The sequence below is a fragment of the Medicago sativa genome, chromosome 6, assembly GCF_051527215.1.
Source record: "Medicago sativa cultivar Bolivia chromosome 6, Bolivia_mono, whole genome shotgun sequence".
NCBI lineage: Eukaryota > Viridiplantae > Streptophyta > Magnoliopsida > Fabales > Fabaceae > Medicago > Medicago sativa.
This window is the reverse complement of record NC_140754.1, coordinates 41,215,587-41,287,675: the sequence shown is the minus strand read 5'-3', so window position 1 is coordinate 41,287,675 and position 72,089 is coordinate 41,215,587. Positions and strand designations below refer to the sequence as shown.

Below are 72,089 nucleotides of genomic sequence, written 5' to 3'. Positions count from 1 at the left end.
CCCATGACACGTGGCACAAGACCAGTGGACACTCTCCAACGGCTACAAAGGTTCAAGAAACTCTATAAAAAGAGATCAAGGCCTCAACATAACATACACCTTTGCAAAGCATACAAGAAAACAACATAAGAGTGTTTGAAGCTTTAGCAAAAAAAAACATTGATCATCACAAAGATTCCAAGAAGTCTTCAAAGTGTACATCAATATTTCTCTTATCTTTTTAAAGATAAATCTCTTCCTTCATTTCTTTTTTGTCTGATCTGTATCATTCAAACTCCATACAAACTCCATACAAATTGTAAACAAAGTCTCATCTAGCTTTAGGGGTACTAAAGTATTAGGTTGAGCAGAAAGGTGTAAAGTCTAAGTAGGTAACTTAGCAAGAAAGGTGCAAGCCTGCTGAGGCTTAGAGAATACAGGTTGTGTAATTGTTCAGGTGAACAGAGTTGTACGGTGCAGGATTTGAGAAGTTATCTCAAGCATCATAGTGGAAAATCTCACAAAACTGTGAGGAGTAGACTAGCCCACATTGGGTGAACTACTATAAATTTCTGTGTGTCCTTCTTCTCTTCTCTTTACTCTTTAATTTCAGTAAACACAACACACACACAAACACATTTAATTAACTTAACTGTTTAAACTGTTTTTCAGACTAACACTTCAGAACGTTCTGAAGTCTGTCAGTTAACTTAACCATTCCAAGTTTTCAACTTGAGAATAAAACTTTAAGTGACAGGTTTAATTTTAAAAGGGTCACAATTCAAACCCCCCCTTCCTTGTGACTATATTATTTACTTCAATTGGCATCAAGAGCCTGGTTCTAAGGGTTTGAACACTTAAACAAGTGTTAGAGAAAAGATTCAGGAAGGAAGTATGTCTAAAGTCAAATACATAGCTGAAGGAGGATCATCAAACAGACCACCACTTTTTGATGGATCAAACTACTACTTCTGGAAAGGCAAGATGGAACTCTTGCTCAGATCTCAAGACAATGACATGTGGTCAGTAATCACAGATGGAGACTTTGTTCCAAAGACCAAAGAAGACACCATCAAAGATAAGAGTGCATGGTCAACTGATGAAAAAGCTCAGGTATTACTAAACTCTAAAGCTAGACTCTTTTTATCATGTGCACTGACCATGGAAGAAAGTGAAAGAGTTGATGAATGCAAGAATGCCAAAGAGGTATGGGATACTTTGAGAATACATCATGAAGGTACATCTCATGTCAAAGAAACTAGAATTGACATTGGAGTCAGAAAGTTTGAAGTCTTTGAAATGAGTGAAAATGAAACCATTGATGAGATGTATGCCAGATTTACTACAATAGTAAATGAAATGAGATCTCTTGGAAAAGCATATTCCACTCATGAGAGAATCAGAAAAATATTGAGATGCCTTCCAAGTATGTGGAGACCTATGGTCACTGCAATTACTCAGGCTAAAGATTTAAAATCTATGAACCTGGAAGATCTCATTGGCTCACTAAGAACTCATGAAGTTGTACTTCAAGGAGACAAACCAGTGAAGAAGGTCAAGTCACTTGCCTTGAAAGCCTCTCAACAAACCTCATCAGTAACTGAAGATGATGTGCAAGAAACACAAGAAATTGAGGAAGTTCATGAAGAAGAAGCTGAAGATGAACTGGCACTAATCTCCAAAAGAATACAAAGAATGATGATGAGAAGAAATCAACTCAGGAAGAAATTTCCCAACACAAACAACACCAGATCAGAAGCTGACAAGAGTCAGGTCACCTGTTTTGGATGCAACAAAACTGGACACTACAAAAGTGAATGCCCTGACATTAAAAAGGTGCAAAGAAAGCCAATTTTCAAGAAGAAAGCTATGATCACTTGGGATGACATGGAAGAAACAGAACCACAAGAAGATGAGGAAGCCAACTTAAGTTTGATGGCTCAAACAGATGATGAAGAAGAGGTAATTGTCTATAAAACTCATCCTCTATATAAAGATCTTGAAAGCAAACTTGATAGTCTTTTATATGATTCTAACTTCTTAACTAATAGATGTCAATCATTAATCAAGGAACTTTCTGAACTAAAAATAGAAAAGGAAGAACTTCAAAACAAATATGATGAATCTAGAAAAATTATACAAACTTTACAGGACTCTCATTTTAAAATGTCTGAACAACAAAGAGAGTTAAACAAGAAACAGAAGAACATTCATTCCAAACCTTCTGAGGTACAAAAGGAAAACATTCTTTTGAAAAAGGAAGTTGAGGAATTAAAAAATGATCTTACATGTTTCATAAAGTCTACAGAAACATTTCAAAAAATTTTGGGATCACAAAGCAAAAGTGATGAAAAATCTGGTTTAGGATTCAAGGATCCAAACAAGAATCTTATTAAAAGTTTTGTACCTCAAAAGGCTGAAATGAAACTGAAATGTTCTTACTGTGATAAATTAGGACATGATGTGTCTGTATGCTTTCATAAGAAGAATTTTATTAGAAAAAATAAAATTAATCTTAGTTCAGAACGTTCTCATCTCAATAGATCAGAAAGTTCACAAAAGGCTGAGAAAGCTAAGAAGATGTGTTCCTGCTGTAACAAATCTGATCATACAAGACAGAAAGTTACAATCAGAAAAGATCTCTTAGAAGAACTAACCCTCAAGGACCCAACATTACATGAGTACCTAAAGTTTTTGTCTTGTCAAATGTAGGTCCTGACTCAAGGTGCAAGAACAAAGCCATGGTACTTGGATAGTGGCTGTTCTAGACATATGACAGGTGACAGGAACTGTTTTCTGACCTTTGAAAAGAAGGATGGAGGACTGGTGACATTTGGAAATAATGACAAAGGTAAGATCAGAGGTAAAGGTACTATAGGTAAGCCTAACTCTGCTAAAATAGAAAATGTTCAGTATGTAGAAGGTTTGAAACACAATCTACTTAGCATAAGTCAATTGTGTGATAGTGGATTTGAAGTGATCTTTAAACCTAACATATGTGAAATAAGACAGACCTCCTCTAACAAGTTGTTTTTCACTGGATCAAGAAGAAAGAACTTATATGTCTTAGATTTAAATGATATGCCAGCTGAATCATGTTTTATTTCTCTTGAAAAAGATAAATGGATTTGGCATAAAAGAACTGGTCATATAAGTATGAAAACCATTGCTAAACTTTCTCAACTTGATCTAGTTAGAGGTTTGCCAAAGATCAGTTTTGAAAAGGACAAGATCTGTGAAGCTTGTGTTAAAGGAAAACAAGTCAAAAGTAGTTTCAAAACCATTGAGTTTGTTTCAACTCAGAAACCTTTAGAGCTTCTTCACATTGATCTTTTTGGTCCAGTTCAAACTGCAAGTCTAAATGGCAAAAGATATGGTTTTGTTATTGTTGATGATTTTTCCAGATTTACATGGGTTCTATTTTTAAAACACAAAGATGAATCTTTTGAAGCATTTCAAAACTTTTGCAAAAGAGTTCAAAATGAAAAAGGTTCTAATATCATCACAGTTAGGAGTGATCATGGAGGAGAATTTGAAAATGCATCCTTCAAAACATTCTTTGATGAAAATGGTATTAAACATAATTTTTCTTGTGCAAGAACTCCACAACAAAATGGAGTTGTTGAAAGAAAAAATAGAACTTTGCAAGAAATGGCTAGAACAATGTTAAATGAATCAAATGTTGAAAATTACTTTTGGGCAGAAGCCATTAACACATCTTGCTACATTTTGAATAGAGTTTCAATAAGAAAAGTTCTTAATAAAACCTCATATGAACTCTGGAAAAACATTAAACCTAGCATATCTTATTTTCACATATTTGGCTGCTATTGCTACATTCTGAACAATAAAGAAAAATTGGGTAAGTTTGATCCTAAATCAGATAAAGCTATCTTTTTAGGATACTCTACAACTTCTAAAGGTTATAGAGTGTACAATCTAAAAACCCAGACAGTTGAAATTAGTATGCATGTCATATTTGATGAATATGATGAACATTCTCAACCAAAAGAAAGTGAAGACACAGAAGTGTCAGAATTTCAGAATGTTCTCAGTCAGAATACTGACAGTCAAGTAGAGAAAGAAGATGATCAGAATGTTCAGGATCAGACTCTCCAAAGTCCACCCAGAAGCTGGAGAATGGTAGGAGATCATCCTGTAGATCAAATCATTGGAAGCACAACTGATGGTGTAAGAACCAGATTGTCCTTCCAAGATACCAACATGGCAATGATTTCTCAAATGGAACCCAAGTCAATCAATGAAGCTATTATTGATGACTCTTGGATTGAGGCCACGAAGGAAGAACTTTCTCAGTTTGAAAGGAACAAAGTCTGGAACCTGGTCCCAAATAATCAAGAGAAAACCATCATTGGAACAAGATGGGTTTTCAGAAACAAGCTTGATGAAAATGGTAAGGTTGTCAGAAACAAGGCAAGGTTAGTTGCTCAAGGCTACAATCAACAAGAAGGTATTGACTATGATGAGACCTTTGCACCAGTAGCAAGGTTAGAAGCTATCAGAATACTTCTTGCATATGCTGCTCATAAAAGCATTAAACTTTTTCAAATGGATGTGAAAAGTGCATTTTTAAATGGTTTTCTAAATGAAGAAGTTTATGTAAGTCAACCTCCTGGCTTCATAGATAAAGAAAAACCAAATCATGTTTTTAAACTAACCAAAGCACTTTATGGTCTTAAACAAGCTCCTAGAGCTTGGTATGATAGACTTAGCACATTCTTAATTGAAAATGGATTTTCAAGAGGAAAAATTGATACCACACTTTTTAGAAAAACTCATAACTCAGACTTACTCATTGTCCAAGTTTATGTTGATGATATCATTTTTGGTGCCACAAAAATAAAAATGTGTGAAGACTTCTCCAATCTCATGCAAAGTGAATTTGAGATGAGCATGATGGGTGAACTTGGTTTTTTCCTTGGTTTACAAATCAAACAACATCCAAATGGAATTTTCATAAGTCAAGAAAAGTATGTCAAAGACATTCTTAAAAAATATAAAATGAATGAGGCAAAAATCATGGTCACCCCTATGCATCCATCCTCAAGTTTAGATAAAGATGAGAATGGAAAATCTGTTTCTAAAAAAGAATATAGAGGCATGATAGGCTCATTATTATATTTGACTGCTAGCAGACCTGACATAGTGTTTGCAGTAGGCTTATGTGCTAGATTTCAAACATGTGCAAAAGAATCTCATTTAACTGCAGTTAAAAGGATTTTTAGATATCTAGTAGGTACTACTGATCTTGGCCTTTGGTATAGAAAAGGTTCTAGTTTTGATCTTGTAGCCTATTGTGATGCTGATTATGCTGGAGACAAAGTTGAGAGGAAGAGTACAAGTGGAACCTGTCAATTCTTGGGACAAGCTTTGATTGGATGGTCTTGCAGAAAGCAAAACACCATTGCACTCTCCACAACTGAAGCTGAGTATGTCTCTGCAGCAAGTTGTTGCTCTCAAGTTTTGTGGATCAGAAATCAGCTGGAAGATTATTCACTAAGGTACACAAATGTTCCTATTATGTGTGACAATACAAGTGCTATTAATCTTTCTAAAAATCCAATTCAACATTCTAGGTCTAAGCATATTGAAATTAAGCATCATTTCATTAGAGACCATGTTCAGAAAAAGGATATTGCATTAAGCTTTGTTGATACTGAAAATCAACTAGCTGACATTTTTACAAAACCATTAGTTGAGGATAGATTCAATTTTATTAAAGAAAAATTGTTAATCATGAAAAATCCCAACAAAGGTTGATCACTGTAAACACTAAGGGCCATAGACCAACCTCCTTGATGCTCTCTGATCCAAAATCAGAAAGTTCAACTAAGATCAGAATGTTTGCAAAGTTCAGAATGTTTGCAAAGTTCAGAATGTTCGCATCTGATAAAAAGGTTCAGAACTGACATTCTTGATAAATTAAATAATTCATTTATAAAATGATTATTTACTTCTTTTAGGATCCTTCCATATCTCTAGCATTTAATGCTAACCTAAAAGGAACCTTTTTGGGTTTTAACCACTAGGTAATGGTAAAAAGGTCAACTACACCTTTTCTACTTCCCTCCTTTAACGGCTACTTTTTCTCTCTCCTCTCTGTACCGTTTTCTTTTCCTCTTTCCCCATATAAACTGCCATCATCAAACTTCTTCCACTTCTCCACTCTCACACGTTCACTTCTATATATCCAACTACTCCTTTCACTAACTCCTCACTTCAAACTTTTTCATTTCCTTCTTTCCCTCTCTCTCCAAAAACCTAAAAACTCTGTCTTTGTCTTCGTTCCCAAATGGCTCGAACCAAAACAACATCTCCATTGTCTGAAGATGACTCAACCCCTATTGCTCGTTCTCAACCACCATCTCAAACCGCTGCTGAATCAAACTCATCACCTCTGAACGAAACCCCTGTCCACACCATCCTTCCAGACGAAATTATCCCAATCACTGAACCCTCCAAAAACACCAAATCATCCAAACTTAAGACCAAGAAGAAGGTTATTAAACCTAAGGCAACTAGAAAATCCTCAAGGATTATGTCTGGATCCTCATCCTCCAAAACCAAAACGGTTTCTCACGTAGATCTCACAGACTCCGTAGAAAAGGATGATAGTGACGAAACTCTCTCTGAGTTCATGAAGGCTTCAAAAGCTGAGTCTAAGAAGAAGAAAGGAAAGACTCAAGTGATTGAGACTCCTCCAGCATCTGAACCTTCAGAAAAGAATTCCACTTCATCTGAAGAAGAAGAAGAGAAGGAAGCTGACCCTCCTAAGCATGGAAAAGGGAAGGATGTCAAACTGATTGCATCCTTGATGAAGGCTGAGAAGGAAGCAAAACAATCTCAAAGACCAGTAAGCAAAGCAAAATATTTTGACTTTGCTGATCTTAAGAAGAAAAACTGGAACCTACGAGAATACACTGATTCTCAAGAATGGACCCACTTTGTGTCCCTCCAAGACCTCACCTTTGAAGATTTAGTAAGAGAGTTCTATAGCTCAATGAGAATCAAGGATAAGAAGAAAGAAAAGATGCTCATCACCACTGTCAAGGGAGTAGAAATCAAGATTACCAAGGAATTCCTCTCAAAAGCTTTGAGAATCCCTAATGAAGGTAATGAACTCTTCTTTCCTTCCTGGTTTGATAAGATGAAAGTCAGTCGTAGCAAACTCATAGTTGAGTACACCAAACCTGACCACCCTTTCAACTCCACCAATCTAAGAGATGTCCCAAAGATTTTACACAACATGATTAGGCACACCCTGCTTCCAAGGAGTGGTACTTTTGAAGCAGTCACAGACACAGATCTCTGCATCATGTATCACCTAATCACAAAAAAGAAGTTGAATCTCTGCTATATCATTCTTCAACACATGATAGACTCATGTATGAATCCCAAACAATCAAATGCTGCCCTTGCTTATGGTATGCATATCACCCCCATTCTTAGAGCTGCTAAAGTTGATCTTGAAGGAGAAGAAGGTGACTACACCTTCATGAGATTCACCTCAAAGACTCTAGCTCAACTTCACATAACCACCTCAAACATGCCAACTCCTACAGCCTCAGAAACTACTGGATCTATGAAAAGGCACTCAGATCAGAAGGTTAAGGTAACAAAGAAGAGAAAACTTGAAAAAGTCAAGAACTTGTCAAGTATTCATAGGCAAGAAGAAAATGAAGCCTCTGATGATGACATGGCTGATTCTCCTCCAAAGGAAGATGAACCCCCAGTTGTTAGTCTCTTCCAAGGAGTTGCAGAATGTGCAAAGAACATTCTCAGACAGCATGCAGAAGATCAGAATGTTAAGGAATCTCTGAAGGAAGATGAAGTTGCTGGTCAAAGGGAGATCCAAGATGAAAATGTCTCTCATGAGAAAGGAGAAGAGTCAACTCAAGAAGCATCCAAGATTGCTACAAACCCTGGAGAAGAACCTCAGAAAAATGATTCAACCATTGCTGCTGCAGTTCAGAATGTTACTGCTTCACATGCTGATCAACTTCAGAAAGTTGATAGAGTTGAAGAAAATACTGAGAAAACAGCTCAGAAAGTTGCTGATGATCTTGAAGAAGCATCTCAAGAAGATGACCAAGACATGCATGATGTGGCTGAAATTCTTGTCTCTCTAAGGATGAGTGAGGGACATGATAACATGGACTCTCAAGAGATTGAGCAAGAAGAAAATCAAGCTGGTTTTGATCTAAATGTGGAAGATCCCAGCTCTGATTTGAATGTGTACCAAGATGCACAGCTTGATAACAATGAGGAAGTGCTTCAGGAGACTCAGGAAATGATTCAGGAACTTCAAGAAAATCCTGCAATCATAGTTCAGAATGTTCAGACAAATGCAACTGCTGAACCAAATCTGCCTCAAGAAAATGAAATGTCTGTTGACCCCATTCCTCAAGCATCAGGATCACTACCTTCTGCTGAAGTCCAGCTCATGGCTCAACAAACTCCTCAAAATCAGAATCTCAATTTCTCCACTTCCACCATGGAATCAGAAGTTGGAAAGTTTTTTGTTTCTCCTCTGCCCACTCCAAATGTGGTACCTTCTCCACCACCAGTCACAAACAAAAACACTAGCAAACTGCCAAACATTCCTGACCTCTTTGAATCTTTGGATACCTTTGTCACCAAAGATGGTCCTTCTAAGGAAAAGGTTGAAGCATCTGCTCCTGGTCCCTCTGCTAAACCATCCAGAGCTGAGAAAATGGCTGCCAGAGCTCTTAGGGTCTCCACTAAGACTCATAAGATTGCTTGTGTGCTAGCTAAATGGACAGTTGATGTTCAAGCTCCTGGTCTTGCCATGGACCCTCCTATTTTTGAAGATCCTAGTGTATTTGACTCTGAGCCCTCTTCTGACTCTGGGGATTCCACCCCTTAGTTCTCTGGTCTTGTCTTGTACCTCCTTAACTTTTTGCAGATGACAAAAAGGGGAGAAGCTTTAGGATAATTATAATTATGTCTTTAAGTTTCTAGGTTAAGGCCCTAAGTAGGTCAGTGATCAAAACTTGTTGGTTGAAGTTCTTAAAACTTCACCTTTTTGCCTTTTGTTTGATCACATATGCATTTATAATTTCTTTTTTGTTTTTGAACCATAGGAATCATAAAATTGTACTGAATGCATAATATCAATGAGAATGAATATGATTTTGGTTCAAATATGAATGTTTTTATTTATGCCATAAATTATAAAAGTGAGGGGGAGCTTTATAAAGCTTTTAAAAAAAAACTCACTGCATGAATTATAAAAATGAGGGGGAGCATCAAAATAAATTTTTCAGCTCTGAAACTCCTCATATATATAATCAAAATCCATTATCCTAAATCATAGGTTTGTCATCATCAAAAAGGGGGAGATTGTTGAGGCAAAATCCCTAAATAATTTTAAAGATAACAAACCTTGATGATTAAGGAATTAATGGACTTTGATTAATTTGTTGGTATTTAACTTGTGCTCTTGAGTGGTTAATTAAGACAGGAACAAGTTTCAATTCATACCAAGAAACAAAGAATCAAAGGACATAAAGACTTAAGAACTCAATCAGAGTTCAGAAGGTTGGACAGAGTTCAGAAGGTTGTTCATGATGAACATCAAGAACCAAGCCCAGATATTCATAAACAAAATGAAGAACATGCAAGGTCTACGTGACTTAAATAAAAGCCCAGTAAAGTACAATGACTAATATCAATCAAGGAATAAAGGCAGTTAATTGATTAAAGTCAAAGAGGGCATCTTCAATGTTCATTCAAGACTATGAACATTTGAAGTACAAAACATCAGGAATATTCCATCAAGAATATCATCCTAGATGTTTTCTAAGCTGCACTTCATAAATGTTTCACTATTAGGATTTGATTACATCAAATGAAAGTCTTACAAATCATCCTAAGTGAAACAAAAAGGAACATTCTAAAGTCCCCTGAGTTCAGAAAGTTCGATCCTGCTCCATGCTTTTTCTGACATGAACAGTATAGTTGTTGGAAAGAAAAAGGCAAAGACAAAAGCAAGATCAAATCTTTTTCAACAAGATTTCGACACATAAGGGAGTTGGTACTGTACAAAGCAAACCAAATCCCCTAAAGCATGGAATGAAAGTGACAGCTCCACTTTATGAGATCCTGCACTTGTTCCAAGGCAGATTGCAAAGAAAATCTGACCAAGGAACATTCTGAAGTCGTACAAAGCAAATCTTCAAGTACAACCCAGAAATTCATGTGACATTCATCTGCAAAAAGCCCAGATGCACATCTGACCATCAATTCACATGAACCCAGATGAAGATCATCAAGAACACAACAATATTCTGGAAAATTCTCAAGAACACAACAACATTCTGAAGTATTCTCAAGAACACAACAACATTCTGAAGTATATCAGTTTTGCCCAGAATTCAAGTGTAAGTTGGTGGGTCCCATGACACGTGGCACAAGACCAGTGGACACTCTCCAACGGCTACAAAGGTTCAAGAAACTCTATAAAAAGAGATCAAGGCCTCAACATAACATACACCTTTGCAAAGCATACAAGAAAACAACATAAGAGTGTTTGAAGCTTTAGCAAAAAAAAACATTGATCATCACAAAGATTCCAAGAAGTCTTCAAAGTGTACATCAATATTTCTCTTATCTTTTTAAAGATAAATCTCTTCCTTCATTTCTTTTTTGTCTGATCTGTATCATTCAAACTCCATACAAACTCCATACAAATTGTAAACAAAGTCTCATCTAGCTTTAGGGGTACTAAAGTATTAGGTTGAGCAGAAAGGTGTAAAGTCTAAGTAGGTAACTTAGCAAGAAAGGTGCAAGCCTGCTGAGGCTTAGAGAATACAGGTTGTGTAATTGTTCAGGTGAACAGAGTTGTACGGTGCAGGATTTGAGAAGTTATCTCAAGCATCATAGTGGAAAATCTCACAAAACTGTGAGGAGTAGACTAGCCCACATTGGGTGAACTACTATAAATTTCTGTGTGTCCTTCTTCTCTTCTCTTTACTCTTTAATTTCAGTAAACACAACACACACACAAACACATTTAATTAACTTAACTGTTTAAACTGTTTTTCAGACTAACACTTCAGAACGTTCTGAAGTCTGTCAGTTAACTTAACCATTCCAAGTTTTCAACTTGAGAATAAAACTTTAAGTGACAGGTTTAATTTTAAAAGGGTCACAATTCAAACCCCCCCTTCCTTGTGACTATATTATTTACTTCACAAATATCTTCATTCTATATGACCTAATGAAACCAAATATATAAGGTAATAACTGAAAGTGTTAAACTTTGCATTATGCACGGAGTAGGATAAGTATGATTGAGCCTATGTAGTGGACAATTGTAAAAACTCATAATATTTATATCAATTGAAAAATGTATTGCCTGCACCTTATGAAGTTTGTCATACTAGATTGAAATAAATAGAATGAAACTCACCCTTCATTTTGCAAAGATACATATGTATCATATGTTAGATTAGATAACAGAGTATAAGAGTTTAAATTAATGTTCTAACTTTCTTCAATCCTTATATAATAAGCTTTGAAGCCTCAAATTGTCAAAGGACAAGATTCAACAATTAAACTATTGGAAACATAATCAATTTAGGATCATTTATCAACACATATGTATTACAAGATAAAGAGAATGAATCCAAAGATACAAAGAGAACTCAATTACTTGCTACTCAAGTCACTTAGCATTAGTTTAGTTTGGTGCTATTCAGCCTACAGAGCTTATAGTGCTCCTTCATTTTGTATATAAATAGACATTGTATCTCATCATTAATCAATAATAACAATTCAGTTTTCTATCTTCTTCATTTCATAATATGGTATCACGCGCCTTCTCCCTCGCGGGAAAGGTTGTTACGATCCAAAACGGTTTGTAACCGTTTTTCTTCTTCTCTTCCGTTGCGTCTCTGCAATCGATCTTCATTCTTTGATCGATTTTCTTCGTTTTGTGGTGCTTGATTCTTCTTTCGCACCGTGATTCTTGTTTGTTGATTCAATTTTCATCTTTTGTTCGGTTGATTTTTCGATTCAATCGTTCTTCTTGCTTCATCTTCTTTGTTGCATCATTACTCTGTTTTTCTGCAACTTTTTTCATCTTGATCATGGCTCCACGTTCTTCTTCACCTGATACTGAATCAGTTTACTATGTTCATCCGAGTGAAAGTCCTACTTCTTTATCCATTACTCCCAAACTCAATGGTTCCAATTACATTTCTTGGTGTCGCACAGTTGAACGCGCATTGGGAACGAAGAACAAATTGGTGTTCATCAATGGTTCCATACCTATACCAGATCCAGATGATTTGAATCGTGCTGCTTGGGAACGATGCAATCATCTCGTTCAGTCCTGGCTTATTAACTCTGTTTCTGATTCGATTGCTCCAACTATTGTATTTTGTGATACTGCTTTTGAGGTTTGGACTGATCTCAAGGAAAGATTTTCCAAGGTTGATCGTATTCATATCTCTAATTTGCGTGCTTCTATTCACAATCTCAAACAAGGTGCAAAGTCTGTTCTTGAATACTTTACTGAATTGAAGTCTCTCTGGGAAGAATTATCTTCACACAGACCTATACCTAGTTGCATATGTGTTCATCCTTGCCGTTGTGAAGCATCACGTGTTGCTAAAACTCATAGAAATGAAGACCAGATCATGCAATTCTTAACTGGTTTAAATGAGAATTTTTCAGTTGTTAAAACTCAAATTCTCTTACTTGATCCTCTTCCTACTCTCAATAAAATTTACTCTCTTGTTGTACAAGAAGAGAGCAATACCTCTTCTTTGATACCTGTTAGTGTTGTTGAGGATCCTTCTGTGCAATTGAATGCCACTGATGCTAGAAAGTTTCAGTCTCGTGGTAAAGGCCAGTTTCCCTCTAATTCAAACAAACCTCCAAGGTTTTGCACCTTCTGCAATAGAACTAATCATACAGTGGATTTCTGCTATCAAAAGCATGGGTATCCCAATGTTATCAAGCAACAACAAGCACGTTCTAATGTTGTTTCTCATACTGATTCTGAAGCTGTTACTTCTGAACCAAGTGTTGCTACTTCAGGTCCATCAACTGGTCTCTCTTCAGAGCAATACTCTCAACTTGTTACCTTGCTTCAACAAGCAAATTTGGTTACCTCAGCATCATCCTCCTCTAACCCTACTTCCAATCATATCACAGCTTCACCTTTGATCTCTTCTTCAATTGCCTCCACCCAAACCTCCACCAATGGTATAACTTCTAACACTTCTCATCTTACACATTGGCTCATTGACTCAGGAGCCAATGAACATATATGTTGCCATTTATCTTGTTTTACTTCTCTATATACTATTTCCCCAGTTAGAGTTTCTTTACCTAATGGTCAATTTACTGTCATTTCTCAAGCTGGTACTGTTTCTTTTACTCCTCAATTTTACCTTACTAGAGTTCTATATTGTCCAAATTTCCTTTTGAACCTTATTTCTGTTGCTAAAGTATGTGATTCATTATCATGTAGTTTCCATTTTTCACTTGATAAATGTCTTATACAGGACAACAAATCCTTGAGGATGATTGGTTTTGCTAAACAGATGGATGGATTGTACAAGTACCTTCCACCCAATTCTGAGTCATCTCCTGTTTTCTCTAGTTCTATGAATAAAACTTGTAATAGTGTTGTTCAAGTTCCTTGTATTTCTAGCAATATTATTAGTTCTGATGCCTTGTGGCATTTCAGACTAGGTCATTTGTCTCATTCAAGATTATCTCATATGATTTCATTGTATCCTTCTATCAAAGCTAATAAAAATGATGTGTGTGATCTTTGTCATTATGCTAAACATAAGCATCTGCCTTTTACTCATAGTGTTTCTCATGCTTCTAGCAATTTTGAACTTCTCCATTTTGATATTTGGGGTCCTTTATCAACTTTGTCTGTTCATGGACATAGATACTTCCTTACCATTGTGGATGATCATAGCAGATTTCTATGGATCATTCTTTTAAAATCTAAATCTGAAGTATCTACTCATGTTAAAAATTTCATTGCCTTGATTCAAAACCAATTTCACATCACTCCCAAATATGTCAGAACTGATAATGGCCCAGAATTTTTGCTCACTGATTTTTATGCCTCTCATGGCATCATTCATCAAAGATCTTGTGTTGAAACTCCCCAACAAAATGGGAGAGTTGAACGTAAACACCAGCATATTCTTAATGTTGGTAGAGCCTTGCTTTTCCAGTCAAAATTGCCTCCTTCCTATTGGTCCTATGCTATTTTACATGCAGTTTTTCTTATCAATAGAGTTACCACCCCATTACTTCACAATCAATCCCCCTACTTTATCCTTCATAATCAACTTCCTGATGTTCATTTGTTCAAGGTTTTTGTCCTTCTTGATTTGCTCTCTAGAGCTCGCAAATCTCTAGAGCTCGCAAATCTCTCTTTTTAGGGTATAGGCCAGGATACAAGGGTTTTGTCCTTCTTGATTTGCTCTCTAGAGATATTTTTGTCTCTAGACATGTTTCATTTCTTGAAAACATCCTCCCTTATCATATTGATTCTACTTCCACCACTTTGAGTTGGGAATACTTTTCTCCCATTCCAGTTTCCTCAGATTCCCAACCTTCTACTCCTTCCACCAATAACTGTCAACCCTTCACTTTTGATGACATTCCCACCAATGATTCATCACTTTCTGATTCTTCTTCACCCATCATACCTACTCCTAGACATTCCACCAGAGTCAGAAACCCTCCTACACACCTTAAAGACTTTGTTTGTAGTAATATTTCTGCATCCACCTACCCTTTGCATCATTATCTTTCATATAATAATATTTCATCTTCTCATTTTTCCTTTATTGCTGCATTGCATACACAAACTGAACCTACCACCTATGCTGAGGCAAGTAAATATGCTTGTTGGAATCAAGCCATGCAAGTTGAGTTATTAGCTCTTGAGAAGACTGGTACATGGGATATTGTGGATATACCACCACATGTTAAACCCATTGGCTGCAGATGGATTTACAAGGTTAAACATAATGCAGATGGTTCTATAGAGAGGTATAAAGCACGCTTGGTTGCCAAGGGATACACACAGATTGAGGGGCTTGATTATTTTGACACATTTTCACCTGTTGCAAAACTTACTACTGTAAGATTGGTGATTGCCTTAGCCTCAATCAATAACTGGTATTTACATCAGCTTGATGTAAATAATGCTTTCCTCCATGGGGAATTACAAGAAGATGTGTATATGTTAATTCCTCCAGGCATTAAAACTACTAAAACCAATCAGGTTTGTAAATTGAAGAAATCTCTTTATGGTTTAAAGCAGGCCAGCAGAAAATGGTATGAGAAGCTCACATCTGTTCTCATTCAACATCACTACACTCAAGCATCTTCTGATCACTCTTTGTTTATCAAGAAGACTGCTTCTTCTTTCACTATCCTACTGGTGTATGTTGATGACATCATTTTGGCTGGTGACTCCCTTCATGAATTTCAACATATCAAGTCAGTTTTGGACACTGCATTCAAAATTAAAGACTTAGGGTTGCTTAAATATTTCCTTGGTATTGAAGTTGCACACTCCAAGCTTGGCATCTCTTTATGTCAAAGGAAGTATTGCCTTGATCTCTTATCAGATTCAGGTCACGATGGTTCTAAACCTGTCTCCACTCCTTCTGATTCTTCTTCCAAGTTACATCATGATTCCAGTCAACCCTTTGAAGATGTTCCTGCTTATAGGCGTTTAGTTGGTAGATTGTTATATCTTAATACCACTAGACCAGATATAACCTTTATTACACAACAATTGAGTCAATTTCTTTCTCATCCCACTGTCAATCATCATCAAGCAGCTTTAAGAACTCTCAAATACTTGAAGGGTTGTCCTGGCAAAGGATTGTTCTTTCCCAGAACTTCATCTCTTACTCTTCAGGGTTTTTCTGATGCTGACTGGGCAGGATGCTTAGATACAAGAAGATCCATCACTGGTCAATGTTTCTTCCTAGGACATTCTCTTATTTCATGGAGAACTAAGAAGCAGGTAACTGTTTCCAGATCATCCTCTGAAGCAGAGTATAGGGCATTGGCTTCAGCAACTTGTGTGCTTCAATGGATTTTATATCTCCTTCATGATCTTCACATTACTTGTTCCAAGCTTCCTGTCCTCTATTGTGACAATCAAAGCACTCTTCACATAGCTGCTAACCCTGTTTTTCATGAACGGACCAAACATTTAGAAATTGACTGCCATATTGTGAGAGAAAAGGTTCAAGCAGGCGTTCTGAAGCTTCTTCCCATATCTTCTCAGGATCAGTTGGCTGATTTTTTCACCAAACCCCTCTTGCCTCGCCCTTTTTCCATTCTTTTGTCCAAGATGGGTTTGATAGACATCTATCAACCTCCATCTTGTGGGGGGCTATTACAAGATAAAGAGAATGAATCCAAAGATACAAAGAGAACTCAATTACTTGCTACTCAAGTCACTTAGCATTAGTTTAGTTTGGTGTTATTCAGCCTACAGAGCTTATAGTGCTCCTTCATTTTGTATATAAATAGACATTGTATCTCATCATTAATCAATAATAACAATTCAGTTTTCTATCTTCTTCATTTCATAATAATATGACATATCAAACACATCAACTAATAATCATAATGGATAGAAAACACAAGCTTCAAACCCACCAAGAAGATTTCAGTATATGGATTTATTACATAAACCCAATCAAAGTCATTTCATCACATGGATGGTAAGTATACAATTTTTTTTTCACATGGATGCATTAAAACTTATACATGTTTGACAATCAAATAACTTATCAAATGAAACATACTTGGCTTTTCAGTATTCATGCAGCATCACTACTAGGAAAAGCAAAATTAGGGAGGGAAATCAGTGACGGAAAAAATAAAATATCTCACAAATTCCTTGAGCGCAAAATTAAGTGACAAAATTAGAGAGGGATCTCATGTTTTCCCTCACTAAATTTCCCTCACTAATTTTTGTTTTTTTAGTAGTGCATGTACACTTAATAACATCAACCCATTCTTTAGTTCATTCAATTTCTGGTCAAACAATTCTAGATGAATACCATCTCAACATAAATAAGTTTATCAGTTTATGTATCAATTCAGCAGATTTACAATAGTCTTCATCATTCTCGCATTGTTTGATGTAGTTTCTAAATAACATTTTAAACAATCATTAGACTCATTGAGGTAGGAAAATATTACCAAAATAATAAGTTCTCTAGATCATGAGATTTCATCATGCACATAAATCAAAGTGAACGTGGCAAAGATCACCAAGTAAAACTATAGAGAGAGTAATAAGGATTGACTAAGTAATTCATCAAATTAGGAATAATAAAAAAAAATGTGGACAACATCAAAATTACTTTGATATAAAAATTAACTTTAGTAATAGAAAAAACTTTGGTAAAAAAAAAAAAATTAAAGATGGTAAGCAGAGACAGTGTATAGTAACTATACACCTTCAACCAATCAAATCTCACAATTTTGACACATTATATTACAATTTTAAAATGAATATATATTTTAAAAATAATAGAAAATTCTGACCACGATGAATTGATACCGTAACTGCTCTTTGTCACTGTGGTTCATTGATGAAATTTAGTCCTGTGATGCTTGCTTTCTCTCTTTTTTGGTATATGTCTTGCTTCTGACATGCTCTTGCATATAAAACCTCATAAAATATTTGTCTTCTCCAAATATTTGTTCCAACGTCCATTTCTTTAGAGAGACATCGAAGCAATAATTGAGGTGAGTTCCTTTTGTTGTAGAACCCACCACTTGGGTAGATTATGATCATGACTGATTAAGACGGTTATTATGTTATATTAATCTAAGTATGTTAATACCCCTATGATGTATTTGTTTTGTTATGTTCTATTTGATTTGCCAAAACCATGGAAACTGTATCATTGTGTTCTTCGATTGAAAGACATCTCTGTGTGAGTCTTGTACATGAAAAAAATGATTTTTGCACTAAATAAGCTAATTATAGGCTTAAGGTAATCAATTACCCTTGTTTGGTAATCATCTGCTTGAAACAGGCAGGAAACTAATATTTTACACTCTGTAATTGGTTACCACATACCGGTAACTGATTACCAGTTGATTCGCAATGCTAAACTATTTTTCTAATCTGGTAATCGATTACCATCCAGCAAAAACCTTAAGAATGCACTACAAATCACCTTTACTTGTTTCCTTTCCTTATAAATCAAGTACTAACTTGTCTTTCATTCCCGGACGATTTATTTTATAGGCGAATCCAGTTAAACATAAGATCAACACATACTGCATTTACGAGAGAGATTTATTAAGATTATTTGACTATGTTGAGATTATGGGTAGGATGCTAACCCATATGAAGAGAAAATACCTTATAATTAACTTACGACTAAGTATGATCTAGAAAATATATCAAATAATAATCAGATAAGTTGTGTCCTTCAAAGCTCCAAATTTTGCTAGATGGGATTCTCCCTAGTTGGAAATCCACACGCATGTAATTATAATTAAAATATCACACTTTTAATAGGAATAAAATATTGATGTTTAAACCACAAAATAAAGAAAAACTAATAAAATAGACCGATTGGATTTATCTTACCATTTCCATAGTCATTAGTCTTAAGTACAATAAGCATGTAGTTAACAAGTGGGATGGCCAGAATGGTGTAATAAAACATAGATAAGACTATGAGAATATTGTCTTTATCCTCAATACCCTCATGGAAGGTGCTTACAAACACATGAATGAGAGAAGTTGTGAAGTCACCGTAGAGAACTAATATGCTTTGAAAGGCCGATAAGAATGTAATCATCCAACCGAACTAATAAGATAATCAACATACAAGAAACAAGTTACAGACTTAATTATCTTGTGGACAATAAGACATATGTTGCCCAACACAATTTACAACAGAAAGTAAATTGTGTTGGGCAACATGTGGCTTATTGTCCATGAGATAATTACGTTTGTAACTTATATCTTGAATGTTGATTGTTATTAGTACGGTTGGATGACTACGTTCTTATTGGCTTTTCAAAGCTTAGGAGTTCTCTAGGGTGACTTCGAAACTTCTCCCATTCATGTGTTTTCAAGCACCTTTCATGAGGGTATTGAGCATAAGGACGACATTCTCGACGTCTTTTCTACGATTTTTACAGCGTTCTGACCATCCCACTTGTTAAATACATGTTTATTGTACTTAAGGCTAGTGACAATGGCAATGGTAAGATAAATTCAATCTATAAAACTAAATAAAATATTATCTCAAAGTAAAAGTCATTTTTAGTTTTCAACGTGATATTAATTAATTCGTTTTATTCTTCTAATTATACCATTAAAGTAATATTATGTACATTATTCTTGAATTATTGTACCTTTAATTTGTATCTACCTTAATAGTGAATACATTGTTATTTAATAAGAATAATTTAGTTAAAATTGCTATTTTGTTTTCATTTATGGAATTTTTATAATCATTAGTAAAAAAAATAAATTTAGTGAAACGTTTTCACAATGATGTAGCTCATAGCCGATTTTCGATGTGAAATATAATAGAGAAACAATTTTAAAATTATTTTGAATTTTACTAAGGCTTCTTTAGAGAGTTTGGAGGAGAGGGGAGGGTTTGGAGAGAAAAAAAAAGGAAAGAACAAATGGAAGAAATACAAGACATTGGGAAGAGAGGGTTTTAGGGATCAATTTTTTTATTCATAATACAAAATCCTCTTATTTGAGAAAACTAAAAAATTGTTTTGGGGGAAGGTTTTAGTGATTTCGGTAGGTTTTATAATATTATAATATTAATCATAAGTATTAGTTTAATATTATCTAAACAATTGTTTTTTTATAAAAATGTGAAATATATATATATGTGGGCCGGTATAATATCTTAGAAGGGAATGAACATGGTGGCTATTTTAAAATTTTAGTGAAATATATATATGTGGGCCGGTATTTCACTCTCCGACACATTTTTCACATAGGTTCCCAAATACCCATAAAAATGCACTACAAATCCCCTTTTCTTTTTTCCTTTCCTTATAAATCAAGTACTAACTTGTCTTTCAATCCTGAGTGATTGATTTTATATGTGAATCAAGTTAAACATAAGATTAACTTCTAATGCATTTACAAGAGAGTTTATTTAGATTATCTGACTATGTTGAGGTTATGGGTAGAATGCTAACCCTTATGTTATGAGAAAATACCTTATAATTAACCTATGGCTAACTATGACCAAGATAATATTTCAGATAATAATCTGATAAGCCGTGTCCTTCGAGGCTCCAAACTATGCTGGATGGGATTCTCCCTAGTTGGAAATCCACACGCATGTAAGTATAAGTAAAGTATTATTAAGTCATAATCCTAGTGATTCCGCAATTAGTTGGATGGGAGAATGTTCCGAATGGATGGCCCACTTCCACTAGTTGAAATAGGAGTATGTTCCGACTGAATGGCCCACACGAGGACAAGAGAAGTCCGATGTTAGCCTAATACGATAGAAATTTTCACCGATTATGTTATGGGGATGTATTCGCGGTTACTTCACTCGGATTCATTCTATAAAATCAACCCATATAATATTTTTTGTTGCTCCATAAACTTATGTAGAATCGCATTGACTCACAGACTCTAACATATAATTAGGATTTTGAGGCACTTGACTGAATTGAAACCTAATGTTATTTCAACCCCAAACATTCCTAATACAACGGTGGTTACAATATTTCTTTACAAAAATAAAATTCAATGCTTGCAATCTAACTTAATGGGTTTTAATGTGGCATGAACCAACTCTCTATGAAGTGTGAAGGATATGGATTGTTATCAACTCCCTCCGTTTCACAATACATTTCGTTTTTTGCAGAATAATTTTGTTTCACTTTACTTGTCACTTTCAAGTTTCAATGCAACATTAATTAGGTGTTTGTCAATAATACCCTTAGTTATTTATTGTAGAGAGAAATAATAAATGATCAAGGGTATTATAGGAAAAAAAACAAAGAATTTCATCAAAAATAACAAAATTTATTTGATTTCTTGGTATGTGTGATTTCCTCAAAAGCAAAAGTATTGTGAAACAGAGGGAGTACGTAATATACCTGTTATGAAAGAGACTTTTGGAATTGAATGCTATCTAACTTGTTTTAATTGGAAGAATGAGTTAAATTTATACATGCATGCTTGCATATATATATATATATATATAAAGAAACGAAACATAATACATTCTTCCTTTGGCTACATAGAAGGGAAAAGTTAAATATCCATAAAAGAAATATGTAAATTCACCTGTTTTTTCCAGATTGCTGGATATTTATTTGATACTGAACAGATGGAATGTTTTCACACTACTGTATATCCATCAATGTAAAAAATTAGTAAATTACTAACTTTTGAACTTGGATAAGCCCCCTTGTCTTGTGAAAAATTTATCTTGCTGACTCCAGGAAGAAAAAAAGAAAAAAAGTCATTTCCAATAAATAAGAAAAATTTCCCATCGGTGGTACACCATGTTGAGAGAAAAATTTAACCGAGTAACATTTTGAAAATAAAAGAAGAATTCAAAAAGGCAGAAATAACTTGCTGACTCCAGGAAAAGATTCACCGACTTTGATGCATCTAACCAGAAAGAAAAATGCAACCAAAAATCATAGATATGGCAAAGTAGTAATCAAATAAGCTACAAAAGAAATGCAACCAAAAACCTACATTACAAATCCTTGTTGAGAAAATGACAATTTTCCATTTGAAATTGCCCCATCCAAATCCCTGTTGAGAATTCTGCAAAATATTACAAATGCCATTATGTACAGTCAGTGGTTGAATCAAAAGAGAGAACAAAATACCTTGGGAAGCCTTTCTTTTTGTGGTAGACCAAGATATAATCCTTCTTTCATACTATCAATAAATAAGAAAAAAAGTCATTTCCAACTAACAAGAGGTGACTTAAAGAAACCATTTCCCATCGGTGGGACAACATGTTGAGAGAAAAATTTAACCGAGTAACATTTTGAAAGTAAAAGAAGAATTCAAAAAGGCAATTCAGGAAAAGATTCACCGACTTTGATGCATCTAACCAGAAAGAAAAATGCAATTCATCCCGACTTAAATTTATCCCGAATCATCCCGATATATGTAATTGTACTACATACCACCATTGCCAACTGAATTCCACTATTTCAGCCTTTTATTCAGTTGCATAATTATAACTAGGAAATACTTTCGGGAGAGCCTCGGGATGATTTCCCTCGCGATGAATAGCATCGCTGAACGAGAAAACATCTTTGTTAAAATTGCAACATAAATATATCAAGAAAAAAAATGGTGTTTTTAATATAATTTACATCATTTAGCAGAGGTCAATGTCTAGATTTGTAATCCAAAAGGGCAGAGTTTGAATCTCCATTACGCATCAGGTGATCCCAAAACAAGTGGGAATAATTAAGTATTTAAACAAATATATGATATATGCCAAGAGTTCATATACCTCAAACAAGTTTACAGCCGATTTGGGACTATAAGCAAACTAGCATTAAACTCATTATGGCGCGCATACAAACAATGAAAGAAGAATCATAGGCATGGTGAGATGTCACAATGCTCTCCTAACAACCACATTTGAACGAAGGACATACGACAAGAATTACACATCAATAAATTATTGCCGTTTGTCCTTGGTTCCAATGTGACTGTTAGTAGAGGGTCGTGACATAGCATCAAATCTATGATTTTCTATTAGAGATTTGTTACTATATTTAGACACCAATCATAAAATGAGAAACTAGAAGTGATTCAAATTTACAACAAATGTCGGTGTCTTGTACGACAATAATTAAATCTAAAGTGTGGGTGCAATATATAACTATATCTAATACAAAAGAAAATCATGTCAAAAGCAAGCGATTGATTAGATACCAAAGTATATTTTTTCTGTGGTTAACCGAATTCAGGAACTTAATTTTATTATAGTAATGAAAAGACAAATGTGTATAGTCTGACATGAAAGTGTAAACAAATTAACACACACATGAAGGTAAAAACTAAAAATAAAGGAACCCGTGAAAAACATTAACATTGCAACACTTTTTTGTCCAAAGCAACCCATTTCATCCTAATATCTTCAACCTCATTATGCTTTCCTGCTCTACACAACAAAATGATACCAACATTTGATTTAATGAATTTTTAAAAACAGAATTACTAAATGAAAATTGCAATTAATAAATCTGAATGCAAAAGAGAGTAAAGTTTGATTGTGTTGAATTTTCGAAAACCATAAATGAAGAAGAATAAAAGGGACTCACAGAATTACACTTGAGAAGAGATAGACAACGTGATGGAGATTTCCTTGTATTGTTAGAATCAAAATCTGATTGTTTGATCAATTGTGAGGAAATGTATAGTATTGTAGATAGAGACCGAGTAAACATTCTGTTGGCGGGAAATAGCCTTATTCTGCGGAAAAAACTAACAACTACACTAAAGAGAAGGTCAAAGCAAAACCATATTTTAACAAGCCACTTAAACGGGAGTAAAAAACGCTATAGAGAAAAACAAATGGTCTTAGCAAAACTGAATTCACAAAATTTATACTTCCATTTTTGTAATTATTTGGTTGACACATTGTATTTTTTAGTGGTTTAGTACGGCTTGTGTTTAGGAGGCGACAATGTCTATGTTAATAAAATATATCCAGTTTAAGGTATCGGCACACAAGCTAACACTAACTCATGATATATTTAGCCTGGCAAGCTTAATCAACTATAAAATATAAACATTTTTAAAATGGTTTTGGCATTCATTGCGGATTTTATGGTGTTTCATCTGGAGATCCAAACTTTTATATACCGACATAGGAAAATCGATATGATAAACTTTAGAACACTCATGACTATTTTCAAAATATCAACATTAATGAAGTATCTCAAAACACTGTTAAATCTATACTATATATAAAGAAAACAACCCCTTTTAGCTCTTTTGGGCTGATTTTTTATTTCCAAAAATACCCTTAATTTTCAATACAAATACTCCCTCCATTCCTTTTTAAGTGTCTCTTTAGGGTGATTTTTTTGTTCCTATTTAATTGTCTTTTGGTATTTTTAAGGGTACGATTTATCAATTATACCCTTTGTCAATTACTCTTATTTTTTTCAATAAAACTAATTAAATGTTATCTATTTGGAAAACTAAAGTTGGTTTTTTTTTTAAACAAAGTTTGTTTGCTCTTTTTAAAAAAAGATTGTTTCTTGTTATCTTCAAATTTAAACAAATTTTTTTTTACAAAAAATGGTTCTAAGAAGAGTTAAAATTCTATAAATAAGATGAGTAGCAATTGATAAAAATTTAAAGTGCAAAGTAAAAAACAGATTTGAGAGAAGGAAAATAAAAGACTTCATGAATGTTCAAAAGGAAGAAAGAGTTGAAGACTCATTGCTGATGATAGGTGAAGAGGAAGAAATAGTTGAAGACTCATATGACAAGAAACAAGAACAAGATGACAATGAAAAAGTTGAAATAAATTTTATATTGATTTAAAATAATTAAAAGGATGTGCATAATATTTAGAAAATTAACAATTGTTTGATATGAGGGAGAGAGGGAGTGTGCAAAAAAAATTGGAATTTGTTGGAGAAAATGATAATAACCAACAATTGTTTGTTACGAGAGAAACATAACATATTAAATTTATTGAAAAGATAAAGTGTGTGCAAAAAAATATGAATTTGTTTGTGGATTAAAATGAGGGCATAATAGTAAGAAAATGTGCAAAAATACACATCACTATTTTGGTGTTAATTTTTTAAAAAGACACTTAAAAAGAACGGAGGAAATAACACATTAACAAATGGATAAAAATAAATTAATATTAAAAAAATTTAACAAACACGACATGAATATATATATTCTGCTTTATCATTTAAAAAGTGCAACAAACTAGATGATCATATTTATACTTTCTTTTTCACTATCCCAATTATAATCTTAAACAATTTTTTTTATAATAAAGATTGTTGTTGGTGTTTATTTGAAAAAAGAATTTACATTTATTTTTTTTGTTATATTGTTGGTGTCGTTGAAATATATAATCATGGTTAGTTTGGTTTGTTATAATTTGAAAGCAATAAACAATTATATTTTTAGTTTTAATCAAAAACAAAATTTCATAAAAAAATTCCGTTCATAATTTTCAAATGTTAGTGCAATAAAAAGAGCGGAAAGACGGACACGTGAGTGCCGGTTTTTTTGCTAGTGGACATAAAATTTTCTCCAAATAATAGCCAACAAATAATTTCATCATCAAGAAAATATTATTTTAGAATAAATAAATTAGGAATAAGAGAGACTTATTGAATTGGCTTTCGACAAAACTCTATCACCATCTTTAAATTAAACTTCTTGGTACTTCCACCTTATATCTTAATCAATTATGTAGAACTGCAAAACGAACAAACCGTGAAAGTCTAAGACACATTGATCGCATTGCCCTTAATTATTTTCCACATTATATAATTTCGCAGGATTTAACAGACCCTTATCAATATAGAATCGAGAAAACAGAACTGACAAGAAATAATTTTAATCATGAAGATGAAAACCCAGATTTTGTGAGGGAGAGGAGTGTCTAATTTTTCTTACATGCGTATCAAACCAGTACTCTTCATAGCAAGTAAAAGTGCATTAATATAGGGCACACAAACAAAATGTTGCAGTTGAGAAAATTAAGCCTTATACCAAGTAATGATCATGAACACGTGGTCAAAGAGTAGATATATATAAGCATGAAATTAAACCTAAGCAGAAAATAATGACCTAGTCAAATTATATTATAAATAAATAATAATAGTTTTCTACTAAAAATATTTTTCTTATATTTCCCATTAGTGTACACAATCTCCGTGAGCTTGGCTCAGTTGGTAGGGATATTTCATATTATATGTAGGGGCCGGAGTTCGAACCCCGGACACTCCACTTCTCCACAATTTAATTTAATTGTGTGAGCTCTAGCCACTAGGCTACTTGACCAAAAAAAAATTATTATACACAATATATTATGAAACTTTTGAAATATACAAAAATTACAGCAATCCCCCGAATATTTTGAAAGTTGAAAAAGTAAATCGAAAAGGAACTTTTTGAGTTAACGTTGTGGACATAATACATCAAACATGTGTAGCAAGCTATTTTAACTACCCATAGCAAGTTATATGAACCAAAATCTTTCGGTGTATGTAAGAGGTATACCACTTGCATCCCACCCGGCATTTATTATTGTTGAATTAGATCACCAACCAATTAAGAAAGAAAAATAAGTTGATTGATATTTTATCCATTGATAAATGTATTGTCTGCAGCTTATGAAGTTCTCTAGATCATGGGATTTCAACATCCACATAAATCAAAGTGAACGTGGCAAAGATCACCAAGTAAAACTATAAAGAGAGTAATAAGGATTGAATAAGTAATTCATCAAATTAGGAATAAAAAAAATTGGAGGACTTAGTCAAGACATGACTATTACAACACATAATTACTATGGTATAAAAATTAACTTTAGTAATAGAAAAAACTTTGGTATAAAAAAATAAAGAGTTTAAAGATGGTAAGCAAAGATAGTATAGAGAAACGATACACCTTCAACCAATCAAATCTCACAATTTTGACACATCATATTACAATTTTAAAATGAAAATATATTTTAAAAATAGTAGAAAAGTCTGACCACGATGAATTGATACCGTAACTACTTTTTGTCAACATGGTTCATTTATGAAATTCAGTCTTGTGATGCCCTCTCTCTCTCTCTCTCTCTCTCTCTCTCTCTCTCTCTCTATCCCCCCTCCCTCTCTCTCTCAGTATATGTCTTGCTTCTGACATGCTCTTGCATAAAAAACCTCATAAAAAAATTGTCTTCTCCAAATATTTTTCCTATGTCCCTTTCTTTAGCGAGACATTGAAGCATAAACTTAAGCTAAAAGTAGAAAAGAATAAGTTGTTGTAAGAGTTCAAGATAATTGAGGTGAGTTTCTTTAGTTGTAGAACCCACCACTTGGGTAGATTATGATTATGATTGAGTGAGACGATTATTATGTTATATCAATCTAAGTATGTTAATACCCCTATAATGCATTTGTTGTGTTATGTTCTATTTGATTTGCCAAAACCATGGAAACTATATCTTTGTGTTCTTGGATCAAAAGGCATGTATGTGTGAGTGTTGTACATGAAAAAGTCATTTTAGCACTGAATAAGCTTATTATAGGCTTAAGTCAATCAATTACCCTTGTTTGGTAATTGATTATATGCTGGAAATAGGTAGGAAATTGATATTTTACAATTGGAAATTGGTTACCACATGCTGGTAACCGATTTCCAGTTGATTCACAATGCTGGAAACTATTTTTCACAATGCTGGAAACTATTTTTCTACTCAGGTAATCGATTACCCCCCCAGCAAAAACCTTAAAAATGAACAACAAATCACATTTTCTTGTTTCTTGTCCTTATAAATCATGTACATACTTGTCTTTTAATCCTGGATGATTTATTTTAGAGGCGAATCAAGTTAAACATAACATTAACACATAATGCATTTACAAGAGAGACTTATTAAGATTATTTGACTATGTTGAGATTATGGGTAGGATGCTAACCCATATGTTATGAGAAAATACCTTATAATTAGTGTATGGCTAAGTATGATCTATAAAATATTTCATATGATAATCAGATAAGTTGTGTCTTTCAAGACTCCAGATTATATTGGATGGGATTCTCCCTAGTTGGAAATCCACATGCATGTTAGTATAAGTAAAGTATCTTATTCAAAAAAAAAAAAAAGTAAAGTATCATTAAGTCGTAATCCTAGATATTTATTTATTTATAAATATAACACTTATAATAGGAATAAAAGATTGATGTTTAAACATCAAAATAAATAAATAAAATAATAAAATAGACTGATTGGATTTATCTTACCATTTCCATTGTCACTAGTCTTATGAACAATAAACATGTATTTAACAAGTAGGATGGTAAGGATGGTGTAATAAAACACATATAAGACTGTGAGAATATTGTCCATATGCTCAATACCTGCATGGTAGGTGCATCCAAACACATGAATGAGAGAAGTTGCGAAGTCACTGTAGACAACTCATATGCTTTGAAAGGCCAATAAGAATGTAGTCATCCAACCCAACTAATAACAATCAACATTCAAGAAACAAGTTACAAACTTAATTATCTCGTGGACAATAAGCCACATGTTGCCCAGCTAATAAATTGTGTTGGGCAACATGTGGCTTATTGTCCATGAGATAATTAATTGTAACTTGTTTCTTGAACGTTGATTGTTATTAGTAGGGTTAGATGACTACATTCTTATTGACTTTTCAAAACATAGGAGTTCTCTACGGTGACTTCGAAACGTCTCCCATTCTTGTGTTTGCAAGCACCTTCCATGAGGGTATTGAGCATAGAGGTGACATTCTTGACGTCTTATCTATGATTTTTACACTGTTCTAACCATCCAACTTATCAAATACATGTTTATTGTACTTAAGGCTAGTGTCAATGGCAATGATAAGATGAATTGAATGAAACTCACTCTTCATTTTGCAAAGTTATGTATGTATCATATGTTACATTAGATAAAACATTATAGAACTTAAATGTTCTAACTTTCTTTAATCCTTATATAATAAGCATTAAAGTTAAGTATTGAAGACTCAAATTGTCAAAGGACAAGATTCAACAATTAAACTAGTTAAAATATAAACAATATAAAATTATTTATCAGCACATATGGCATATCAAACACATAAATTAATAAGCATAATGGATAGAAAACACAAGCTTCAAATCCACCAAGAGATTTCAGTATATGCATTTATTACATAAACTCAATCAAAGTCATTTCATCAAATGGGTGGTATGTATACAAAAAGAAAAAAAAAATCACTTGGATGCATAAAAACTTATACATGTTTGACAATTAAATAACTGATCAAAACATTAAGCATGATAAATGAATCTTACTTGGCTTTTCATGATTCATGCTGCATGTCCACTTAATAACATCAACCCATTATTCAGTTCATTAAATTTCTGGATCAACAATTCTAGATGAATACCATCTCAACAAAAATAAGTACGTTTATCAGTTTATGTATCAATTTTGCAGGTTTACAGCAGCCTTCATGTTTCTTGTATTGTTTGATGTAGGTTCTAAATAACATTTTAAACAATAATTAGAATCATTGAGTTAGGAAAATATTACCAAAATAAAAAGTCCTCTAGATCATGAGGATTGACTAATTAAAACGTGGCAAAGATCATTGACTAATTAGAATCATTGAGTTAGTGAACGTGGCAAAGATCACTAAATAAAACTATAAAGAGAGTAATAAGGATTGACTAATTAATTCATCAAATTAGGAATAATAAAAAAAACGTGGAGGATTTAGTCAAAACACGATGAATACAACATAAAATTACTTTGATATAAAAACTTTTGTAATCAAAAAAACTTTAGTTGAAAAAAATAAGTTTAAAGATGATAAACAGACATTGTATAGTAACTATACACCTTCAACCAATCAAATCTCACAATTTTGACACATCATATTCCAATTTTAAAATGAATATATAGTTTAAAAATAATACAAAAGATGAATTGATACCTGCTTTTGCTTTTTGTCACCGTGGTTCAATGATGAAATTTTGTCCTGTGATGCTTGCTTCCTCTCTTTTTTGGTATATGTCCTGCTTCATTCTAACATGTTCTTGCTTACAAAACCTCGTAAACAAAATTCCCGTGTCCCTTTCTTTAGAGAGACATTGAAGCATAAGCATAAGTTGTTGTAAGAGTTAAAGATAATTGAGGCGAGTTACTTTAGTGTGTAAAGAATTAGTAAATTACTAACTTTCATTTACTAATTTCTATTAATATAAAGTATTGAGGTGATCTTACAAAATTATCATTTACTAAGTTTCCGTGAATGTAAAGAATTAGTAAATTACTAACTTTTGACCTTGCATAAGCCCCCTTGTCTTGTGGAAAATTTATCTTTAGGTAAATCAGCTAACAGAGGTATTCTCAAGAGCCTTCCTCACACATCAGAAAATCATAGATATGGCAAAGTAGTAATCAAATAAGCTACAAAAGAAATGCAACCAAAAACATGCAATACGCTTATGAGCAATGCAGTTCCTCCACAGGCTGATCAGAAAATGACCGTTTCCCATATGAAACTGCCCCAACCAAATCCTATTTGAGAATTCTGCAAATTATTAAAAATGTCATTGTGTACAATCAGTTGTTGTATCTAAAGAAGTGACTATAGAGAACAAAATACCTTGGGAAGCCTTTCTTTTTGAGGTGGACCAAGATATAATCCTTCTTTCATACTATCAATAAATAAGAAAAAAAGTCAACATCACAAGATGACATCAATAAATAAGAGATGATGTGTCAAACTTAGACATGGATATCAAACACAATACTAACATGACACATAGACACCAATAATAATTTGAGAATATAGCAAGGTTGTCAAAATCGGTACTTTACTTCAGGTCGAAAGAGAATAGCAAAATCGGGACTCGTAAAATCGCAATCAAAGTCGAAGGATTTTACTCAAGGACTTTTGTAGAATCGATATAAGAAATTGTAAAATCGCAATCGAAATCGATGGATTTTACCCAAAAAATTTAATACTAAATATATGTTATAAATGGTATATAGTCATAAATGACTTAGTTTATAAGAAATCGTAAAATCGCAATCAAAATCGATAGATTATGTCTATTTTGGTATTCTACTATGGATTTAAGTCGTTGAAGGTGAAGAAAGTCGCAAAATCCTGGATTTTAGGATTTAAGTCGGGATTTTGACAACAATGGAAAATAGAACTGATTCAAATTTACAACACATGTCGGTGTCAACAATAATTGAATCTGAAGTGCGGTTGCAATATAGAACTATAAAAGAAAAACATGAAAACAGCAAGCGATTGGATAGATACCATGCCAAAGTATATTTTTTTCTGTAGTTAACCCCAATTCAGGAACTTAATTTTATTATAGTAATGAAAAGACAAATGTGTATAGTGTGACATGAAAGTGTAAACAAACACGAGAATAAACGGAACTCATTCATTATGCATTCCTTATCTACACAACAAAGTGACACCAACATTTGATTTAATGAATTTTTAAAAAATCTAATTGCAAAAGAGAGTAAAGTTTGATTGTGTCGAATCTTCGAACACCAAAAATGAAGAAGAATAAAAGGGACTCACAAAATTAGGGTTGAGAAGAGAGAGACAACGTGATGGAGATTTCTTGCTATTGGAATCAAAATCTGATTTTGTATAGTATTTGTAGATTGTAGATGGAGACCAAGTAAACATTCTGTTGGGGAAATAGCCTTATTCTGCGTTAAAAACTAACAACTACACTAAAGACAAGGTCAAAGCAAAAACATATTTTAATAATAAATAATCTCAAAGAAAGGTAAAAAAGGTAGTAAAAAAACGAGAGTAAAAAAAAAAGTTATAGAGAAAAACAAATGGTCAAGGCAAAACTGAATTTTGTTTATACTAGATTGTCGACCCGTGCGTCGCACGGGTCATATTGACAATAATATATAAGATTAAAGTATATCAGATAAAAGAGTCGTTGTTATATAAGTTGTATAATCCCCTAAAAAAATCGTATGATGCAATTTTTTTAAGAAGTTGTATAATACAATTAAGTGCATTATTTTAATCAAAAAATACAAAATATTTCTTTATATATAGATCACATTTGAAGTTACATTAGTATTTTCATCATATTCATCACTTATCAGTATCTTCATCCCTTCTCTTGAAGTAACTCTTGAAATTACGACAAAACTTACAATGTAAAAACACAAGTATTTATTTGTATATATTCCAACATACTTCACCTCTTGAAGTAACTCATGTAATCCTCTCTAGATCTTAGACGGGTCAGTCATATATAAGAACTACATAGTTCATGATATTAACTAAAATTTAAGGTAAAATTGCAGATGCTACCCAATTTTTCACTTTTAAATAGGATCTCACAAAACAACTACTCATAGATGGTATCCTTGTTCTTCGTTATAAAGATTGATCCAATCTACAACTAACACATGATATCTGTTGTGATTTGGTCTCTCATAGTATAAATATGATTTTTGTTTCTTTAAATTTCTTCCAATAAATGACCTTTCTCCACCAAAGCCTATTCTTCAAGCTTGCGAGGACTAAAAAGAACAACAAAAATAACAAATGAAATAAAAAATTCTATTTTAGATCAAGTTAAAGATATATTCAATTTCTTCTATATACTTTAGTTGAATGCTATAACTATAAGATTTTTTCATGAGAAGTATTAAATATGAAGAATAAGGATTCATGCTACTTTGATAAACTGGATTTTTTTTAGGCAAGCAAACTCGTATCATTCCGTTAAGAATAAAATTATGAACACATGCATCCACATTACGGTTCAACTTAGTAGCTTGGTTTTTCTTCCATTGAACCATATTCCTAGAATTCTTATGCAGGGTCTGTCTCGAGTCATAATTTTTTTTTTTGTGTGCCACTGCTGCAAGAAAACGCTGGTTTGGTGGTGTCATACCCCAATTTTTGACCTAAGGATCCTACATTCATACACCGACACGTGTCACCTGACCTTGATCAATCCCCGATTTTCAGTGAAAAAATTCGGCAGAGAGGTATTTTAAAATACCTCATTTTGGTTCCAAGTCGGGCCCTCTTCTCACTTTTTTAATTAACTTTAATTTCCATCTTTTATTTAAATTCTTTAATTAATTGACTCTAATTTCTTTTTTTCTTTTTAAATATATGTATATATATCTTGATTTATCTCATTTTTGTTTCTTATTTTATTGTTATTTTGTTTTTATTTATTTTGTTATTATGTCCATAAAAAAACCAAAAATATGCATATTTATCTCTTGGTATTTTTACCTTTTTCATTTTATTTACTTATTTTTATTAAAAAGTGCTTAAGTCAAAAAATAGTTCAGGTTCAATCAAATTCAGTCCAAACACAGCCTGTACGTTTCATTCATTCCAATCCAGTTTTCAGCAAGCCTCATCTGCAGGAATCCAGGAACAGAAGCGCTCCTTCCTCATCTCAAATGCAGATTTTTTTCTGCATCCTCAGTAACAAACCCTACCACTATAAATATAGACCTGCACAAACACACAGAGGGGGCGAAATTCATAAAACCTGCGAGGCCAATTTTTCAACGCACGAAACATCGGCCGAAACTCACAAAACAACACGAAACCTGCATACAGAAAACAAGAACATAACACAATTACAGAGTCATTGTACCGAAACCAATTCACGTTTCCGTAGCATCAAATCCAGTATCAATTCACACAATCACGATACCAAACCAAACTTCCCATTCACACAACCACGAACGGCCAAACACCAAAAACAACAATAAACTCATAAAACGAATCTGAAACCCATGGCTACAATCGCGAACACATATGATTTGAAACAGTCACCATCTCGAATCATTGCCGTCGAACACCGAACCAAAGAAGGGAGCCGCTCTCGAACCAGCCAACACCAGCAGAACCAATCACCACGAGGTACACAAAGACCCGCTTCAATCATCACGAAACCGAGCTGAAATAGAAGGAAAAGGAACAAAGCCAAACGACACAACAACCGGACTTGGCACACACGAGACCGACGCAAGTCGCGACAACCAGAACTCAACACAAAGCTGAAATCCATTCAGATACAGAGGTAGTCTTTCTTCTTCTCCTCTCTCTTTTTGTAAACTTGTAGATCTAGGGCTATTATTTCGTCATTTGAAAATTTTGAGTGAAGAAATAAGTAGCAGAAGAGAGTAGAGAAGAAAAAACCAAAGAAATATAAGAGGAATAGGTTAACAGTGGCGGCGCGCCACCACTTTAAGTGGCCGGCCGCCGCCCATTCTCGTCGGAAAAGAAAAGATGAAACAGAGAGATGAGAGAGCTTTTGAGAGAAGAACGAGAGAAAGAAAGATAGAGAGAGAAGGGAAATTGGGAATGAATGAATCCTGTTAACCACAACCCATTTATACATGACCCTAACCCGACCCATTTGTCCAAAACCGACCCGGTTCGATTACCAAGCCAAGGCCCAGTCATTTGATTTTGATTACTACACCCCCATTTTAACTCCTGCACCCCCTTCCCTGCATTCATTCATTTTTAATTCTTTTCGTTTTTTTTATCATGTTTGTTTTCTTTCTTTTCTTCATGAGTTTCCATATTTATTACGGTCTATGTCATGCATCGGATATTACTTTGATTTGTTCTTTTGCATTCTTATTTTATTGTTAAGCATTTTTTTTTTTAATTTATTAGATTGCATATTAGGTTTGAATGTAAATAGTTCATGTGCATTTTAGTTTAGTTTTAGTATTTCATATTTTAATTTAATTTGTAGTTTATTGCACATAATTTAGAATATATATATTAGGCTATTGTAAAAATCATTCATGCATTTTTTAGTCTAGGATTATCTTCATGCATATTTACATAGTCATTTTTTTGTCATTTATTTTTTATTGCACAAGTTAGAATGTAAATATAGGCTTAATGTAATTTATTTTATTTCCTCGCAGACCATAGAATGTATTAATAGGTTTTTTTGTAATAGCTTAGGAGCATGGGTGCGTGCGTGTGTGTATGCCTTTCTTTTTATGCTTCTAGATTAGGTTAAAGGGTTTCGTGGTGGTCCAACGCCGCCATGGGGTCCCTACGCTTTTACTTCTTTATGCTCCGTTAGTTCAATTTCTTTCCAATTATTTGAAAACAACAAAAACATGCAAATAGTTCAAAAATCACAAAAAATATTTTCTTAAATAAACCTTGATCCTAAATCAAGTGACGTCCTTTTTTATTTTCTTTTCTTAATCAAATATCAATCAATTTAACTTATTTTGAGTCCATTTTCTTTCAAATTAAAAAACACAAACAAATTTATTTGCCATTTGGCTTTTCCTTTTAAAACCTTTTTCAAAACTAATAAAAAACACACCACCAATCAAACGTCAATTTTTACCCCGAACTACGAGGTTTTGATCCCTCACGGGTACGTAGGCAGAGGACACTCGTCCTTCCAAATCAATAAAATGTAGATAATTAGGTCTTCCCTTTTTCCATTTTAAATTCAAATTCTTTTTTAAAACAAGCAAGCTATAGCACATTATTTAAATAAAACTAAAAGGTTCCCGTAGAGTACTACAGACATAAAGGGTGCTAATACCTTCCCTTTATGTAACTAACCCCCGGACCCCCAATTTAAATAAATTTTTTCAAAGTCGTGAAATAATCAAGTGAGTCAATAAGCTAATCAAATAGCCTTGATCTCCGAAAAATGACGCGACAGGTGGCCCATAGTAGTTGTACTTTCATTTGTACCTCTCCATAATCGCAGGTTGTAGCTCCATATCAGCACCACTCACTACACTCAATGTGTGATAATGATGCAGAAGATTTGAAGAATAGATCATTGAAATCATATGCCTGTAACCGGACAGCCTCCATCTCGCAACCTAGTACCCGGACAGTCTCCATGATACAAAAGACTCATATTGTGACTTCTCTTACAACTTACTTTTGCTTCTTTGCGTCTTAATCTTAAAAATAAACTTGTGGCAACAATATAATATAAATTAGTATCAATATAAATTAGTATGATGCATAAGACTCACATCGATAAATTAGTATAATATATAATTTAGATCAATATAAATTAGTATGATACATAAACATGTGACTTCACTTTACCATATCAACCGGTTTAGTCTAGTTTCCAATCAAACAAACACTTTTGCATGAGAAGATCAATGGCTAAAGAGTAATCATGTTGGTTGTAACTTACATTGAAACCAAGCTTAATGGGTAGATATTGAAAAGAAAAAAAAAAGCCAAAATTTCAGCTATCCTTCGCAATAATAAACCTACTTACAAAATATTTGAAACACAGTATGTAACCCAAAGATACTATCTATAATCTGTCACTTCTCTTTGTAAACCCATACATTAATATCCTTGCTACAAAGGTTAGATCAACATAGGGAGACAAATTTCTCTAAAAAAATCAGAGTAATTATAATAGTATGTATGCTTTTAGGCAGTCACAACCGTAGTTTATCATCTGATAGTCTATGTTCAACAATCTTTCCTTCATTCAAGCAACAATATAAGTAATAAAACAAATTCAAAAGGAACAGAAAAAATAGCATTAAAGAAATATAGGACCGACTCCGTAAAATTATTATAAAGATGTTTTTCATCTTTTTCTTCCTTTAGTTTGGGTTCATCATGTATGATATCAAGATCATACACCAAAAAAGAGAGAAAGGCAATTATATCAGAGAAGCTAATCTTGCATTTAAGTTGAATCAAAAAGTATAGAATTTGATAAAAATGATACACCAAAAACTAATTAAATACCTAGATCTTAAACCAAGCCCTTCAAATACCTTCCATGCCTGCTGATTGGTTGATTAAAAGAGAGAAGCAAGTGGAGTTTCATGGTAGAAGGAAACTCGTTTTATTATGAGGGGAAGAAAAAGGAAGAATATGAAGATTAAAATGTAGAGATGCTGTAAGATTGGAACAACCGCTTAACCATTTTTTCGTTTCCAAAATTTAGTAGTATATTACCTTTATGGAAAATAGCATAAATAAATGCAATACAAAGTATCTCAACTCAAGTATTACAGTTTCGATGCAGCTCATATAAATGAGGACGGTGCACCATTTTTTTTTATTGGAATTCAAATTGGCAAAGACTTTGGAGGGAAATATTTTAGGGTTAACAATTTTAGTAATTAATGCATCACAATTAGAGGGAAAATTCTAGGTTTAGGTGTTGCATGACCTAATAAGCTTTAAGAATAAGTTATTTCCATCTTTGTTATGAATACCAGCGTCCAACCTACTTATTTGTCTGTTTTTTCCGATACGCTAACACATGTATAGATTTTTTTTTTTTTTTTGAGCAACACACACATGTATAGATGTAACTATGTTTTTTGTATAAATTAATATATAGCACGTCATACACAAAATATTTTATTTAACAAGAGTAATATTTTGAACAAAAAAAAAAACAGAGAGTAATATATAAAGCTTAAGATAAAAGAAATAAAAAGACAAAAGTGCTGCATTATTAATTTGATAATATGTGTTGGGGTATTTATGTGTTGGGGTATTTTTTTATTTCTTTACTAATGTGTGCCAGGGTATTATTTAGACTTATAGTACATAAATCGTTTCGTTAAAAATTTACTCTATTTTTTAACATTTAATCACCAACTAATTCAAATAAAAACGGAATAATTATAATGATTATCCATATTTAGTTATCTATGTAGAAATGGAAGGAAAAAAAAGTTAAAAAAAAAATAAAAAATCTCAATCCTTCTATCAAGAACCATATAATGTCATTCACCTGGTTATGCCCACATTTATATATATGACCCATTGTAAACATGATTTGTTATTGTGGCACTTACAACTTGATGCCTTGTTGTGAATATTGATGATGGAGCATCATATGATATTCTTGGTTATGTTTTTAATACTTTTCTTTGTTACTGAAGACAAATAAGATGAGAGTTAGAGGAGTTGTCAATTTATGTTAAATGATATGTGGTGTAATTTATCCAAATGAATACACCAACGAATTCCGAGTTACGATTAAAGAAAATATTTTATGGTAAATCAAAAACATTGTAATGGAACAATAATAATGTCGTTTATAGTTTATAACCCTAGTGACTCATACGGTGGCCAACCCAATAGTTAAAATAATTCATAGGACAACAAACTGGTGTGAGGAGAAACCAAGCAACCACTTAGCCATATTCATCTTCTAAACCCCTCCCCTAACTCAACTTCATCAACAATATCTTCACAAATAATGCATTTTGCGATGTTTAAAAAGCTTAAGCTGCAAAAGAAAATCATCATTAAGAATTAACAAACAATAAAATTTGAATCCGTATAAAAAAAAATGAAAATCTAAAAAAAAAAAAATGGCTACGCTTAAAATTCATTAAGTCTTTGAAATCTTGAAAATCCACAAACTGAAGTTTCCCTTGGTGTTAGTTTTGTTTTGATAATGTTTGATTAGGCTAGGTACTAGATATTTTCGATGATGTTTATTGTTTATTTGTTTATAGTAGTTACTGTTAGCATATGTTAAATCACCTAGAAATCCATGGTCTTAGGGTTAAATCACCTAGAAATCCATGATCTTAGGGTCCGTTTGGTTCGAGAATTCGAAGGGGAAGAGAGAGGAGGGGAGGAATTTTAACAGAGGGGAGGGGAGGGGAAATATTTTAATTAAAAACGTGTTTGGTTCGCAAGGAGAGGGGAGGGATTTTAAAATTATTTTACTGTTTTACCCTTAAACTTAATTAAATAAAGATAAGATAATAACCTTAAACTTAATTAAATAATGATAATAAATTAACGAAATAATAACGATGTATCCTCAACAAAAAAAAAAAATGATGTAATCGATAATAACACGATGTAGACGATGAAATAATAGATTAGCAATAGGGTTGTTACAAGTAGTAATAAAAGTTGTTACAAGGAAAAGTTGTTATAAGGATAATATAACCAAATAATAATAATAATCTATACCTATTAATAAAGGCAATACTTTGATTTGGTGTAGCCTTTTTTCTATTCCAAAACTGTCCTTCGTTGGTTTCACAGACTCACTAACTAACCACACACAATTTGGTAATTTCCATCTTTAATGGAAGTCGGTTACCATATTTCAAAAGTCAAAATGCAACCGCTCCTTCAATTAAAACCCCATGTATAGAATCTGTCCGTTCTATTACAGATGTGCCGTGTTTCTACGGATGAATAATGTGCAAGCACTGAAATTGTTGCATGCAAATCAATGAAGAAGAGTAAGTATTCTAACTTTTCCAAAAGAACAGATTATTTTTGTCTGACTCTAACTTGCATTGAGTTAAATTGATTTGTTTGTTCCATAATCAAGTTTGGTTATCAATTAGTATATGGGAAATTGGGAACCTGGATTCTTGGAAGAGAGATTGGGAAGATGTATGCAGGTTGAGAGACCCTCAATATTCAGAATTTTGATTTCAATTCACTTTTTTGAATATTCTCTTCCTCTTGCGTTAACAAAAATCATAAGTAACTTCTCTCATATCATCTTTTATTCCTATTCTTTTCCAATCATAAAATACCATTTGAACATCTAAAAAAAATCAATTGATGAAAAAAAACTCTCTGGCTCAAGATTTGGTTTACTTTTTTTTCTTCTCTTTTCTAAACAAATTCCAGAAATAGGGCGCAGAAACCATCCACGAGAGAGATAAATGAATGAAGTTTTTTTTTTTTTTACTTTGCAGGTTAACAATTTTTGTTTGATCTTTGATTTGTTCTTTTTTTTTTTCATAACAAGTTACCTTCGTTATCTTATGAGATGTTAATTAATTGATTTATGAAATTATGATCACTTGAAACTGAATTTTATCAAGTTGTTTTCCTGTGTGCTTATAATCAATATAATTGACATGTTCAATTAAATCTTTCCAGCACCTACATTCCATACTGTCTTCAGCATAATACGTGGAAGATATTACTTTTTTAAGATTTGACAATTATATATTTTCTAATTTATGACGGACATTTCTGGTCCCTTCAAGTATGTTTCTCAGAATTGTTTATATTTTATGTTTTTGAGAGAATTAGTTTTTCATATATAGTCATCTTAATCTATAACTTTATACAAAGGATGTGGACCTTTGATCTGAATTTTTGTCATTGAAATTTCATCCTTACCAAGTGATCTTTATTACATTTGGTTTTGTAGAGATAGAGAAAAGATGAAGAAATAGGAAACGACTGAGGCATCAAGGCCACATTTTTCATCAACCAGTTTTTTGATAGAGAAATGGAGACATTTTGGTGTCGGTGGCAGTGAAGAAGTCACAAAGTAGTCGGTGCAGTGGGGGCCAAGTTTCTAATCGGGAGATGGCGGTGGACATGCTATGCTAACGTATAGACGAGAAAATTTTCATGTTCTTTCTTCTCTATTTCAAGAAAGGTATATACCGCTCTTTGCTCAATATGTAAATATTTTTGTCTAGGTTACATCTTTTTTCTGTTCTTATTTGTTTTATTAGCCGTGCTAGCAGACTCACCATTCTTGAAGAGGTTAAGGTATTGGGATCTCACAGGGCAGTGAAGATTTTATTGGGACTTCCTTATATCAATTGAAGTGAATGTAATTTTCATTTGGTGAATTGCAATGCTAATTTATGTAGCATCGATGCTTATAATCATAGGCGTGTTTGGTGTCTCATATGTCCCCGTATTCGACACCGACAAGATATAGATACATATGAATACATTGAATTATATTATTCTTTAAATATTTATCGGTGTTCAGATGTTAGTGTCTCTGTGTATATGCTGATGCTTTATACATATGCTAATACATTTAATACCCATTCCTAACCATATTCATTGAGTAACTTGGTGGGCACAAATATACATTTAAATTAGTCAGCTAAGTTAAGGGGCCATACGGCCTTTTTGAATTGCAATGATCATTACAAGTCTTAACCACATTGATTTTTTTGTTGTAACCAAGTCACGTTGATTTAATTTACTATTGCTTTCAGAAATAAAACTTTCTTTTATCCAGTAGCTACATTTTACCCCCGGCTTCATGTTCATATATTGCTTTCTCATTGGTTTCTTGCTTTGCAATATGAGCGACTGGAAGATGGTGAAAATGATTTTTAACGGTAATCACACATAAATGATGGTAAGATACATCTTACTTCCATTATTTTTTCCTTTTTTTAAAGTGAAAAAATGATGTAATTTATATTGGGTTTCAATCTTTTCTTTCTTTCTTTTTCTTCATTTTTCAGGGAGTAATAGGGAAAACTAATAGAGAGATGGAAAAATAACTTTATTATTTTCACTAAATCGTATTATAAGTGAAGTGAAATGAGAGAATGATTGGAATTAATGATTTCAAAAGGGATTTACATATGAGTCTAGAAATTAAAACACTTGGGAACTTATCTAAACCATTGTTGGTTTGGTTTCTTAATTACGGATGTAGTTCGAGATTTTTAATGACACACTATTATTAGAACAGAAAAATGGAGGGAACCCAAGAAGATATGCTCAACTAAAGATAAGGAGTTGATTGTGGTATGGCTACTAATGGTTTTTCCAATACATTAACTTCGATTCAAGTTATGCACCTTCTTATATTTTGTTCGGGTCATGCTGCTATCTCAAATCTCAATAGCTTTAAAAGATATCTCCTATGGTACGAAGAAGAGGGAAGTTCATGGTGATTTAGTTTGTAGAGTGTTTGGTCAAAGATGATACGTGTAATTCAGGGTGCACGATGTGGTCTAGGGGAAGAGGTGGTTGTTGAGAAAAACTGGACGCAATGCAATCACACAAATGAATTTACAGAGTATAGAACTAGACGTGATGCATGCTACTATTAACTGCTCATATCTTTAGAATTATTGTGAAGTAGTTATGTTTTACATTTAAATACGTGGTTAATTATTGTAAGCGCAGTGCAAAAAGCGGACAGATGAGTGTGATGTAAATAGAGATGATGAACATATCTTATATTTTGATTTCAAAGAAAATAATTTGGTTTTGGTTTTTTTCCTTCCATATATAACTATAAATAAAGACCCACTTTTAAGTGTTACATTTGCTTTGTGTTACTCAAGTATACCCAAGTTCAACCCCTAAACTCATTTCAACCTCAACCATAGAGTAGAGAATAAGAACCATAAGGAGTGGGAGAAAGCTCTAGATAAAGATTCTAAAATACATTTTAATGGGGTGATTATGTAACAAACTTTAATTTAGGCTTCTGAATGCAAAGTGATAAAGAAATTATTTGTACATTTTAAATCACCGTGAAAGGTTTTAGATAACGTGTTGATATTATAGCTTTCTTAAGTTTCATTTATATTTCTATTTTATTGTGAGCATCTTAGATGGTATGAAGTGTGTTAAATGCGAGATATGTCAATTATCTTATGTTTACAACTATTTGTATTAATATATAACAATATCAATTATAGTGTGTTTTAATCATAGAATAACTACTATTCAAAGCAACATTTTTTTTAACCTACCATTTTTGTTTATATACATGTGTTAGCGCAGTAGAAAAAGCGGACAGACGGGCACGGGAGTGCCCGTCTGGACGCTAGTAATAATAATAATAATCTATACCTATTAATAAAGGCAATACTTTGATTTGGTGTAGCCTTTTTTCTATTCCAAAACTGTCCTTCGTTGGTTTCACAGACTCACTAACTAACCACACACAATTTGGTAATTTCCATCTTAAATGGAAGTCGGTTACCATATTTCAAAAGTCAAAATGCAACCGCTCCTTCAATTAAAACCCCATGTATAGAATCTGTCCGTTCTATTACAGATGTGCCGTGTTTCTACGGATGAATAATGTGCAAGCACTGAAATTGTTGCATGCAAATCAATGAAGAAGAGTAAGTATTCTAACTTTTCCAAAAGAACAGATTATTTTTGTCTGACTCTAACTTGCATTGAGTTAAATTGATTTGTTTGTTCCATAATCAAGTTTGGTTATCAATTAGTATATGGGAAATTGGGAACCTGGATTCTTGGAAGAGAGATTGGGAAGATGTATGCAGGTTGAGAGACCCTCAATATTCAGAATTTTGATTTCAATTCACTTTTTTGAATATTCTCTTCCTCTTGCGTTAACAAAAATCATAAGTAACTTCTCTCATATCATCTTTTATTCCTATTCTTTTCCAATCATAAAATACCATTTGAACATCTAAAAAAAATCAATTGATGAAAAAAAACTCTCTGGCTCAAGATTTGGTTTACTTTTTTTTCTTCTCTTTTCTAAACAAATTCCAGAAATAGGGCGCAGAAACCATCCACGAGAGAGATAAATGAATGAAGTTTTTTTTTTTTTTACTTTGCAGGTTAACAATTTTTGTTTGATCTTTGATTTGTTCTTTTTTTTTTTCATAACAAGTTACCTTCGTTATCTTATGAGATGTTAATTAATTGATTTATGAAATTATGATCACTTGAAACTGAATTTTATCAAGTTGTTTTCCTGTGTGCTTATAATCAATATAATTGACATGTTCAATTAAATCTTTCCAGCACCTACATTCCATACTGTCTTCAGCATAATACGTGGAAGATATTACTTTTTTAAGATTTGACAATTATATATTTTCTAATTTATGACGGACATTTCTGGTCCCTTCAAGTATGTTTCTCAGAATTGTTTATATTTTATGTTTTTGAGAGAATTAGTTTTTCATATATAGTCATCTTAATCTATAACTTTATACAAAGGATGTGGACCTTTGATCTGAATTTTTGTCATTGAAATTTCATCCTTACCAAGTGATCTTTATTACATTTGGTTTTGTAGAGATAGAGAAAAGATGAAGAAATAGGAAACGACTGAGGCATCAAGGCCACATTTTTCATCAACCAGTTTTTTGATAGAGAAATGGAGACATTTTGGTGTCGGTGGCAGTGAAGAAGTCACAAAGTAGTCGGTGCAGTGGGGGCCAAGTTTCTAATCGGGAGATGGCGGTGGACATGCTATGCTAACGTATAGACGAGAAAATTTTCATGTTCTTTCTTCTCTATTTCAAGAAAGGTATATACCGCTCTTTGCTCAATATGTAAATATTTTTGTCTAGGTTACATCTTTTTTCTGTTCTTATTTGTTTTATTAGCCGTGCTAGCAGACTCACCATTCTTGAAGAGGTTAAGGTATTGGGATCTCACAGGGCAGTGAAGATTTTATTGGGACTTCCTTATATCAATTGAAGTGAATGTAATTTTCATTTGGTGAATTGCAATGCTAATTTATGTAGCATCGATGCTTATAATCATAGGCGTGTTTGGTGTCTCATATGTCCCCGTATTCGACACCGACAAGATATAGATACATATGAATACATTGAATTATATTATTCTTTAAATATTTATCGGTGTTCAGATGTTAGTGTCTCTGTGTATATGCTGATGCTTTATACATATGCTAATACATTTAATACCCATTCCTAACCATATTCATTGAGTAACTTGGTGGGCACAAATATACATTTAAATTAGTCAGCTAAGTTAAGGGGCCATACGGCCTTTTTGAATTGCAATGATCATTACAAGTCTTAACCACATTGATTTTTTTGTTGTAACCAAGTCACGTTGATTTAATTTACTATTGCTTTCAGAAATAAAACTTTCTTTTATCCAGTAGCTACATTTTACCCCCGGCTTCATGTTCATATATTGCTTTCTCATTGGTTTCTTGCTTTGCAATATGAGCGACTGGAAGATGGTGAAAATGATTTTTAACGGTAATCACACATAAATGATGGTAAGATACATCTTACTTCCATTATTTTTTCCTTTTTTTAAAGTGAAAAAATGATGTAATTTATATTGGGTTTCAATCTTTTCTTTCTTTCTTTTTCTTCATTTTTCAGGGAGTAATAGGGAAAACTAATAGAGAGATGGAAAAATAACTTTATTATTTTCACTAAATCGTATTATAAGTGAAGTGAAATGAGAGAATGATTGGAATTAATGATTTCAAAAGGGATTTACATATGAGTCTAGAAATTAAAACACTTGGGAACTTATCTAAACCATTGTTGGTTTGGTTTCTTAATTACGGATGTAGTTCGAGATTTTTAATGACACACTATTATTAGAACAGAAAAATGGAGGGAACCCAAGAAGATATGCTCAACTAAAGATAAGGAGTTGATTGTGGTATGGCTACTAATGGTTTTTCCAATACATTAACTTCGATTCAAGTTATGCACCTTCTTATATTTTGTTCGGGTCATGCTGCTATCTCAAATCTCAATAGCTTTAAAAGATATCTCCTATGGTACGAAGAAGAGGGAAGTTCATGGTGATTTAGTTTGTAGAGTGTTTGGTCAAAGATGATACGTGTAATTCAGGGTGCACGATGTGGTCTAGGGGAAGAGGTGGTTGTTGAGAAAAACTGGACGCAATGCAATCACACAAATGAATTTACAGAGTATAGAACTAGACGTGATGCATGCTACTATTAACTGCTCATATCTTTAGAATTATTGTGAAGTAGTTATGTTTTACATTTAAATACGTGGTTAATTATTGTAAGCGCAGTGCAAAAAGCGGACAGATGAGTGTGATGTAAATAGAGATGATGAACATATCTTATATTTTGATTTCAAAGAAAATAATTTGGTTTTGGTTTTTTTCCTTCCATATATAACTATAAATAAAGACCCACTTTTAAGTGTTACATTTGCTTTGTGTTACTCAAGTATACCCAAGTTCAACCCCTAAACTCATTTCAACCTCAACCATAGAGTAGAGAATAAGAACCATAAGGAGTGGGAGAAAGCTCTAGATAAAGATTCTAAAATACATTTTAATGGGGTGATTATGTAACAAACTTTAATTTAGGCTTCTGAATGCAAAGTGATAAAGAAATTATTTGTACATTTTAAATCACCGTGAAAGGTTTTAGATAACGTGTTGATATTATAGCTTTCTTAAGTTTCATTTATATTTCTATTTTATTGTGAGCATCTTAGATGGTATGAAGTGTGTTAAATGCGAGATATGTCAATTATCTTATGTTTACAACTATTTGTATTAATATATAACAATATCAATTATAGTGTGTTTTAATCATAGAATAACTACTATTCAAAGCAACATTTTTTTTAACCTACCATTTTTGTTTATATACATGTGTTAGCGCAGTAGAAAAAGCGGACAGACGGGCACGGGAGTGCCCGTCTGGACGCTAGTAATAATAATAATAAAAGTTGTTTCAAAGATAATATAACCTAATTATTAATTATAAGGATAATATTGAGATTTTAAATTAATCTAAGGATAATTTTGGCACTGCAATAAAATTTGCTCCCCTCCCCGGGTCTGGTCATGGTGCATAAGGATTTTCCTTATGCACCCTGCATAAGGATTGTTAATATGGCCCATTAATCGTAGCCCAACAAATTTGCTTCCTACACCCCCAAAACCGAAAACAAAGAAAATTGGCAAAACAAAATTTCTCAAAAGCCATTTCTCAAAAGTCACCGTCATTTCTCAAACTTCCACCACCGGAATCACATCGGAAACAACCTCCACCACCGGAAACAACAGAATCGCCGTCATTCTTCACCATCAACACCGTCTTTCTTCATCATCAACACCGTCCTACGATTTCGATTTCGATTTCTTCGAAGATCTCTTCATTCTCACAACAATGAGTCGTTAAGATCCAAACCCTTTCGAAGAAGAAGAGACTCATGTCAATTCTTTTGCGGTTACTTCCTTTTTCACTTTCACTTTTCCGCATAATTCATTCTCAATAATCGCTTTTCGTTTTCTTGTTTTACTACCATTCAATTTTGAAATGCTGATTATTTTTCAGTGATGAATAGTTGTGAATGTTTGTTTGAATAAGTGTTCATAATTTGTTATGTGAAAACCAATATGCTAGAATTTGCCTCTCTTATGCTGAATTTGCCTTTAGAATTTGCGTCTCTTATGTTTGAATAAGCTTAAATGGCCTTATACTTGTTGTACCTCTAATTGTTTATTCGTAGTATATCAGCTAGAATTTGCCTCTCTTATGCAGAATTTGCCTTTAGAGAGTAAAGGTTCACTTAGGCTAACATCTTTTGTCATGTCATTTGAAGTTAGATGTTACTTACTTTTGTCCATTTAAGCTCTTTTTGAGTTTATGAGTACACAAGTCTCGTTATTTAATCATTCTGTTAGAATTGATTTCTTGAGGATTTAGCTATCTGTTTTTGCCTGATGCATGAGTTTTAATTAGAACTAATTTCTTGAGTATTTAGTTGTTATTTTGGTAGTCTATGTAAATGGTGATCAGAACAGTGTATTTTGTTACCTATATAAATGTTTTTGAGTGCCACTGCGAGTGTATAATATGATCAATAATTTTCTTTATTCAGTCCTTATGTATTATTTTCTATATTCAATTTTGAAATGCTGATTATTTTTCAGTGATGAATAGTTGTGAATGTTTGTTTGAATAAGTGTTCATAATTTGTTCTGTGAAAACCAATATGATGTGTAAATGGTTTTTGGAAGTTTTACTCTGAAACCATTTTGCTGTGGAAATGGTTTCAGAGTATCTCTTGAAGATGGGACTGAAGATTTCAAGAGAAAGGTTGAGAATGTTCTCAAGAACAAAAAAGTGTTGCTAGAAGACTAGAGCATTATTAGTTTAAGTTAAGTTAGTGCATTTTGTTTTTTTTTTGTTAATTGCGAGTCAAGAGTTGATGAAAGTTTTGGTTTTAAGAAACAAAAAAATGTAACTCTTCATGGATGTGCATGCTTAAACTTTTACCCATCTATTTGTGTCTCTATTATAGTCCTCACAGTTATTGTTTAATTATTTATTAGTAACATTTTATCATATTAGGGAAAAAATTGCCTATGTGTGCCTTTGTGGAAAAAATTGCTTATGTGTGCCTTTGTGGATTAGTTTTAACATGTGTAAGTAGATGTGTTAGTCTTGCCTTTCTCTTAATTTCACTTCAGATTTTTGTTATTGCATTCTTGATTTTCAATGTCTGCATCTAGGGTCTAGTTTCCTAAATAAGAGCCTTTTAGTTTTGTTTCTTAGGTCATTTGGCAACAATTACTTACCAAAAAGATATGGTAGAACATGAATCTTAGTAAATGCATAATATTAGTTTTGTTTCTTACCACATTGTACGGTATACCAGAGATATTGAAATAAGCTTGTGTTGGCTTCACGCCACGTTGGCAACATACAAAAGCATGTTAGCATGTTTTCATATGCATTTTTGCCGTAATTTTCATCAAAACGTCATACAAAACAAACACTTAAAATGAATGCAGTGTTAACATGTTTAAAAACCGAAAACCAACTACAAACAAATAAGTGTCCAACTAGCTCATATAGATGGGATGTGGCTCATTGTCATCCATTACATAAACCAAACATTAGTCATTCTTTTAAAATTGCTCTTCTAATTAGGGGAAAAAGTTTTTCTTCATGTATGATAATAGTGTATATTTCTTGATTGATTTCAAAAAGCATGTTAGAGGGTAATTTCCAATTTGTAAGTGGAAGAAGGTAATCTTCAGCAGGATTAGAACCCAAACTCAAAAGTTTGGAGATCATTTGTGTCTGCGCGCGCGCGAGCAGTAGGCAGTAGCTACAATGCAATATGTCACACTGTCATAGTGTTTGGAGATCATTTGTTTTACAACATGTTGCAATTTTGTAAAATGGCAGTATGGATTGAAATCTTCATCTTGCTTGTGTTATGTGTTGTGCTGTATAAATCAATGATTTTTTTTTTCTTTTTATTTATTTCACTTAAATGGCAGTATGGATTGAGATCATTTCACTTACTTGCTCCATTTTTATGGTCTTAAAATATCAGCTGAGACAATATTTTCCTGCACTGTGTTTGTGATTTGAAACGGCTCTATTGGTCCATCTCTGCTAGCCATATATGTGCTCTGACCAAAATCAATGGTTGTTTTATTTCAATGATTTTGCCGCATTTCACTTACTTGCTGCATCCTTATGACACTAATATATTTGGTTTTATTGTATGTGTGTGTGAATTATTTTGAATATAACAAAAAAAATCATTATTGTTATTTTTGTTAGGAAAAAACAAACAAGAGCCAGAAATATAAGTGAAAATAAGACGTAATATGGACATAGAGATTTAGAAGCCATACACCACAATGCACTTTGTTAGAACTTTGTTAAACTCTAAAAACTATGCAAAAACCATTGTGCTGTGGAAATGGTTTTGGGCAGTTGTACTCCAAAACCATTAGATGTATTTAATGGTTTTCTTTGATCATGCATGTGAAAAAAACTAAAGAGCTAGAGTCATTGCCATCATTCAGTTTTGGGCTAACACAAATGGAGGAGGAGGAAAGCAATGACACAGCTTCATCATCTGATGGTGGTAAAAATAAGGAGCAGAAAACAAGAAAGTCTAAGGGTAAAGAAAAGAAGCATCAAAAAAAGAAACAACAAAATGTTGCACAAGATTCAGATGATGAAAATTATGGGAAGAATGACAAGGCTGCAAAAACTATGGATTTGAGAATTGGAATCTGTTCATCAATATTAAGCGACTCAAGCAATTGCAAAAGTAACTATGTGGAGAAGGCAGCAACTTCATACTATGAAGAATTGATTCAAAATCCAGCACGTTAATGTTTTTTTTATTGAATTTCTGGATTTCTAGATTAGTGTTAAATTTCTTGTTAATGTTTGTATCAAGTTTTTGAATTTCTTGATTTGTATCTAGTTTATGGTGAAACAAACTTAGGGGTATGGAATACTGAAACCATAAGTATGGTTTAATGGTTTTGATAGTTAGGTGTGTCTTTTTATATTATCTATCATATTATATTGTTCATCTTATCTAATTTTTGGTCCAATAATGTTCAATTTAATTTAATTTTACTAAAATTAGGGGTATGGAATACTGAAACCATAAGTACGATTAAATGATTTTGATAGTGTTCTATGTGAAACCAAAATAACTGCCTAATGGTTTTAAATGAAATTATTAATTTGTTTTAAACAATTTATCTTCTAGAAAAAGAAAACATACTTTTGCTTTATTTTATGTTTGTTTTTCGTGTTAAACCTCTCGAGTTTTTACGAAATGTGACATAATCAGTTGGTTGTGTCTTTTTATAGTATCTATCATAGTATACCGTTCATTTTATTTAATTTTTGGCCTAAGAATGTTCAATTTTATTAAAATTAGTTTTCAAAGTAACCACTTAATAGTACACATTTTGATAGTTTTCAATGTGAAACCAAAATAATTGTGTAATGGTTTTGTAATAAAAAAAATGTGATAAACATTAAAATCATTATTAAGTAACCACTTAATAGTACACACTTATAACCTATTAAATAATTGTCAAATGGTAAATAAAATAAAAGAATAGTGAAAATTATTATTGATAAATGGTTTTAAATAAAAACTATTACTGAAACCATAAGTATGGTTCAATGGTTTTGATAGTGTTCTATGCGAAACCAAAATAACTGCCTAATGGTTTTAAATGAAATTATTAATTTGTTTTAAACAATTTATCTTCTAGAAAAAGAAAACATACTTTTGCTTTATTTTATGTTTGTATTTCGTGTTAAACCTCTCGAGTTTCTACGAAAAGTGACATAATCAGTTGGTTGTGTCTAATGGTTTTGTAACAACCTATAATCATGAATACGTAACAACAAAGAATGTGAATGTTATAATTTCCAATAACAAGTGCTCCACAACAAGTGCTCCTAAAAGAATATTGAAAATCATTATTGATAAATGATTTTAAATAAAAACTATTGTTGAAACCATAAGTATGGTTTAATGGTTTTGATAGTGTTCTTTGTGAAACCAAACTAATTGTCTAATGGTTTTGTAACAACCTATAAGCATCAATATCAAAACGAAGAATGTTATAAAGAATGTGAAATGTATAATTTTCATTACATCATATCAAAATATTCCCAATAAAATCTAGTACAAACTTATAATAGTACAAACTAATCATAATCCAAAATATGTCTGTTGTTAAAAATTGAACATTATAGGTTCAGAACTATACAACGCATAAAAGAAAATTCAATTCATAAAAACCCTAAATCCTTCCAAAAATACTAATCCGCCATAACCCTAAAAGCACCTTCACCACCCTAAGCACGTTCACCGCGAATGCGACGAGCAAGCTGAATGTCCTTTGGCATAATTGTCACCCTCTTAGCATGAATTGTACACAGATTGGTGTCCTCAAACAATCCAACCAGGTAAGCCTCAGCTGCTTCCTGAAGTGCAAGAACTGCATGGCTCTGGAATTTCAGATCCGTCTATAACAACAATATCAAAAACAAAAATTACAAATTAAATAAACCAAAGAGGAACAAGATTTCACACAAACTCGATTATGAAACTAATTAACAATATTTACCTTGAAATCTTGAGCAATTTCACGGACAAGACGCTGAAATGGAAGCTTGCGGATCAAAAGCTCAGTACTTTTCTGGTAGTACTTACGGATCTCACTGTAAATAACATCAATCGAAAATTAACAACAACGAAAACCTAAAAATCATAAACCGCAAATTCAAAATTCCTAAAAATTATGAATCCAAAATTCAAATTCAAAACTATGAAAACCTAAAAAATTAGGGGAAAACGAAATTACCGAAGTGCGACGGTTCCAAGACGGTAACAGTGAGGTTTTTTGACTCCTCCAGTAGTAGGAGCAGATTTCCTGCTTGTCCTCAAGGTTGTAACGCCAATACTTCCAGTTCTCATATGCTTTGACAACAATACTCCACTCCTGCCATAGAACTAATAAAACAACATTTTGACCTTGCAAAGAACAATTGAATAGATCAAGGCAAGGAGCTATGGCCATCAAACTTGATTTTGCATAGGATAGAGGGAAATAGACATATCTAGCACAATTGATTGAAAGTACAGATGACAAGTAATTCAATTTGAAGAAATTGCAGCCATAATTAATCCAAGCAAATGAAGTTCTCTTGACAATTGTTAGACAAAGCACAAGCAACCAACAAGAAATTGCAATGGATAATGCAGCTCCCACATGTCCAAGTTTCTGAGGCAAGATGAAGCAATACACTTTTTGAATAGGGGAATATGTCAAAACACTATCAGGAGCCATAAAAGTAACAAGATGGTCATATATGTGAGAACTTCCTTTAACCCCATTGATGTGTATGAGTCTATCAGCAGTAAGGGCATGAAGGATAACGATTGCTAGAAAGTATAGAATGGATGAAAACCATATAAGTGACACTTTCACCAAGCACTTGAACTCTTTCATTTGTTGCATGTTGCAAAGACTCCATAGATAAGCTGTTGAACCACTTGGATTTATTTTGGCTTTGTTCAATATCTTGAATTGATATGTGCAAGGAAGCTTTGAATTAACAAACTTGGGTTGCAAGAAATCAGAGAGTGAAAGGATTGGATGCTGAGCAGGTAGCACAAGTCTTAATTTCTTGACTACAACCACAAAGACTTGAACAATACTACTGATGGGGCTACCACTTGATTTAACTTTAACATGTGAATTAGCCCCCATGAAAAACACCACACCTGACATGAACCACAAAGCAGCACGAATTCCCAAACCAATTGCTAACACCCAACAAGTAAAATCAATGGAAAATGTAGCTTCAATGTGAACTAGTCTCAATTGAAATCTCAGAACCCAACAAATAAGAACATCCATACATGCGGTGGGTGGGATAAAAATCAAGTAAAACAGCATACTTTGATTACGGAAGTGGTGAATCACAGAGTGAAGGATTGCATGGTCAAATAGCTCAATAATAACATAGATGCAATACTCATAATCCTCAAGAATAGTGATCACAATATTCACACTAGCACACTCAAACTCTAGCTTGCAGTTAAAAGTTGAAAAAGTCTCATGAAAATTGACAAAACAAACTATAGTTTTTTTCTCTAAACCTTTGTAAACCTTCCAACCAATGGAATAATAATTCCTCTTTGCAAAAAATTTTCCACATACATATTCCAACCAATACCTCAAACTTTTCATAATTTTCAGAACATGAAATCCATAACCAATAGAATTCCCATGAAGGGATTGCTTGCAATGATAGTTTGACGGGGTAGTCAAGATCCCCATGCTTAGTCATCGACGAAAACCCCTTCATCTCTATTGAAGATGTTTGAATGGTGGAGATGGAAGCCAATAATGATGGCTTTATCGCTGATTCTGATTCCAGCAGTGGTGGCACAGGTAGATATGTGACTGTGTTTTGTGGTTCCGGCGAGGTCATCGTGAAACATGAATCTGGAGGTTTTGGTGGCGGAATTGTGATCGGAGGTGGAGGTTGAGAATGTGATAGTGAGGCTGACGGCGTGGGAAGTGAATCTGTGTGATTTTCTTCTCCCACCGAGTTAAAATCAATCGAAAAATTCGAATCGAAGAAAACGAAACCCTAACATCGAGAAAATGGAAAACAAATCAGTTATGGCGGTGAACGGTAGTTACCTTGGTGGCGAGCTGCTTCCTTGGAGTCGGCGCAATCCCGCCGTGAATCAACTGGAAAACGACGTCGGAGTTACGCGCGCGAGCAAGGTTGAGTCGTATGAGGTAGGAGAAGATTGTGGTGACTGATTGTGGGGTCTGAGGTGAGAACCATGGGATCATTACAAGTGTCCAATTATCTGATGGTTTTGATTAACTTATGCATGGTGCATAAGTTATGGCTTATGCACCATAACTTTTGCCCCCTCCCCTTCCCTTCTAAAAATTGAACCAAACACTTCAAACTAAAAATCTCCCCTCCCCCTCCCCTCCCCTCCCCTCCAAAACTATCGAACCAAACGGACCCTTAGTTTCCTACGAAGTATCTCGTGTGTAATGTGACTTGTGTGTCAAGTTTTATTGGAACTCTCTGCTAAGCTATATGAATTGAATCATGATTCGATTAATTTGTATTCTCTGCTTTAAAGTCAAATATTTAACATTATTTTTTGCTTACGTTTGTTACTAATCTTTTTTTAGAGTAATTAAAGTACAATCTTTAACATTATTATTTTTTTATCACGTTTGTTACTAATCTTTTTTTTAGAGGATTTAAAGTCCAATCTTTAACATGATTTTTTGCTCACGTTTGTTACTAATATTTTTTTTAGAGTATTTAATATCCAATCTTTAACATCACATTTGTTACTAATATTTTTTTAGAGGATTTAAAGTCCAATCTTTAACATTATTTTTTGGTCACGTTTTTTTTAGAGGATTTAAAGTTCAATCCTTACCACTATTTTTTTCTCACGTTGGTTACAATTGATCAAAGGTTAAGGAAGAGTAACTTAATAAAATAATAAAATAATATGGAAATACTGTTTTTTGTGGACGTAATAAAGTAATATGGAAATACGGTTTTTTGTGGAAAGGATATGAAAATACTTGGCAATCTTTGTCGGTTGTATTGAGGGGAACAACACATATGTACAACATAAAATCGGCTGATAAAAAAGTAACATTAGTTTTTGTTTTGTGCTATTTTTTTTGTGAGTTTGATCTATGGTTAACGGAGGTAAAAGAGGGTTAACAGGGATGATTAGTGACATGGATTAGTAATCCACGTGTTATTTTATAATTGGCTGACAATAAGAACAGTTCATAAGGAATTGTGTGTAAGTTTTCTCGTTAAATCAAATTTATTTTTATCTATTTGTTACATGTGTTATTTTTATTTAAGATTAAAATTAAAAATTAAGTGTATTTTTGGAAAGAAAAGTTCAACCCAAAAGTGTGCTGAAAGGATATATAGTATAGATAAAAGACCGGAAACCCAATTAATGTGTTCAATCCAAAAAAATCAGCATCATAATAGTGGTATTATTAACATTAACAATATACCCCTGAAGAAAAAAAAACATTAACAATCCTCTTTCATAAAATAAAAAAAACAATAACAGTATAAATAAATGTAGATACCCTAAAATATTTGTGGTTATTCTTGGTCCCTATTGCTCTCTTTGATGTTAGGGTTTTAGGTTTTCAACTTCAACGCCACTGGTCCAATGGATGATATCCCTTCATTTAAGATGCAACTTCAATCCAAAGCGTCTGTGTTCATTCCTGGCGAAGTTATTGGCGCAATCCAATCTTTCCTTAATGTCAAAACCATCCCTCGATTCCAACTTTCATCCAATTGCACCTTAAGAAATCGTCACTAAACCCTTGTTTCATACTCACATCCAAGGTTGTTAAAATCGGGACTTTACTTCAGATCGCAATCAAAATCGAAAAATTTTACTCAAGGACTTTTGTAGAATCGATAGAAGAAATTGTAAAATCGCAATCAAAATCGATGGACTTTACCAAAAAATAATAATACTAAATATATGTTATAAATGGTTTATAGTCATAAATGACTTAGTTTATAAGAAAACGTAAAATCGCAATCAAAATCGATGGATTTTGCTTATTTTAGGATTCTACTATGGATTTAGGTCGTTGAAGGTGAAGAAAGTCGCAAAATCCTGGATTTTAAGATTTAAGTCGGGATTTTGACAACAATGCTCACACCTTTTATGCAACATTACCGCATGGAAAGTGTACTATCCTTACCGGTGCGTCGTTTACTCGACAATCCGTCGATCACGGTTGCCTGTGACACTAACCAGGATTTGTTGGATAATCAATATTTTTTGGGTCATTGGTTCGTTCAATGGATTGTTGTGCTTACTTTTCTCATCTTATTCAAGTATGCAGGCTAAATTCTGGTTCCGTCTCTGGAACCCTGCAACCAGGACAATATCGGAAAAACTAGGGTTCTTTCACGTTAATACACCTCTATTAGGCATTTTCGATTTCACTTTTGGTTGTGATTATTTAACAGGGACTTACAAGGTTGTAGCGGTTCGTAAACAAATCCTGAGAATGAAGGTGTATGGAGAAACAAGGTAAGAATTTTCAACTTGGGTGATAAATGTTAGAGAAATATTTCGTGTCCTCTTGTCAAGGGTAATGGTTTGCATTTGAGTGGAACAGTTAACTGGTACACTATTCGGGATGATTTGCAATCAAGTTTTGCTGGAGGAACATTAGAAGCTTCTGTTCCTCTTCTTGAGCTTTTGGTGATTGCTTCGCTTGATCTTTCCACAGAGACATTCACACAGTTTTTGCTTCCGTCGAGTTTTAATGAGGTCAGGGGCGGTTCTAAGGCCCGGCGAGCCCGGGCACTCGCCTGGGCTCCGGCCCAAATTTTTTGCAATTTCTTATGTAAATCCCCTTGAATTTCTTATATAAACCCCTATAAATTGGGCAATTTCTTTAAATTTTTTATTATTTGCTTGCAATTTCTTATGTAAACCCCTATAAGTGTATTGCAAATTTTTTTTCGCCCGGGCTTTATAAAAATCCTGGCTCCGCCACTGAATGAGGTGCCATGTGTGGATCCATATCTTCTGGTTCTGATAGACCGCCTTTCCTTTTCCCATGATTTTAAGAGAACTGAGTTCGTTACATGGCAAATGAAGGAGTTTGGAGTTCAAGAGTCTTGGACTCAGTTATTTAGAATCAAATACTTTAATCTTCAAATGCATAACCTTCCAACCGATGATGATTTTGTAGGATACATGAAAAAGGCTTCATTGTTGCCATTCAACATTTCTAAGAATGGAGAGACATTGATATTATTAACAAATGATGATGAAGGTCAGAGAGTAATTATCTATAATAAGAGGGATAAGAGAGTAGAGAGAAAAAGAATAACCAATGGATTATATTACATATTCTTTGATTATGTTGAAAGTTTGGTTTCGACAACTTCGAAGTAAGTTATCTTCCACCATTTATAATTGTTTAATCTATATTAATTTATGTATGTTGTTTTAAAAACTTTCTTGTGTATAGTAACATGCTGATGCTTGAATATTTTATATGATGCCTTAGGTTGTTTACAATGGAGAATGATTCGTTCTTAATGGATTAGCAATCTACTGGATTAAATGGCTTCCATTTTATTATATTGGAGGAAAAAGAAGACGAAGAGGGAGAGTTTTTTTTTTTTTTTTTGAAGAAACCTAAATTATCCCACGCAAATTGGCACCGGAAGAGCATTTCTTATGAGGATGAGGATTAACTAAGTGCCATTGACCTTGGGTGAGACCATTTGTACTAGATTATTATGATCAAAGCATCCGAAGGAAGTAGGAAATAATGATCTTAATTGTTTTATCATCTTGATTTTTGTTTGAGGGGTTGAAAACATGAAATTTGTACATCTAGCTCATGTTTTATTTTTGTCATTTTAATATTTAACTTTGATCTTTATTTATGTTTAAATTCGTATATGATACATGAACTTATATCTTGTTCAAATTTTTAGTTGTTTACTTGTTTGACTAAAAATAGAAAATGCTAATATTTCTGTTTTAAAGATGATGATAGACTTAAGATGGAGGGAAATGTTGGGTGAAGCATATATGTATAAGGAAGAGTTGTTGTTTTTGTGATTTTTGTTGGTGTTGGGTGCTTTTTGGTTTTTTAGGGCACTTTTGGTAGTCCTTTCTTTGTACATTCATTCTTCTCGTTCGATCGGTTTTTATTATATATCTATTTTCTATTCAAAAAATTAAATAATTTCTCCAGTTCTCTAGCGTAGCAGACAATTCAAAGAGCTTTGCTTGCAATTTTTGTAAGTTGTTATGTGTTAGTCTATTTTCTATTGAAATGTGTTTTTGAAAAATGTAGATCTAGGCTTCGTGATTTAATTTTTGGAAAAAATAACTTTGGATTTGGACTCAGGAGAAGAAAAGGAATCGATTCATGTAAAAAGTTTCAAAAAAAAAAATAAAAAAATATAGCTCCGACGGCGGCGCCGCCACCCTAGGGCGGCCGGCCACCGCGTCGGAGCTGTTTCCGGTTTTCTTCTCCGGCGTCCAAGTTGCAGAGGTGAGTGAGAGTTTCTCTCACTAGAAATGTTTTAGAGAGAGGGAAAGAGGGAGAAATGAGGAGAAAACCGGCCTTATGGCCTTTTATAGCTCCATCGAACCGGTTTGGTTCAACTGAACCGAACCGGTTCCCTTTGATTCTCCTCCTTTCTTTCTCAGTCATTGGATCTGCTTCTGTTGTCCTATCTAATGGCTCCTGTAATTTCCTTGAAACTTTACCATGCACTCTAGTTAATATTGCATGTTTCACAGCTTAAAGACCGTTAGATCTATCATCTTATAGATCCAACGGTCACTGAAGCTCCCTGATCAATCCCATGGTACTTTTTTTTTTGTTAATACTGTGTACATACTCATCTTTTAGCCTTATGATCAATCCAAGGGCCAGGATCAAATCCTAAAGCCCAGTGGACCAAGTGAAGACCCTTTCACTCTACTGTTTCGCTTTTCATACCTCCCAGTATTATTTTTGCATCCCCCTGCATTACTTACTTTTTTTTTTTTTACAAACTTTTAAAATAATTTCATGCTTTTTTTTTTCTTTTAATTTCTTTCAAATAATATTATCCCATCAATTTTAAAGCTTTATTTTCTATGCTTTATCTCATTTTTAGTTCTTTGCTTTAAAAAATTCATCTCATGCATTTTTAATGTCTTGTTCAATAATTTTCCATATGAATCATGCTTTATTTTATGCCTTGCTAAAATCTTTTCTTATCATCATTGCATTGCATTTTAGTATATAATGTTTTTAATTTTCTCTTTATCTCATTATATCATGATTGTTTTAATGTGGGTACCTACTCATTTTTCTCCTATTGCAAAGCCCCATAATGTTTAGTGTGTATAATTAGGGGAATGATGTAATTTGTTGTGGGCTTTGCATTTAGGAATGATATGTAATAGCTTAGTAATTGCACACACCGACACAAGCACCGACACTATCACTTTATTTATCGCTTTACTCTCGCTTTATTTTTCACGTTGTTACGCTCGCTTTCCGTTAGTCTAAAAAAATCCTTTTTATCTCAAACATCAAATAAGCAAAAGTCAAATTATTTTCTTAATAAACCTTGGATCCAAATCCAAGAGATTTTCCTTTATTTTCTTAATCAAATTCCTAAATGAACTTTAATTAAACTTAGACTAAATTTCTCAAATAAAATGAAACAACCTCACTTCTATTTTATTCTTCTATACCTTGAGGTCTCGTAACCCTTCTCAAAATCATTTTCAAAATCAAATTAAAATCAACCTAACCCACAAAAATATTTTTATAAGAGAGAACTACGGCGGTTTTGATCCCTTTTAAGGGTACGTAGGCAGATGCTTTATTCCTTTCAAATCGATCAAATAAAAATAACAAAAACTCCTACTTCTTCTCCCTCCATTCTTTCACTTGGACTTTAAGCAATAAATTTTCAAATAAAAATAAAGTTAGAAAGAGGTTCCCACGGAGTACCGTGGACGATGCGGGTGCCTAACACCTTCCCTAATCGTAACCGACCCCCGGATCCAAATAAGGGTTTAACTCATTTTCCCTTCCCACGAAAAATCGAGAAAGTCCAAACGATTGAGGGTTCAAAACCAATCAATGGATTGACACCCGAAAATCATGGTCTACAAAAATGGCGACTTCACTGGGTATCCTACGCGGGTTAAGCCCACCTTTCTTTCTTTCTTTCTTTCATGCTTTATTATTTGTATATACTTTGTAAATATTCATACGTGAGGGGTCAGAAAAAAGTCCTACTCCTGGACTTGAGTGAAACATAAGATAGGACGGAGTACGATCATAGTGCCATACCAGGAGCGGTCCTGCCTATGTGTGCATGTGATATAACTCCACTCAACGTGGGTTCAAGAGTAAATATACGTCACCATGAGCGGTCGTGATTGGCGATATTATTTTTGAAACCCATCAAGCGTTGAGGACCTTTAGATCACCTTTAACCCATCTTGTCCTTTCTAGGACGTAGTGCGGTGGCTAAACCAAGAGCGGTCTTGACTTTAGCTGTCACGCGATACTACACTCAAACTAGACTTCCTTGTGAATACTGTTGGTCTAGGAGCAGTCCTACGCACCGATAAGTCCATGAGGGTAGTTGTAATTTGGGAACTTGGTAGAACCTTTGTTACAAGTGCAATTTAAACCATAGTCCTTACCAAATGGTGTTACCTTCACCTCCAACATTTTGAATCTAACCCCCCATGTATTTGAATATTCTTAGCATCATGCATTCATGCATTCATCCATAAATATTTTTTTTCATTCATAAAGCTATCGAAGGATTTAGACAAGTATTTTTGTAAACATTGTAGATGAATCCCGAAACAAGGAGCATTAAGAAGTATAGTTTCAAGAGACCGGATTTGACAAAGCTAAGGGAGCTAGGGAATTAAGTTGCTAATCCTAAGAAGTTCCGGGAACGGTATGGGAGGTTACTCGATCTCATCAGGGTGAGGGTGAACGACGGCATCTTGGAAACTTTGGTGCAATTTTATGACCCGGTTTATCACTGCTTTACTTTCCCAGATTACCAGTTGCTCCCCACGCTTGAGGAGTATTCCTATTGGGTCGGCTTACCGGTGTCAAAAGAAGTACCCTTCAATGGCCTTGAACCCGCACTTAAAGAGACAACTATTGCAAAAGCACTCCATCTAAAGCCTTCCGACCTAGTTCAACCCCACTTTACCATTAAAAACAAGTTCCTTGGCCTAACCGCTAAATTCCTCCACCGAAAAGCCTCTAACTTTCTCCAAGCCAAAAAAGCCGATGCATTTGAATCCGTTCTCGCCTTGCTTATATATGGCCTCTTCTTGTTTCCCAACATGGACAACTTTGTTGACTTTGTTGACGTCAATGCCATCAAGATTTTCCTCACCAATAACCCAGTCTCTACCCTCCTTGCAGATACTTATCACTCCATCCACTATAGACATCGCCAAGAGGGCGGGACTATCGTTTGTTGTGCACCTCTGTTATTCAAGTGGTTTGCTTCACACTTGCCCGCGGCCATCTTCTCCAAGACCGACATGGGGTATGCTTCTTGGTCTGACAGACTTATGCCTCTCACCCCGACCGACATTGTTTGGGCTCATCCGGCAGCTGACACTGAAGGGATCATCAGTGCTTGTGGAGGATTTGAGAATGTGCCCCTCATTGGTACAGGTGGGGGAATTACTTATAATCCGACTCTTGCTATGCGCCAGTATGGATATCCTATGAGAGGGAAGCCAGATAATATTACTTTATCCAGTGAGTTCAACCTTAATAGTGAGGTAGATCGTACAGATTTGAGGATGCGGTTTGTGCAAGCTTGGTACACCGTCCGTAAGTTTGATGGGATCCAGTTAGGGAAGAAGCAAGACATCGCACACAAATCCTACACTCAGTGGGTGATTGAGAGGGCTGTGGCTTTCGGCATGCCTTACACCATACCAAGGCACGTGTCGGCGACTGACCCAGAAGTACCATGGCCTTTGTCCCCAGAGACCAAGAAAGAGTACCAAGAGCGTTTGCATGCATCCAACTTGTTGGAACAAAATGTGTTTAACAATGAACCTTAAAGAGTTTTGATGATAACAAGGTATTAAAAATTGTAAATTGGACTAGCTAATATTTGTTCAAGTGTACAGGACCATAATTACAAAGTTACATCATCATTGGTTCTGAATGAGCAAATAAAGAGCAAAGGAAACAACAAAGATTTGAAGCTTGGACGCTCCTGAAGGCAACTTGTTACTGAAGAAGAAAAAGCGCTCCTGAAGTTAAATCGCTTCTGAAGTAAGAATAGTGCTCCTGACGTTAAGACGCTTCTGAAGTAAGAATAGTGCTCCTGAAGACAAGAAGTCCAGAAGCTGTATCATCAGAAGCTGCATCATCAGAAGCTGTATCATGAGAAGCTGCATCCATCAGAAGCTGCATCATCAGAAGCTGCCTCATCAGAAGCCATTTCACTAGAAGCTGAATTTCAACTGGATTTGCAAAGAATCAAGAATTGAAGTTTTATCAATGCAAAAGCTGTCTATTGGATTCGAAAACACAAACAAAGGATTAGTGGAATTTGCAACGGTCATTTCAAAGGTGTTTGAAGGCGTGTGCTTGCAATTTGGACGAAAGCGTTGACATTGTACTTCGTACGAATTGTACAACCACGTTCTCCACTACTCTGTTTTGTGTCCACGCTACAGGACAAGAAAACAGCTCCAGAATACGGTTTCGTCTGCATAGATGTTCCTTTGGATAAGGAATGGATTTCAAATTTGTTCTTCATAGGACAACAACCAAATCAGGCAATATATCATTGGTGAAAGATCAAGCTTCAACAACGACTCTTTGGTGTGCTGGCAATTTCACAACGTCTCTTTCACACCTCTATATAAATGAGTGAAGACCTAGAGAATTGGTAATGCAAGAACGCTGAACGAAAGACTCACAAGATTTTCACAAGTACCAAACCTCTGCTGAATTGTTCTGCATTCACTTAGAATTTCTGTGTCTCAAAGTCATATCTTAGAAATTCTTAAGTCCATTGAGTCTGTATCTGATTTGTATTGTGAGCACCTCTGATTGTATATCAAGTGTTCAAACTTAAACAATTTTCTGTGTAATTTTGTTTAGTTAGGAAGTCTCTTGCAATTGTGCTTGAGCAGGAAGTCTCTTGATTGTGTTCTTGAGCAAAGGAAGTCTCTTGCTTGTGTGCTTGAGCATTGGAAGTCTCTTGCTTGTGTGCTTGAACATTTGTAATCAGATATTACTCATAGTGAAATCTCCTTGGAAGTGCAAGGGGGACTGGACTACTTCCGGATTGTGGAAGGAACCAGTATAATTGTTTTGTGTCGTTCTTCTTCTCTCTCTCTGTTTTATTCCGCTGCATTTAGATTCTGATCATCACTTCAGAAGCTGTCTCACTTAGCTTCTGATCAGTGTATTCAGTTGTTTAGGAGAAACGAAGAATTTTTCAAAACACAATTCAACCCCCCTTCTTGTGTTTTTCTCACCTTCAATTGGTATCAGAGCCTTGGTCTGTTGTGTAACACTTAACCGTGCAACAGTCAAAGATCTGAGAAAAACATGACTACTCCTCCTCCTAATGGTTCTGGTTCTAGTGATACTAGCTATAAAAATGTCTCACATGATTATAGTGATAGTAAGAAAACCAGTGTTGGAAAAGTTCCAAAGTTCAATGGAGATGCTGAAGAGTTCTCTTGGTGGAAGACCAATTTTTACAGTTACATCATGAGCCTAGATGAAGAATTATAGGATATTCTGGAAGATGGTGTCGGTGATTTAGTCCTTGATGAAGAAGGAGCTGCTGTGGATAGAAAGAAACATACTCCAGAACTGAGGAAACTCTACAAGAAGCATCATATTATCAGAGGAGCTCTTGTCACTGCCATACCCAAAGCAGAGTACATGAAGATGAGTGACAAATCCACTGCTAAAGCTATGTTTGCTTCTCTCTGTTCAAATTATGAAGGGAGCAAGAAGGTCAAAGAAGCAAAGGCTCTTCTGCTTGTACATCAGTATGAGCTATTCAAGATGAAGGATGATGAAACTATTGAGGAGATGTACTCAAGGTTTCAAACCTTAGTTTCTGGGCTACAGATTCTAAAGAAGAACTATGTTGCTTCTGATCATGTAAGCAAGATTCTCAGAAGCTTACCTGCCAGATGGAGACCCAAGGTGACTGCCATTGAGGAAGCTAAAGATTTAAACACTTTAAGTGTCGAAGATCTTGTTAGTTCTCTCAAAGTTCATGAGTTAAGTCTTAATGAACATGAGTCTACTAAGAAGAGTAAATCAATAGCTCTTCCATCCAAAGGCAAGTCATCAAAAGCTCTCAAAGTGGTTGAATCTGAAGAGGAAGAACAGTCAAGTTCATATTCTGAACCAGATGCTGCTGAAATGGTCATGCTCTCAAACAAACTTCAATATCTGGCCAAGAAGAACAGAAAGTTTCTCGCCAAAAGGGGTAACTCCAGAAGCTCAAGGATAGAAGATCAGAAGGGATGCTTCAACTGTAAGAAGCCTGGACACTTCATTGCTGAATGCCCTGATCTTCAAAGAGAAAAGTCAAAGGACAAATCAAAGAGGTCTACATTCAAACCAAGCAAATTCAAGAAGCAGATTAAGCAGAGTTTAATGGCAACCTGGGATGACTTGGGTAGTGAATCTGGATCTGATAAAGAGGAAGCTGATGAAGATGCAAAGGTAGCTGTTGGGTTGGTAGCAACAGCAACTTCAGAAGCTGGATCAGATTCAGACTCAGAAGATGAAAACGAGGTATGTCTAAGAGCAGTGCCAAAGCAAAGATCATGGTACCTAGACAGTGGTTGCTCAAGACACATGACAGGAGACAAGTCCATGTTCCTCAGCCTAACAATGAAAGAGGGAGGAAATGTGAAATTTGGAGGCAACCAGTCAGGCAAGATCATAGGTACAGGAACTATTGGTAATTCCTCTACCTCAATTAATAATGTATGGTTGGTAGATGGTCTTGAACATAACCTTTTGAGCATTAGTCAATTCTGTGATAATGGTTATGATGTGCTTTTTGAAAAACCCAACTGTACAGTAATCAACAAGGAAGACAAATCCATTGTGTTCAAGGGAAAGAGAGTTGACAATGTCTATAAAATCAATTTTTCTGAACTGGCTTATCAGAAGGTGATTTGCCTACTATCAGTGAATGATAAGAAATGGATGTGGCACAGAAGGTTGGGACATGCTAACTGGAGGTTAATCTCTAAGCTTAGTAAGTTACAACTTGTGAAAGGGCTACCAGACATTGACTATCATTTAGATGCACTCTGTGGTGCATGTCAGAGAGGGAAAATTGTGAAATCATCTTTTAAAACCAAAGACATTGTTTCAACCTCAAGACCTTTAGAATTACTCCATATTGATTTATTTGGACCAGTGAGTACTGCATCCTTATATGGAAGTAGATATGGATTAGTCATTGTTGATGATTACAGCAGATGGACTTGGGTGAAATTCATAAAGAGTAAAGATGTTGCGTGTGATGTATTCAGTAGCTTCTGCACTCAAATTCAATCTGAAAAAGAATCAAAAATTTTGAAAATCAGAAGTGATCATGGTGGAGAATTTGAAAATGAGCCATTTGAAGCTTTTTGTGAAAAACATGGAATTTTCCATGAATTCTCTTCTCCTAGAACACCACAACAAAATGGGGTTGTAGAGAGAAAGAATAGAACTTTACAAGAAATGGCCAGAACCATGATTCATGAAAACAATTTACCAAAACATTTTTGGGCAGAAGCAGTGAATACAGCATGCTATGTTCAAAACAGGATCTATATTAGACCTATTTTGGAGAAAACAACATATGAACTCTTTAAAGGAAGAAAACCCAATATCTCTTACTTTCATCAATTTGGATGTACATGTTACATTCTGAACAACAAGCTCTACCTAAAGAAATTTGATGCCAAGGCCCAAAGAGGAATCTTTTTAGGTTACTCTGAAAGGTCAAAGGCATACAGAGTGTATAATTCAGAAACACTCTGTGTTGAAGAATCTATGCACGTTAAATTTGATGACAAGGAGCTTGAAGATAAAACTTCAAAGCAAGGTGAAAGTTCTGCAGAGATACAGGTTCCTGAAGCTACTCCAGAACCTGATCAGATAGCTGAATCTGAAGATAGTCCAGAAGCTGAGCCCACATCAGAAGCGCAAGATGAAACTGCTTATGATGAAGCACAAGATGGCTCACATCAAGAAGATCCTCCCAGAAACACATTCAAACACAAGTCTTCACATCCTGAGGAGCTAATCATTGGAAACAAAGATAGTCCAAGAAGAACAAGATCACATTTCAGACAAGAAGAGTCAATGATTGGACTAATCTCAATGATTGAACCTACAACAGTTGATGAAGCACTTTCAGATGATGGATGGATCCTAGCTATGCAAGAAGAGTTGAATCAATTTCAAAGAAATGATGTGTGGGATCTGGTACCCAAACCTCAGCACAAGAACATTATTGGAACAAAATGGGTATTCAGAAACAAGCTGAATGAGCAAGGTGAAGTAACAAGAAACAAAGCCAGGCTTGTTGCACAAGGGTATAGTCAACAAGAAGGCATTGATTACACTGAAACGTTTGCTCCAGTTGCAAGATTGGAAGCAATCAGGTTACTTCTTTCCTATGCAGTTAATCATGGCATAATATTATATCAGATGGATGTCAAGAGTGCATTTCTCAATGGTGTCATAGAAGAAGAAGTGTATGTCAAGCAACCTCCTGGATTTGAGGATATTAAATATCCTGACCATGTTTTTAAACTGAAGAAATCACTATATGGCTTGAAACAAGCTCCCAGAGCTTGGTATGATAGACTAAGTAATTTCTTAATCAAAAATGACTTTAAAAGAGGACAGGTTGATACTACACTCTTCAGAAGGACCCTTGGGAAAGATATTCTTGTTGTGCAAATATATGTTGATGATATAATATTTGGTTCTACTAATGCATCTCTTTGCAAGGAATTTTCTGAGTTGATGCAGGATGAATTTGAAATGAGCATGATGGGAGAGCTGAAGTTCTTCCTTGGCATTCAAATCAATCAATGCAAAGATGGAGTCTATGTTCATCAATCAAAGTACACAAAGGAGCTTCTGAAGAAGTTCAAACTTGAAGATTGTAAAGTGATGAACACTCCAATGCATCCTACGTGCAACTTGAGCAAAGAAGATGAAGGTGCTAAAGTAGATCAGAAGCTGTATAGAGGTATGATTGGTTCTTTGTTATACCTCACTGCATCTAGGCCAAATATTTTATTCAGTGTATGCTTGTGTGCAAGATTCCAATCAGATCCTAGAGAATCTCATATGACTGCTGTCAAGAGAATCTTCAGGTATTTGAAGGGAACAACTAATCTTGGACTCCTTTATAGGAAATCCTTAGATTATAAGCTAATTGGATTCTGTGATGCTGATTATGCTGGTGATAGGATTGAAAGAAAGTCAACCAGTGGCAATTGTCAATTTCTGGGTGATAATCTTATATCCTGGGCTAGCAAAAGACAAACAACTATTGCTATGTCTACAGCAGAAGCAGAATACATTTCAGCTGTAAGTTGTTGTACACAACTACTTTGGATGAAACATCAGTTGGAAGACTATCAGATAACTCCTAACAGTATTCCCATTTATTGTGATAATACTGCTGCTATTTGTTTGTCTAAAAATCCAATTTTGCATTCAAGAGCGAAGCACATTGAAATCAAACACCATTTTATCAGAGATTATGTTCAAAAAGGAATTTTAGATATACAATTCATTGATACTGAAAATCAATGGGCTGATATATTTACTAAGCCTTTAACTGTTGAAAGATTTGATCTTATAAAGAAAAATTTGAACATGCACTTTGTATCTGATTAGATGTTTGCTTGCTCCTGAATAGGATTTTAGGTTCTGAAGTTAGTTCAGAAGCGGTAGTCCATCAGAAGCTCTTTATTGAGGTTCTGAGGAAAACTCGCTTCTGATAATGACGTCAGCATCTGAAGTCCAGAAGCTGGATTTGTTGCTTCTGAATAGTTGAATTAGTGGAAACGTTGGAAGTTACCTTTTAAAAAGTAACTTCTGGCCCACTAACTTGGTAGTTACTCTGTGAACTTCTTACGTGGCCTGTATGTGTTGGTGTATAACTAAAAGGGCAATGATGATTTAATAGCTTTGAAAGTACTTTTCACGCGCCCCCAATTTTGTCATTAATGTTATGTTTGTTTGTCTCTTTTGAATTGCAATCGTTTTACTTTTAACACTTTGACAATTCACACACTACTCACTCACAACAAACACATTTGCTCTCAAACCTCTTGCGAAGTAAGCGCATTCTCTCAACTTTAGAACCCTAAAATCTTCATCTTCTTCAAATCTTCGTCAATCATCAAATGGCATCATCAAGCTCAAAAGTTTCAGAATCTACATCAAACATGCAAAGAGTACCAGAATCTGAGTCCATCTACAAAGAGAAGACTATGGATATTCCATGGGAATCCTTAATAGTTCAAGTTGAATCGCCAGTAGACTTCACTTCACTCAAGAAGTACGAAGTGAACATGGAAGGCTATGTAGAAATTCAGAAACTGTCTGGATACTTCAACATGCTAAATGGGCCAACATATGTGAACTTGGTCAAAGATTTCTGGTTAAGGGCTGAAATCGTCAATGGAAAGCCTGTGAAGACAGCAGATAAACCAGCTGGGTCGAAGAAAGGAAAGAAGGAGATTGAGTTGAATCCCACTTCCTTCAGTAGCCTTGAGATAAGGTCTGAAGTGATGGGTATTCCCATAATCATCACAGAGGAGATAGTTGCTAAAGCTTGTAGAATGGATGCAGAAGGAAGGTTTCAAGAAATTGTTAAGAAGGATGATGTCCTGCTGCAAAACTACTACAACACTCTTCTGGGTGGTAACAAAGATGCTAAGCCTTCTGAAATGGAGATTCACAACAGGATGTTGGTGAAATTCAGTAACGATTGCTTCTTTCAAAGAGCAGGTGGGTCTGATCAACCCAACAACCAACAGAAGCTAGCAATCTATTTCATGACCAATCTGGAAAAGATAAACTTTCCATGATATGTATTGGATCATCTCTGCTGGGCTATTAATGAAAGCACAGTCAAAGGAAGGAAACAAGTGCCCTATGGAAGATTGCTCTCTGAGATCTTTTATCAAGGGAAGGTGCTGGATTTATTGAGAAGAACAAGGGTTGCTTCTGATAAATGCTTCGAAGTTTCTACTGCAGAGAAGACTATCAGTAGCAAGACTTTGCATTCAATGCACTTTTTCAAGACAGCTCCTAAAGATGAGAAGTGGTTGGAGATGACCACAGAAGAATCTGAGACTATCAGGGACTTTCCTTCCTTTGTTAAGGAAAGTAATCCTGAACACTTAGCTAGATTAATAGCTGGGTACATCTTGGAGGTTGATGCAAGTTCTCAGGAGGATGCTGCTCTTGCTAAAAGGAAAGGAAAGAAGGCCAGAACCAGTACTGAGTCAGAAGCTGTTATTGCTAAAACTGATAAGCAAAAAGTTGCTAAGTCTGAAGCTAAACCTGTTTCTATCAAGGATAAAGGAAAGATGCAGAAGGTTGGTGCTGCTTCTATTCCTCAGAAAAGAAGAAAAGGTAAGGCAGATTTAGTAATCACTGAAGAGAAGCTGCAGGAAGCTCTTCAAGAAATAGAGAAAGAAGAGGCTGATCCTAAGCTAAAGAAGAAGAAGGCTCCCCTTCAACTTGTGAGTCCTATGGTTGAGATGACTCCAAGAATGAAAAGAATGGCAGATGAACGTGCTTCTGATCTTATATCAGATAAAAATGATCTAAAAGCACAATACATTCATCAAAGAGATGAAAAGCTCAAGGCTCTGGGTATGGAAGATTGTGATAGGTACTTCAAAGAGAAATTGGCTGAAGTAAGAGCCATTGCTGGTAAGTCTACTGAAGACAATGAGGATGAAGAAATGATGATTTTTATGGAGGATGCTCCAGAAGAGGGAACTTCAGAAGTAGTTCCTCAAGCTGCTGGTCCACAGAAGATCACTTCTGAAGCTGGCCCTGCAGTTCAGGTAATCCAGATTCCAGTCACCTCTATCCCCATTTCACCCTCTTCACCATCAGTACCTGAACCAATAGAAGACACTTCTGTCTTAGACAATCTTATTCTACACTATTCAGGTGACTTACCCAAAGACAAGTTTACCTCAGAAAAGGCCTCTGAAACAACTCCAGAAGCAGCTGCTTCTGAAAATGTTGTTTCAGAAAACCCCCATCAACACACACCTGAACCACATAAACCCACACCACCCCCACAATCACCAATAGCTACCATTGACCCCCAACTCAACACTCAAACATCAACTTCACCACAACAACCACCAACTGAAATTGAACACTCCCCAGAACCAACTCCTATGGATGTTGACATCTCTCAAGTCAATGTTCAAGCCTCAACCTCTACCACACACATTGCTTCTGACCAGCCTTCATCTTCAAACACACAAACACACTTTACCATTCCAGTTCCTAACCCTGTTCAAGATTTGGAAATCAGTGATTCTGATCTTGAAACCCTTGAACAACCACCCACAAACATCCTGGAATCTGGATATATTAATTCTGAGCTTCTGACAATCCTTAGTCAATTGCATAATCTGGTGGATCAAAGAAGGACAATTGATCTCACAAGTGCATATGAAGACTCCTGGGCATCTCTTCAGAACCAGGCAGCTGAGCTTATTGAAGATATCAAGGCTAAATGCATCAGAGTCAAGCAAGCTTCAGTCAGAAGGCTAATGGAGCATCTGAATCAGAGTCTTAGAGTAAGAAGTTCTACACTGCTCCTGGCAAACCAGCCTTTCTTCTTAGAAACGGATTACTTGACCAGAGAAGCCAGGTTGTGTAAGCTTCTGAAGAAACAGATGGCACAGCAGCAGCAAGAAGCTAGAGAAAGGGAACAAGCTCTTCTCCAGAGGCAACAACAGCTTGAAGAACTGTTGCAGGAGAAAATTGAAGAGATGGAGAAGATGAAGAAACAACAACAAACCAACCCTTAGTTGCACACCCTTGTGTTTTTCTTTTTGTTTGTTGTTTGTTTTAAATTCTTAGTCCTTGCTTCTGAAACCATCTTGTTTTATTTTTCTATGCTTCTGAATGCTTACTGCTTCTGACTGTTTAGCTGCTTCTGATATTTTAGATATTCATGTTCATATATTTTTGATCTAATTTATTTAGTTAATTTCCTATTATACTCTCTCATGTTTGAGTTTTTCTCATATCTTTTTGTCTTTTATGCTTAAATTTATTTCAATTTTTTTTTGATAATGACAAAAGGGGGAGTATATGTGACAAGTATTTAAAGGCTCTGAGCCCCATTAATGGCATTTGAAATTTTTTGAAAAACTTCTATCATTTTTTTTTACCTTATTGGTATAAGCTATGAACGAACGAAGGAGTATCAAAATTCAAGTAAAATTAATTGAACCATTCTTCTTATCTATAAGTTAATTCTTTCAATGATTCAATTTTGTTTTTAAGCTCTGATATTTTTTATTGTGCGAAAAATGAATTTAATTAACCTGGATAGAACTTAGGGGGAGCTTACAAACCTCACCTTAAAGACTATCAGACTCAGGGGGAGTTTGAGCTTACAAACCTCAGATTCTGAGCTTACAAACCTCAGAACCCCAAAGTCAACTTGTTAATTAGATTAACAACAATTGATCAATTTTAAATACTTTTGTTTGTCATCATCAAAAAGGGGGAGATTGTTGGAACAAAATGTGTTTAACAATGAACCTTAAAGAGTTTTGATGATAACAAGGTATTAAAAATTGTAAATTGGACTAGCTAATATTTGTTCAAGTGTACAGGACCATAATTACAAAGTTACATCATCATTGGTTCTGAATGAGCAAATAAAGAGCAAAGGAAACAACAAAGATTTGAAGCTTGGACGCTCCTGAAGGCAACTTGTTACTGAAGAAGAAAAAGCGCTCCTGAAGTTAAATCGCTTCTGAAGTAAGAATAGTGCTCCTGACGTTAAGACGCTTCTGAAGTAAGAATAGTGCTCCTGAAGACAAGAAGTCCAGAAGCTGTATCATCAGAAGCTGCATCATCAGAAGCTGTATCATCAGAAGCTGCATCCATCAGAAGCTGCATCATCAGAAGCTGCCTCATCAGAAGCCATTTCACTAGAAGCTGAATTTCAACTGGATTTGCAAAGAATCAAGAATTGAAGTTTTATCAATGCAAAAGTTGTCTATTGGATTCGAAAACACAAACAAAGGATTAGTGGAATTTGCAACGGTCATTTCAAAGGTGTTTGAAGGCGTGTGCTTGCAATTTGGACGAAAGCGTTGACATTGTACTTTGTACGAATTGTACAACCACGTTCTCCACTACTCTGTTTTGTGTCCACGCTACAGGACAAGAAAACAGCTCCAGAATACGGTTTCGTCTGCATAGATGTTCCTTTGGATAAGGAATGGATTTCAAATTTGTTCTTCATAGGACAACAACCAAATCAGGCAATATATCATTGGTGAAAGATCAAGCTTCAACAACGACTCTTTGGTGTGCTGGAAATTTCACAACGTCTCTTTCACACCTCTATATAAATGAGTGAAGACCTAGAGAATTGGTAATGCAAGAACGCTGAACGAAAGACTCACAAGATTTTCACAAGTACCAAACCTCTGCTGAATTGTTCTGCATTCACTTAGAATTTCTGTGTCTCAAAGTCATATCTTAGAAATTCTTAAGTCCATTGAGTCTGTATCTGATTTGTATTGTGAGCACCTCTGATTGTATATCAAGTGTTCAAACTTAAA

The 72,089-nt window shown here is 34.2% G+C and overlaps 2 protein-coding genes and 3 long non-coding RNA genes across 5 annotated transcripts; 3 read left to right on the top strand and 2 right to left on the bottom strand.

The window, feature by feature from the left end:
- The first annotated feature begins 6,292 nt into the window (after positions 1-6,292).
- LOC146915192 (uncharacterized) lies at positions 6,293-8,887 on the top strand. The gene has a single exon (XM_085721270.1). The coding sequence runs from the start codon at positions 6,293-6,295 to the stop codon at positions 8,885-8,887; it is 2,595 nt and encodes an 864-aa protein (XP_085577396.1).
- A 14,051-nt stretch (positions 8,888-22,938) lies between these two features.
- LOC146915191 (uncharacterized) lies at positions 22,939-23,422 on the bottom strand. Its single transcript, XR_015013625.1, has 2 exons — positions 23,359-23,422; positions 22,939-23,198 (listed from the first exon to the last, which is right to left on the bottom strand). It is a non-coding gene; the product is annotated as an uncharacterized LOC146915191 (long non-coding RNA).
- Positions 23,423-38,951: 15,529 nt separating this feature from the next.
- Positions 38,952-41,922, top strand: LOC146915190 (uncharacterized). The gene is made up of 3 exons (XR_015014501.1): positions 38,952-39,050; positions 39,983-40,942; positions 41,285-41,922. It is a non-coding gene; the product is annotated as an uncharacterized LOC146915190 (long non-coding RNA).
- Positions 41,923-42,578: 656 nt separating this feature from the next.
- LOC146915189 (uncharacterized) lies at positions 42,579-45,549 on the top strand. Its single transcript, XR_015014500.1, has 3 exons — positions 42,579-42,677; positions 43,610-44,569; positions 44,912-45,549. It is a non-coding gene; the product is annotated as an uncharacterized LOC146915189 (long non-coding RNA).
- A 5,249-nt stretch (positions 45,550-50,798) lies between these two features.
- On the bottom strand, positions 50,799-51,578 carry LOC146915188 (histone H3.3-like). The gene is made up of 3 exons (XM_085717700.1): positions 51,451-51,578; positions 51,214-51,307; positions 50,799-51,112 (listed from the first exon to the last, which is right to left on the bottom strand). The coding sequence occupies exons 1-3, from the start codon at positions 51,561-51,563 to the stop codon at positions 50,942-50,944; spliced, it is 378 nt and encodes a 125-aa protein (XP_085573826.1). The 5' UTR covers positions 51,564-51,578; the 3' UTR covers positions 50,799-50,941.
- Between the last annotated feature and the right edge of the window lie 20,511 nt (positions 51,579-72,089).

Coding starts and splice junctions, on each gene's coding strand:
- LOC146915192 (XM_085721270.1), top strand. CDS start 6,293: ATGGCTCGAACCAAAACAACATCTCCATTGTCTGAAGATGACTCAACC.
- LOC146915188 (XM_085717700.1), bottom strand. CDS start 51,563: ATGAGAACTGGAAGTATTGGCGTTACAACCTTGAGGACAAGCAGGAAA. Junction 51,308..51,450: donor CTTGGAACCGTCGCACTTCG/GTAATTTCGTTT, acceptor TGTTATTTACAG/TGAGATCCGTAAGTACTACC. Junction 51,113..51,213: donor AAATTGCTCAAGATTTCAAG/GTAAATATTGTT, acceptor TTGTTGTTATAG/ACGGATCTGAAATTCCAGAG.